Below are 72,089 nucleotides of genomic sequence, written 5' to 3' on the forward strand. Positions count from 1 at the left end.
TCACCCGATTTTTTTTAAAAGGGCATCGTTTCATTTCATTTTCACACCTTTTCATTTTTCTTAAAAACAAAACCCTTTGAAAAACGAAAACCCTCTTTCTCTCTCTTACCTCTCTCTTTTCCAAAAAACCCTCGGAGTGTCGTTCGAACCTCTCCTCACCAGAATTTTCTGGCCATGACAGGGAAACACCAGAATCCTCTTGCAGTAACCGGCGTATCTTCAGATCTCGTCGGATTCCTCTTGCCGTGACGGTGCATCTTCAGTCCTTGCCAGAATCCCTTTGTGGCAACCTCCTCGCATATGTCGTCATCCACCACGGACTCCTCCTCGTCTATTCACTGTTTTTGTTGCATTGGTTCTCCTTCACAACGCTGGACAACATCTTCCTTCTGTCGAACGTCATTTGGAAGCCGACATTATTCTCTGCAACTAATTTTTTAGGTGAATCTGTTTTAACCATGCCTTGTTCGAAGACTGTCTCTGCAAAAGCTTTAGGTTCTCCTCCTCCTACACCTTCTTCAAGACATGGATTTTCTCTCAGATTACTCCAAAATCCTCTTTTATATGATACTTTTGGATCAATTTCTGCACTACCTATTTTATCAGGCTGAAATGTATTGTTTCATCTGTTTTCTCGTTACAAAATAAGAGAATTATTTCCAGAAATTTCACATCTTTTTTATATCTGTGCAGACACCCTTCATTATCCTTTTCTGATTCACTTGTTTTACCCAAATTTACAAATTGATCATGAAACTGGAGTTCTTTCCTCTCTTGTTCGTGATGTTGAAATTGAGTTTGATTCTAAACTACTTGGAGAAATCCTAGAAATTCCACCTTCAGACACTCTTTTCAATACTGTTGAACTAAATGATGAAAGAATTTTGAACAAATTCTTCTTCCCAGTGCACCTTATTGTCCTCTTTTCAAAAATACTAATCTTCAAACTCGTGCACGCATTGCTGGACGAATCCTTGCCCACAATGTTCTACCTAAAATTGGTTCTTTTGATTACTATTTCACAGATCTCTCTACGGCTCTTTATGTTTTATTTGGAAATATTTCTGTAAATTAGGCCAATGTGTATTTTACTAATTTGTGGAAACAAAAACCTTTTCTTCCTTATGGATGTCTTCTAACTCGTATTTTTAGTCATTTCAAAGTTCCCTTAACTAATGAAAAATATATTGAGCAAAAGGAGTTCTTTGATCAAACTATTTTTAAATGAATGAAAATCAAATATCTGCCTCCTTTAAACGTTGATCAAACTAAACCATTTGATCCTACTGAACCATCAATTTTTGAACCATCACCATCTTCTGCGACACCTTCATCTCAAGCAAAACGAAAGAAATTTTCTACAAGTCAAGACAATGATGAAGTTTTGCAGCGACTGGAAGCTTTGGAGCTGCATCAACGCACTTTTCGTGAAGATGTGATTCAACAACTTTCTTCGATTCAGAAAGATGTTACTACAATCAAGGACTTGCTCAACTCACTTTTCTGATCTTTATTTTCTGTCTTTACTGAACTTTAATACTTTATGGGTTGTAATATTTTAAACTTGTATTTACATTTTGCTTATGCTATTTCTGCCCTTACTATTTTTTATTATGACAAAGAGAGAGAAAAAGATAGAAAAGATAGACCTTGCATGAGAAATGAGAAATTAAGAGAAAAAGATAGAAATTGCATATTGCATTATGACATGGAAATTACATCATGTGAAAGCATTGAAAATTGCATTTATGAAAAGTTTTAAAAATGCATGATGTAATGATGGAAATGCAATCCAATCAATATGTGATATATGTGCTTTGAATGTACTAACTTTTAATGTTTTGCAGCATATTGATAAGTGGAGTAAAATCTTCATCTATGCATCTAAATGCTTTATCTTTGATTAAGTTTGTCATCATAAAAAAGGGGGAGATTGTTACGACACTGAAGCCGTACATGATACATCAAGTACAAGGTTTTGATGATGAGCAAGTGAAATTAATTGCATTTCAGCTAAGGCGATGAAGAAAGATGACAAGCATTGAAGAATTCGATGAAGAATCTTTGAAGACTAGTGTGCAAATGTTAAATTCATTAAAAGTCTTAGATTCTTGTAAGAGCCATACTTAGAGTGCATATTTAGGTTGCATTTTACCTAAAAAGTCTTTAGAAATCTTTTCTAAAAGAACCCTTCATGAAAATCTTTTTAGAAAACTCTTTTCTTAATTTTTCATGTTTATTAGTCGACTAATAGACTCACCAGTCGACTAATCCTTTCGCGCCATATTTTCTAAAGTCATTTTTGTCAAATTAGTCGACCGAAGATTTTATCAGTCAACTGGACAAAATGTCTGTTTTCTTGAAAATTTAGCAGCAGTCGACTAATGCTTTTATCAGTCGACCAGACAGAATGTATGTTTTTCAGAAGATTTTAACAGCAGTAGACTGAAAGGTTTTTCAATCTATTGATGATATTATCAGTCGACTAATTTTATCTCTAGTCGACTAAGTTTCAAAAGTTCAGATTTTCAAACGGCTCGATTAACAGATCAGTCGACCGACGATAACTGTCAGTCTACTAATAACTAACTATTAGTCGACTAACTACTATTCCAGTCGACTAATTTTGCGTTTTCCTGGAACTTTAAAAAGGCGTGTCTTTTCATTTTTCAAACGTTTTGATCGTTCAAAATGGACTATTTTGACACCCTTTCATACCCTCAACGTATGAAAACTTACAACTATAAATATGAGTGCATTTTGCACTCAAAACTACTTCTATTCAATCAATTTGAATCAATTACTCTTTGCTTTTCACTCATATTCATTTTCTCACTCACTTGATATTTTCACTTCAGTTTTTCACTCAAATTATTTTGAGAAATAGTGAATTCGTGAGTAGAGTATTCCAACAACCTCAAAAGCCAATTGTATCTCATTTGCATTCATAAGAAGGGCTCATAGGTTGTTTTGTAAGTTGTTACTTATTTTCTGTAAAAGGAAGGACTCCTTGGTTTAAAGGAGTTGTTTGCTTTCAGTAGGTGTGTTACTGAAAGTGAGACCGAATTTGGTCTGTATGATCTTGTAGTTACACAAGGTTGATAGTGGAAATCTCAAGCGGGTTTTGCTTGGGGACTGGATGTAGGTCGGGAAAGACCGAACTAGGATAAATTATGTGTTCTTTGTGTGTTTGCTTTTCAAATTGCAAAATCGGTCAATATTCCGCATACAATTTTTAAAAGCATTATTCACCACCCCCCCCTCTAGTGCTCGTTGCCTCGATCCTACTGCACTTTCAGAAATGTTATGAAATGATGGAAAATGATGAGAAATGATATGAAATGCCATGCAAAGTGCTAACTCTGAATGAAGAAATTTGGATATTAAACCCCGATTGACAGTTGTGCCAGTTTAAAAAGTGATAATTTTGATAAAAATCGCAAAATGGTTCAAGAAATGGTTTTTGGTCTCTACCGGGCCAGAGTGACACTGAAAATTAGGGTTTGAGCTGGTTTCAACTGAAATGAACTAGATTGAGTTGGATTCTAAGGTTTCAGAACTCAAAGAAACTAACAAGATACTGACTCAATCTTAACTCTTTGACTGAATTATCAAGAAAAGCTGCCATTTTTAGAGAAATTGCGAGAAAAGGTCACTGGAGTGAAATGAATTACATACCAGAGCTAGGTTTGAGCTGGAACAAAGATCAATAATACTGAAATAAACTAAAACTGAAGCTCAAACACTAGCTCAACCGACTGGACTTAGCTAAATTTCAGCTAAATGAGCAAAAATGAGCTCCTAGACACTTGAAAGTGGTTTTGAACTGAAACTGGAGCACTTGAACTCATGTTGAGCTTAAGATAGACTCAAAGAAATAGGATTGACTGAGAATGACTGACTTGGAGACAATTGGTTTGGATTTGAGTGAGTAATGAGCTCATTTCTGAAGAAATGATCCCATTTTGGCAGGAATGGTCAGAAATGAACATGATCTGTTTACTGTGAGCTCAGGTGAGCTTGAAATGAAATATATTCTGATTGTTTTGTGCTTATAAATAAGCTTAGTCGAATCTGACTGACTGGGGGTCTGGGATGATCTAGGGGTAAAATGGTAATTTTCCTACTTAAAGTGGGTAAAATGATAATTTTCTAACACAGACTCGGAGTTGGACTCCTGTACTGACCTACCAGGGTTGACATTCACATGAGGGATGTGTCTGAAAATGGATGAGAAAAATTGGGGTGTTTACAGATGCCCCTCTTTGCTACTAAGCCGGTTTAGGGCCGAACTTAGTGGCAAAGAAAAACACAGCAAATTTGGGCTATAAAAATGCCTCAGTTAGAAGGATCTGACTGGTGTGAAGAAATTAGCCCTGACGAAAATGGTATGTATGAAATGGAGAATAGATAATAAATATTTACTTCAAAGAAGTGAGATTCAGGTTTCACCCTTAACTTGGATGGGACGGAAAATACCTGGTGTAAAAGCGAGGCTCAAGTTAGACCCTTAACCTAACCGGGAGATGAAATTCCTCATCAGAATGAGGCTCAGGTTTAACCCTCAACCTGACCGGGAAATGAAAATGGTAAGTTGGATGGCGAATAAGACAACTTTTTTGAAGAAGAATAAGGCGATCCAAAGGAACAGGGCGATTCTTTCGACAATGCGAAAGATAACAAAGGTGATCCAAAGGAGCAAGGCGATTCTTTCAACAACGCGAAAGATGACAAAGGCTATCCTTTTGAAGAGAAGGCTAATCTTTCAACAACGCGAAAGACGACAAAGGCTATCCTTTCAGATCGGAGAGGGCTAATCTTTCAACAACGCGAAAGATAAGAAAGGCTACTCTTTTCGGAGAGACGACTAATCTTTCAACAATGTAAAAGACGACAAAGGCTATCCTTTCGGAGAGAAGGCTAATCTTTCAACAGTGTAAAAGACGACAAAGGCTATCCTTTCGGAGAGAATGCTAATCTTTCAACAACGCAAAAGACGATAAAGGCTATCCTTTCGGAGAGAAGGCTAATCTTTCAACAACGTGAAAGACTACAAAGGTTATCCTTTCGGAGAGAAGGCTAATCTTTCAACAACACAAAAGACGATAAAGGCTATCCTTTTGGAGAGAAGGCTAATCTTTCAACAACGCGAAAGATGACAAAGGCACCCATTGTTATTACAACTTCAACCCTTGGTAGCAGCTCCCCCAAATAGCCTTATCTCCGAAAGGATAGCCTTTGTCATCTTTCACGTTGTTGAAAGATTAGCCTTCTCTCCGAAAGGATAGCCTTTGTCATCTTTCGCGTTGTCGAAAGAGTCCATCTTTCGCGTTGTTGAAAGAATCACCTTTGTCATCTTTCGCGTTGTCGAAAGAGTTCAACTTTCGCGTTGTCGAAAAAATCACCTTGCTCCTTTAGATCGCCTTATTCATCTTTCGCATTGTTGAAAGAATCATCTTGCTCCTTTGGATCACCTTGTTCATCTTTTGTGTTGTTGAAAGAATCGCCTTGTTCCTTTGGATCGCCTTTGTCTTCTTTCGCATTGTAGAAAGAATTCATCTTTCGCGTTGTCGAAAGAATTGCCTTATTTCTTTGGATCGCCTTTGTCATCTTTCATGTTCTCGAAAGAATCGTCTTGTTCTTTTGGATCGCATTTGTCATCTTTTGCGTTGTCGAAAGAATTCATCTTTCACGTTGTCGAAAGAATCACCTTGCTTCTTTGGATCGCCTTTGTCATCTTTTGCGTTGTTGAAAGAATTCATCTTTCGCGTTGTCAAAAGAATCGTCCTGCTCCTTTAGATTGCCTTGTTCGTCTTTCGTGTTGTCGAAAGAGTTGCCTTATTCCTCTTCAAGAAAGTTTTTTATGCACCATCCAACTTACTATTTCCATTTCTTGATCAGGTTAAGGGTTAAACCAGAGCCTCATTTCTACACGAGATATTTCTCGTCCCATCCAAGTTAAGGGAAAAACCTGAATCTCACTTCTTTGAAGTAAATCTTTTCTCTTCATTCTCCATTTCATATCTACCATTTTCATTAGGGCTAATTTCTTCATACCAGTCAAATCCTTCTAACTGGGGCATTTTTATAGCCCAAATTTGTGTGTTTTTCTTTGCCACTAAGCTCGGCCCTAAACCAGCTTAGTAGCAAAGAGGGGCATCTGTAAACACCTCAAATTTTTTTTATCCATTCTCAGACACCCTCCTCGTGTAGTGCCAACCCTGTTAGGTCAGTGTAGGAGTCCAACCCCAAGTTTGTGTGAGAAAACTATCATTTTACCCACTTTCATTAGGAAAAATATCATTTTACCCTTATGTCATCCCAGACCCCAGTCAGTCAGAGTCAGCCAAGATCGTTGGTCAGTTCGGAACAGCTAGAATGTCAGTCATTTCTAGCTCACCTGAGCTCACAGTGAACAAACCACTTTCCATTTCTGACCATTCCTGCCAAAATGGGATCATTTCTTCAGAAATGAGCTCATTTCTCACTTAAATCCAAGCCAATTTTCTCTGACTCAGTCATTCCCAGAAAGTCATATTCCTTTGAGTCTAGCTTGAGCTCACCAGAAGTTCAAGTACTCCAGTTTCAGTTCAAAACCACTCCCAAGTGTCCAAGAGCCCATTTTAGCTCTTTCAACTGAAATTAGTAAGAACCCATTATTATAAATCGTCAGCACACATTTAACATTCATAAATAAAAATCACACTAAAATGAAAAAAAGTGTTATGTATCTACAACGATTTGTATATGTAAAGGCTACATGAGACAATGATTTTTACTAATGGTATAAGCACTGAACAACGACGATTTACCAATGGTATCAAAACTATAGCTCTGTAGGCTAGATGAGACAATGATTTATACATGTGAAGGATACATATTACAATAATCTAACATATTAATACAATCAAATATAATTATTTAGCTGAAGAATTCATACGTGATTCATGTGTTTCATTGCTAACTTTTGAATTGAACTGAGTTTGTCATGAAACAAAACAATATAAGACACTACATTAAGTTTCACAAGAAATGCAAACATCATCTCAATATTGATTACATACCAAAAGACTTGTAAAACTGATGCCATCCTTCCACTCAAACTGGTCGGGAGGATTGAAGGTTCCAACATTGTAGTGCACATCTGTAGGGTATTGTTGCATGTTGGAAATCACATAAATTAGATATTGATAAGCTGCACGTAATGAAATTTACATGGGAAGCAATATAATGTATTACATACCTGTTCATGTGAAGGGCTTGGTTGCTTTTGCTTAGGGGTTGGTTGTTTCTTAGACCTTTTCTTGCCAACCAATTCTAGTGCACCCTTTGTCCTCTGACGACTGCGATCAGAGGCAGGTTTCCTTTTGATACCCTTTGCTAGGTGAATTTTTTTATCACAATCTACAACGTTGACTCTTGACTTATTAAAGATGATGTTTATGCTTCGACGCAACTTCTTATGCAGGTCAAAGGAAGCATGATTTTCACCTTCGTTGTTCGCTCTCATTTTCTTGGACTGGTCTTCATGAGCTACAACAGACTGATGGTGAATTAAATACACATTTTCAAGTAACTCCCTTGACACTTTTCTCATGCATACACATACTTCTTCACTTTTTGATGCCAAATTTACAACATGCATAAGTGACATAATAGTTGTTGGTAACGGGAGGCTACGTGACACTTCTTATCAACACCAGATGGACTCACATTATTTATATCCAGCAGTTCAATCTTTGCTTGTCTCGTCCATCTTCACATTAAATATGACTCATGTATTTCTTGTATCTTCTTTTGATTAAGTGCCTTTAATGCATGACAACATAAAATACCTTTGAATTAATACATTTTGCACATACATTCAACTGTTCTGTTGTCAACATTGTACGTAACATGTGTTTCTTGCCTTTTCAGATGCTCTTCGCCCTCCCATACAATATAGTAATTATGCATATTCTTGGTTTACATACGTCCTTCTATGTTGCAATTCATGACCTGTATAACCTTCTTCTTAATCCATTCAAATACAGTTAGTGTATACAGATCTACAAGTCACATTAATATTTTTATGCCCAAAGTTATAGGGCGTGTATTGAAGCATTTCACATCTTATTCAAGCTCATTCTGTCTAAGACCGTCTACAAATAATTCATATTATTCCATGAAAAGAAACATTGGTAAACATGAATACGAGGTTTTCTTCAGTGTGGCATGCATAGATTCAGCTCTTTGTGTGCTTATCATACCTGCACAAAGGTATGTCTTCCATATGCCAATGGCTACTTCTTTTTGTCTGCATATAAATTTTCTAACCACACATAATCTTAAAAGTTGTACATCTGAATCATTTTCTCCCAATCAGACATAAAGGTGACCTCATCTACGCTCTCAAGTACACACCTTGTAAACTTTTTATCAAACCTTGTTTTCTGATTAAATATGTGTCCTATGTTCTTTGTTGTATTTTAAAAGATATGTCACAAACATAGGGAGTGATATGCATATGGCCTTACATGAGACACTGCAGCTGTAATTGCGTGATCACCATATGTAAGTACAACTTCAGGGTGCTTCCCATTTATTGCCTGTGTAAATACTCTGAACAACCACTCAAAGCTTTCCTTGGTCTCATCATACAAAAAAGTATCGCCTAATATGCAACTCTGTGAGTGATGGTTCACTCCAACAAAATGCGCAAATGGCCACTGTTCAGTATTAATCTTCACTGTTGTATAAAAAATAAGCACATCATTGAAGCTTTCATAATCTACTCTTGACTTTTAATCTACCCAAAATATATTCACAACATATCCATCTTCATTCAGTTGCATTGCACTAAAGAAACCAAGGTCATTGCTTGATTTCTTCTGTAAGTAATCAACCAAATAACATATTCCTCCATTCTTCATGTTATCTGTCATCTTTCTTCTCAAGTGGTTTCTTAGATCCATAGGTGTGAATGGCATATTCTCGCAACCACCATCTATGTGCGCACACAAATTATATGTATTTCTAGGTGCAATGTCGACGCTATCAGCTATTTCAGCAATTGCAGCATGCACTTCAGTTACTTTACGATGTGACCTTAACATAGAAGTCATAAATAAAACTGCTAATTCATGGTTATGATCACCGATTAAAGTACGAACTACATATTTCCCATTCGAAAGTCTTCTTAACACTGTTCTCGCTGAACAACCATATCTTGAATCTGGCTTGCTCCTTGTTGGACTTCCACTTGACTTCTTCCAACCTTCCTTAGAACAAACATGCCTTTCTCACCACGACACCCTGTGTATTTTTTGACCAAGAATACCTTCTAACACTGAAGCCAAGTTTTAAGGCATAATCATTGTAAAATTTATATGCAGCTTCCTCATCATTAAACTGCATTCCTTCAACGGGAACAAAGTATATTATCATGTACATTCTTAGTGCCTGCAACTTTATCAAGTGTACTGTCATGATCGTCTATCTCATTATCGAATTGCATTTCTTCTACTGGAACATTCAAGTCAATAGTAAATCTAATGCCTGTACCCTTCTTATCATGTGCATCATTAGTGCACATGTTCACTTCTTCAGGTGCATCATTAGTACATATGTTCACTTTTCTATAACTTTTCAATGATTGAGATACATCATCTTCACTGCAACCAGATGATAAGCTCACCACTGTCATAAGCAAAATATCAATTTGCGTTATCCAGTGCATATGTTTACTACGATTTACTCAAGATGTATATAACAACGGATACCGATTAGTTAAGCAAGTCAAAGAAACGATTGAATGAATCACAGTATAAAAGCAACATCGATTTCTTATTTGCTTATACTATGCATCGAGTTGATATTTACCATGCCAATAAAAGAAACAATTTATCGTATATATGTATTGACAATAGTGATTCACATGACAGTGATTTAATTATATCTATGATGCTGTGAAGCGATTTCAATAGAAATCGCTAAATGAGCAGCACTTGAATACGCAAATCGCCACCTCAAGCGCACAACAATGTATTTCCGCACGCACACGTTTTAAAATCATACTACAAATATCTTATAAATCGATACTAGAAAACACATAATATCTTACAAATCGATATACATATCGCATAATATATTATAAATTGATACGGAAATTCAACATAATAGCTTACAAATTGACACTACAAAACACATAATATCTTATAAATTGATATACATGTCGCATAATATATTACAAATCAATACGGAAATTCAGCATAATAGCTTACAAATTGATATTAACAAACAAAATAATATCTCACAATTCGGTATTATGTTACTACAAATGCGATTTGCGTTACATTGCATATACTGAGTGAATGAATGATACTGGGTGGGGTAGAGGCCCTTCTTTGCATCTGTAAACACACATTCTTGTCAACATGTCCCAGTGTCTTACAAATATCTTTAATTTTTCAACCATTGAAAAGCCAACATCCGCCTGCAATAACAAAACAATGCCTTAATGGCACTCACGATGACATATGTTCTTTAACAACAACATGATGACATGAAAATGTACTCATGACACCTTAATGGCACATGTTGGAATGTTTGTGCGTCATTGCTTTTTTCATACTGCCTAACGAAAATGAAGAAGAAGAGAAGACTGTAAAAAGAGATGGCCGACAAATGCCCCTATGATGCCCACCAATGATCGAACTAGTCGATCGATTTATAGTTATCTCCACGAGGTAGGAACCAACTAGGGAATGTTTTATAACACAAGGCAGGAACAAGAAGGCAACAATGTACTATAACACAAGCTAAAAACCAAGGCAGAAACTTGGACTCGAGATGACGGCAAATGATGCTCCGACGACAGCAAATGATGGCAAAGGGTGCTCCGGCGGTAGCAGACGACGGTAAATGGTGCATTGTCAAAGAGAGTGCCTGTTACACTAGACGGTGCATCGTCAAAGGGTGATCCGCTGGCAGCATAGAAGTTTATTGCTTAGGGCGAAAATGAAACCTTTGGACTTTTTAAAGAGTTAAGATCATCCACCCTTTTCTGAATGAAGGACATTTTTATCCTTTTCTCAAACCATCGTTTCATGGCGAGAATGACGAGAATGGCGAGAAAGGGTACTTAAGTCTTTGCAACCGCACCGGACTCCGACACTAAGTGATGCCGACATACACGGGGATACGAGCCCCATGTGCTTATATACGTGGTGCTCATTCGGACCCCCGAACACGCATTATATCAAACCCTGCATCTTTGAAGGAGAACACACAACACCCTCCCAGGGTGCAAAGACAAAGAAAGAGGGAGACAAGAGGGTTGCAAAGAGAGGTTTTGAGTGAGGGAGAAGGTTTACGGGAGGGAGAGAGATGGCTAGAGAGAAAGAGAGAGGGCTAGAGAGAGATAGGCATACCTGCGAGATTCCGTTTTTTGAGGTTTTTCATTCTTTTTTTCAATTTGACTACACAGATGCGATCTAGATGCTTGATTTTGTTAGAATTGGCTCTTTGATCATCCATATGAGCAGGTTCTTTTAGGGATTGAGGATGAACTGCCCTGGATTTTTATTAAATATTTGATTATCAATAAATCATATCTTTTCATAACAAAACACAATTTAAATATTGGATTCCTACCAAATTATCCAATCTGAACATATCTGCTGGGTCAGATTTGCAAAAGACTGTTGACAATGGTCACCTATGCAGTTTGCTTAACTGGTGGTTTGTAGGAAATACCATGCATTTCGCATTATTTTGATAGGATCCTACCTAACCAACACATCTAAGCAGCAAAATTCACCATCGAAATTCTTTAAAGAAGGGATATACGTGAATTGCATAAAACAATAGCCAGTTGTTGATTCCATTTTCTTAGCACCTTAACTCCTATGCCACGGGCCATGCAGGCAACTAATAGCTGGCAGAACTCATTTTCTTCCGAACATGATGGAAATAGAACAGGCACATATTTAGCCACCTATTCTGTTTCTGTCAATTACAGTGAAAACACTACCACATTTGCCAATGGCAAGAAGCCTACGCCTTTATAAAACAGCGTACTGGGTTAAACTCTACACATATTGAAGATTGATCATATTATTTAGTTGGTTATCTATAGTGATCCATCAATAGGCTTATTGTCTTTAAAAGCAACATACTTGCTTAACTCTATATTAATAAATAATTAGTTATATGCATGTGGTTGCTACTTGGTCATAGTCTATGAATGTTTGTCTATTATCTCAAATGTTTCATCTCTATATGATAGGCAACAGCCCTTGCCCAAGTCTACCCCTCTGTTCATTGGGCTAGGTTGGCTACTAAGCTAAATTTGAATGGGGCTTTTGTCTAACCAACCGAACCAGAAGGTTAATTAAACCATGCCCAACTCCTTAGTCTAATTTGTAGAATTTAAAGAGATCTTGACTAAATAATGATTCATCCTCCCATCAAGATCCTTATTGTTCCATATCCCTGGGCTGGCATTGTGGCCAGGAAAACATATCTAAAATGATTAAAATGCATAATTAAGTTCTTAGCAATGGTCAAGACCACAATGTTGGTGATAACAAACATGAGCGCGTACAAGTATCTCGCCGTCATGGGGGAGGGAGTGGAGCGTAAGCAGATGTTCCAAGTCTTAGCCATTAGACCGTAAACGCGCCTTAACGTTCCAAGATTGATTCTAGAACGCAAGTAACCACAACAACTAGACATTAAGACATTGCATCCAATGCGTTTGCAACCTCACTCATGCTTCTATCCTTCTGGCCTTCTACTTCTTTCGAAGAATGGTGATTGGCCAAATTCTGGTGGCATCTGTAATATGGGGTCGGATCCATCATGGTTCCGAAATTTTGGATCCCTACGGGACCCTACCCTCCAGCCAGTGAGAGAACTCAAAACCAGACACAGAGACGGTCGTGGCTCCTCGAGCTAAGGCTCTTCCCACCCAAAGATGACGACCTGACTTCAACACTCCATCACCAAGCTGAAGGGCGACTCCCATCATGCTCACCCAGGACGCCCATGGTTGCTCCGTTCCCAACCAGAGACGGTCTCCTCCTCCACCATCCACCCCATGGTATGATGAGACCCACCTCCCTTCTCTCCATTGCTCCCTTTGTCCTGAGACACACGAAAATCCAATGCTTTCATTCATCATCCGCTCATTACATGAAATCTATGAGCTCAATTGTTAGTTCCTACAGATTATCCAAGACCCAGAAACAGTTCTTTCAAACGCCAACTCTGAGAAAAGCAAGGATGGATGATATATTGGCTATCATGGGTCCCTTTGATAATCTCTTTCCTTATAGTTATGTGGGTAGTTTTTATGTGGGTTTGATTAGAAACTTCATCAAAGTGAATGATTTTTTGAAGGGCGTGTGCGTCCATGTCCGTGTCATTAAGTTGGGATTTGGGGTAGACATCATGGTTGGTAATGTTATCATGGATATGTATGTGAAAAATGAATGTTTGATTGATGCCCACCAAGTGTTTGATGAAATGCCTATGAGAGATTTGGTTTCGTGGTGTACTTTGATTGCGGGCTATGCCAAAGTTGGGAATGGTTTGGACGGTTTGGATTTGTTTAGACAGATGTGGAGAAGTGGCTTGAGGCCTAATCAATTTGTTTTTGCATCGGTTCTCAAGGCCGCCTCTACCTGTGGTGGTGTGGGGATAGGAAAGCAGGTGCATTCCCAGATAATTGAAATGGGGTTCATTTCGGATGGGTTTTTGGTGATTGGATTGGTTGATATGTACGCAAAATGCGGGGATGTGTGTTGCGCGCGTGAACTCTTTGATGAGACAGGTGTGAGGAATTCAATCTCTTGTAATGCCATGATCTCAGGGTATATCCAAAATGGGTTGGTTTATGAAGGTCTGGTTCTCTATGGAGATATGAGAACTTATGGCTCTGCTGTGGATGTGGTAACCATGAGAATTGTCCTTAGTGCTGGTGTTGCCAATGAGCAGATTGATTTTTGTAATAACGTGCATGTTTATGCTATTAAAACTGGATTGGATTCAGATAAAGTTGTGCTCACAGAACTCTTGAGGTTGCAGGCTGATATTGGTGAGGTAATGGCTGTGCACGAGCTTTTGAAAATGATCAAGAACCCGGATGGATCTGCATTATCTGCAATTTCATCTGGATTGCAGATGCATGGGTACAGTTTTGAATTGTTGGAAATTACAAAGGAACTTTTTGAGGGTGGATTGAAGATGAACCAAGGTGCTCTAATTTGTATGCTTGGTCTTTGTTTTAGACCTAAGGAGGGTGCACAGGTCCATGCTCACACCTTCAAAATTGGGTACCTTTCCGATATTTCTGTTGCCAATGCTGTAATCTCCATGTATACTAGATGTGGAAAAATGGAGAATGCAGATGCTGTATTTCATGGGATGGCTAAACGTGATTTAGTTTCATGGACTGCAATAGTATCAGGGCATGTGCAAAACCTGCAATTTGGGAAAGCTATCATTCTATTTGGTTCTTACAGGAAGATGGGTCTACCAATGGATCAATTTTTCACTGCCACTGCAATCAATGCCTCGGCTGGTTTGCTAGAGATAGATCTTGGAAAGCAGATACATGCCATAGTGTTAAAACTTGGTCTCCAATACTCTAGATTTTTACAGACATCCATTTTACATATGTATGCTGTCTGTGGTTTTATGGGGACTGCTGATATGTTGTTCTCTTCCATGTTCTCACATGACACAGTTTCAATAAATGTCATGCTGGCTGGATATTGTAGACATGGACAAGCTGATAGGGCATTGGAGCTCTTTTACTTGGAGCATCATAGGGGTCTTACCCCTGATCAGTTTGGTATAACTACGATTCTCTGTGCTTGTGCAGACCTGAGGTCCATGATGATTGGTGAACAAATCCATTCGTACATAACCAAGAGCGGACTTGCATCTGATCTTGTCATTGGACATGCTGTTATCAATTTATATGTAAAATGTGACAGCATAACCTCAGCTTGCAGCTACCTTGAAGGCTTGAAGTTGCAAGACGTGGGTTCTTTTGGAATGATTATTTCGGGTTATGTACAGAGTGGGAGTAGCAAGGAGGCCTTGCGATTGTTCTATGCAATGCATTGTGGTGGATTGCGAGCAAGCCACTATGTTTTTTCTTCTATCCTTAGAGGCTGCACTTCTTTAGGTGCCCTTAATCAAGGAAGGCAAGTGCATGCATCCATTGTCAAGGTGGGGTTGAATGCAGATGTTCACATTGATAACACCTTAGTTGACATGTATGCAAAGAACTCCTGCATGAATGATGCAGAGAAAGTATTTGATGAAATGCCAGTGCGAGATGATGTCTCATGGAATTCTATGATTAGAGGGTATTCACAGGCTGGAGAAGGTGATAAAGCTTTTGAGATGTTTGAGATGATGAAGTGGGAAGAAGTATATCCGGACTATTTCAGTTATGTGGGTATTCTAAGTGCTTGCACAGGCTCCACTTCTCTGAAGCAGGGCTCATCTGTTCATGCATGCATTGTGCGGAATGGTCTTGAGCAAGATGTCTCCATTGGAAATGCACTGGTCGATATGTATTCAAAGTGTGGGAGCATAAAAGATGCATGGAAAGTGTTTGAGAGGATGTTGACAAGAAATGTGATCTCGTGGAATGCAATGGTTACTGGATATGCTCGGCATGGATGTGCAAATGAAGCTCTGGAGTTATTCCAGGAGATGCAGCAGGCAGGGATGACACCTGACCACATAACCTATATCGCGGTCTTATCAGCTTGCAGTCGTGTTGGTCTAGTTGATGAGGGTATTTTTCATTTTGGATCTATGACTGATGAGCATGGGGTAGTTGCAATGGAAGAACACTATGCCTGCATGGTTGACATACTCAGCAGAGCTGGATGGTTAGATGAGGCACATGGGTTCATGAATGAAATGCCGGTGCAGCCTAATGGGATGATGTGGAGAACATTGTTGGCTGCTTGTAGAAGTCATGGGAACATGGAACTAGGGACAAAAGCAGCACACCAAGTTCTACACTGGGATGTGGATGATCCTGCATCACATGTTCTACTGTCAAATATGTATGCTATGTCTGAGAAATGGCTTGATGTGAAGATTGTCAGGGATGATATGAGGAGCAAGGGAGTAAAGAAAGAGCCTGGGTGCAGTTGGATAGAAATAAATGATGGGGTAGATGTTTTTCTTGTTGAAAGGAATGCAAGATCAAAATTTTTGGGCTTGATTCAGTAAAATGTGCCTCACTCTACTGTTTTTAATCCCGAAAACTTGGGATTGTGTGTTACATTAGAATGGTGGTTCTTATGTGCACACCTGCATCCTCAACCCTTCGTGTTGGGAGGAATATCACAGAGAACTCATGGGTGGCAGATTGATGTTAAGGGATAGATATTGATAATTTTTGTAACTTATTTGCAGTCATATGCTAGTTTTTGCTTGTTGAACATGATATTATCAATGCATTCAATATATGCACATGCTCAGCTGGACCAGGAATTTGAATCGAAGATTTCCAAGGAGATGCACTACCTTCTGGAAGTCAATCAGTGGTGAGCTTTTGGCATGTTTCTGTTAATATATGTAGTCTAGTCAGTTGCTTGCTATTAATATTTTTCAATGAACTTGTGGACAGGGAATGACCGCTTTGTTTTAACACTACACAGGCTTGTCAATGGGTTTTGTTAATGTGTGTGGTTTACTAAATCACATTTGAGCAGTATTAAAGCAGTGAATGGATGCCTGAGCTGTGGTGCAGCATACATACGTTTGCTGCATAAGGGTCAAGCGCTTGAGCTAGGCTCACGAATCACCATCCATCATGACTGGTAAGTGAATATTGTTGCGCCTATTTGTTTCTCAGAGATTTTTTTTCATGTATGAAGTTGATAATGCCTGAAATTTTGTTCGACAATGAGATTTCCTTGTGTCAGAATGTCATAGTTTTTTGTTATCAAATGGTGTCATAGCTTTGGACAAATATGTGCCGTAGAGTAGATCAAATGAGTAAGTGGTTGGCTGGTACACTTATTAACCTTTGCATATTCAAATGCATGATTAGAGTTTCTGTATGAGAAAATTATTGTGTGGTAGTCCACTTTCTGGAAGCAAAGATACAAAGAGCAAATGAATTAATATTGTGTGATCTACCTTAATTTAGTTTATAATGACTAGATACATGTTAATAGATGCTTTGCACATTCCTCAGTTGACATTTTTATTTAATTTTAGCATGATTGAATTATAAAGCACACTCTTCAAGCTGGCTAAGGATTCCTCTGCAATACCTCTGGTGATCATTCTATCCTTCTAGTATCCTCTTGTCATCCATTGCCGCTCTGAACTTTTGAGCACTCATTGAAGATATTATCCTTCCTATGTGTTTATGTGAATACCTTTAAGCATATCTCATAAGCCAACATATGGTGACATATCATGGTACCTGTAACATGCATGTCTAACTGTGACCAATTGTTGGATTTTCATGTTGTGGTCCATGATTATGTCTTTTGATATAATTCACAGTCATAGCAACCCTCTTCATTGTATCTCCAATCAGTCATCTAGTGCTTTTTGTAGCTAATGAATGCCAACACCATGATAGGACTATTTATCTTACAGATCATCCTTGATTAGTTGGCAAATGTTATGTTTTATGTTGAGAAATATGAAAGATTGTATTTCTATGTGTTCTTGTTGCCCCTTTTGTATATTTCTCTATTTATTAGGGGTACTTCTGTACATACTGTAATTCTATCGTAGATGTCAGAGTCATAGTCTTTTGTGTCTAGTTTTCATAGTGTTGTTAGAAAGAGTGGTTGTCCCTTTATGAGGGTTGTAACCTATGTAACACTGACTCTTCTAACAGGGCACCACACCCGCACCAGCACCTATGAGTGTGCGACACTTAGACACGACTTCCTTTGTGTCAGGTGAAGTCAACCACACTGAGGTCCATTTCTGTCCAAAAGTAGATTCAGTTAACCCTAACCAAGTCTAATTTTATCTATCTATATATATATTTTAACAGTTTTAAGTTACTACTACGAGTATATAAAAATAAATGCACACACATACTCGAAGTACTAACTTAAAACTGTTAATATATATATATATATCCTCCCTACCCCCGCACCCAAGTTTTTTTAAAGTACCGCATCACCGCATTCACACCAACACCTATGTGACATAGGTTGTAATATTTCTTTTATGCTTAATGAAAACTCTTCCTGTTCATGCTTCTTCTTCATGGCTGCATCCTATTTCCATGAGCTCTAATATTGTATTAGAGCTATATTGGAGGGTAGAAGATGTAATCAAAAGAGCGGAAGTACAATGGACAACCCAATAAGGGTAAACAATAAACAAAAGAGTGCAAAAGCACTTAGTCCACCAAGGGACAATACAATTAAGTGAAACACAATCAAAAGAACACAACAAAAGCCACTATGGACAAGCACAAGTCTTAAAAAATATGTTTTTTTACTAAGAAATGCTTTAGAAAAGCATAAACAAAATACATGGAGAGAGTGCATTAAGTAGGCACTTGAGGACCCAAAGGGGCTGGTCCAAACGGCTAGATTTATAGCTGTTGGGACTGGTGGACCAGCCCAACAACTATAACAAAAACAAGTAAAAAATACAAAATAAAAATAAAAATACAAAAAAGAAAAGACAGGTCAGTCCCTAGAGGATTGACATCTACTACAAGAGGAAATGACTAAAATACCCTTGGTGGGTATTTCAATTTACATTAAAAAATATATATATACAAGAACACACACTTATAATTTAACACTGCTCCTCAAACTTATGGTGTGATCATCGAAAGTTTGCCAAGAAGAGAAAAATCGAGGTGGACACAAAGCCTTAGTGAAGAAATCTGCCAGTTGACATTCTGAAGTCACATAAGGAAATTCAATAGTTACTTGCGAAAATTCCTCTCGGACGTAGCGGCTGTTAAATTATGTACATATATATATTTTCTGTTTTCTTATTTTATGTAAATTGAAATACCCATTAGGGGTGTTTCAGTCATTTCACCCATGTATAGGTGTCAACCTATAGAGACTTATGTTTCTTTTTCTTTCTTTTTTTCTATTTGTACTTTATGGTAGTTGGGACAGCCCAAATAGACATTGGGCTGCTCCCAACGGTCATAAATATGACCGTTGGGGGCTAGCTCAATGTCTAGTTGGGCTGCCCCCTTCCCTCGCTCTTGTATTATAAATAGGGGATGAAACCCCTTGTATCTTCAATGCTTTTCTAAGTATTTCTTAGTGAAATTCTATATTTTTTTATATTGTGTTGTGTGTGCCCATAGTAGCTATTGTGTATGCCCATAGTGGCTAATTTGTTAAAAATACCTCAGAAATTGAGAAAGGAGAAGGAGAGAGAGAGGAGAGAACTCGGGTCCTTGCTGGGAATCGACAGTCACGACTTTTCTTGATGCTGCACTAATCCTTCATTAACATTAATAGGGTTACAAACAATTTTACATGGACAAAACTGCCCTTTACAAGAAAAACATATTACATATACATATTACATATACATATATAAGAAGCTGTATTGGATATGGATTCTCTATTGGATCCATATCCGATCCATATTCTAATACCCTCCCTCAAGTTGTGCATGGGAGTAAACCATGTGCAACTTGTTCCTCAGATACCACAAACGGTTACTCGTGAGACCTTTTGTGAACGCATAAACGACTTGGTCTTCTGAAGACACATAAACTGGTTCAATCTCTTTGTCTGCTATCTTTTGTCTGATGAATTGTTGGTCGATCTCAATATACTTAGTTCGACTGTGATGAACAGGATTGATCGCAATTTGTATGGCACTTCTATTATCAAACATAAGAGTCGAACTTGAGATATTCTCTCCCATTTCTGTAAGTAGATGCCTAATCCAGGTCACTTCAGCTGTGGCAACTGCCATAAATCTATACCCTGCCTCTATGTTAGATCTTGCTACCGTCTTCTGTTTTCTGCTACTCCATGAGACAAGATTTGTTCCAATAAAAATACAGTAACCTGAAACAGATCTCCTTTCATCTGGGTCCCCTGCCCAGTCTGCATCTGTGTATGCCAATATATCATGTTTTGGTGTCCTCCATGAAGACTGAACATATGTGAGTCGATCACCCACCGTGCCTTTTAGATAACGAAGATTACGTTTGACGACATCCATGTGACCAGTTTTCAGTTCATGCATGAACTGAGATACTTGATTTACAAAGTATATGATGTCTGGTCTGGTAAAAGTGAGGTACTGTAACATGCTCACTATACTGCGGTACTTGCTTGCATCATGGTACAACTCATCATCACAAATGCTGAGCTTTTGATTGACAACACTGGGTGTAGGCAGAGGTTTGCAATCTGTCATTCCTGCTTTGGCTAGAAGATCAAGAGTGTATTTGTGTTGGGTTAATGACATTTTTTCATCCTGCCTGTCCACCTCTACACCTAGGAAATATCTCAGTCTCCCAAGGTCTTTCATCTTGAACCGCATACTTAGAAGCACCTTAATTCGCTGAATGTGGTATGGAGCATTGCCAGTGATCACAATATCATCAACATATATAAGTAAGAAAACCATAGTGGTATCATCCTTGTATATGAATAGAGAATGATCTAGTTGGGAACAGATGAAACCGTGGTTCTGAATTTCTAAGGAGAAACTTTCAAACCATGATCTAGAGGCTTGCTTTAAGCCATACAATGCTCTGGTTAATTTGCATACATATTCCTTTGGATCTTCTTCTGCATAACCTTAGGGCTGCTTTATGTAGACCTCTTCCTTTAAATCCCCATGCAGGAATGCATTTTTAACATCAAGCTGACTAAGGGTCCACCCATGTTTAATTGCCAGGCTAAGAATAATACGAATAGTTCCCATTTTCACCACTGGGCTAAAAGTTTCCTCATAATCTTAACCGTATTCTTGAGTAAAACCTTTGGCAACAAGACGTGCTTTGTAACGTTCAATGCTACCATCCGGTTTATATTTAATCTTATAAGCCCATTTTGAGCCAACAACATTTTTATCTGGAGGACGTCCAACTATCTCCCATGTTTGACACTCATGGAGTGCCTCGATTTCCTCATTCATCGTTTCAATCCATTTCTTAGAGCGAATGGCTTGACAAAAACCAAGTGGTTCTTCGTGTTTCTTAATCTTGGATAGAAAAACCTGAAAATCCATTGAAAAATTATCATAACTCACCCACTTTTCAATGAGATGCCTTATTCTGCCAGATCTTCTTAGTGCCTCTCTGTCATTGGACAATGCCACGTGTTCTCCAGCAGGCACATCTGTTCGCTCTTTGAGTCTCCTGGTATAGACATTTCCTTTGTATCTCAGACATTCTGTCTTCGATGCCTCATCTGAAACCGTCACATTATTTGTGCTTTCAGGAGTCAAAGTAGTATAATCCCAAGCCTGTGAAATAAGTTCAGAACTGAGCCATGGATCATACCAATTATCATTGGTGTCAATATGTTCACGATTGTGATTTGCTTTATTTTCCAAAAAACTATTTTCATCAAAAATAACATTTCTGGAAATTCTGATCTTTCTATTGGCAGGATCATATCACCTGTAACCCTTGTGTTCATCTGTATAGCCTACAAACTGGCATATAGAGGCTTTGTCCTGAAATTTAGTTCTCATGAATCTATCAATGTGAACATAACATGTGCATCCAAAAACTCGTAACTCATCATAATCAGGATGGTCACCAAAGAGAACATAATAAGGAGACTGATTTTCAAGAATAGGCATGGGAAGACGATTTATCACATAAGTTTTAGTATGAAAAGCTTCTGTCCAAAGACTAATAGGCACATTAGAACCATGCATCATGCTCATTGTACTTTCCACAATGTGTTTGTGCTTACGTTAAGCAATTCCATTTTGTTGTGGAGTGTACGGGAAAAAAACTCTACGATGTATCTCATTATCTTGGAGAAAATCTAAAAATTCTTTGGAGGAATACTCACCACCTCCATCACATTGGAGAATTTGGATGTTTTGAGAGAATTGGGTTTTAACGTATGCATGAAAACGACGAAAGATGAGAAAAACCTCTGATTTGTGTTTCATAAAGAATATCCAGGTAAAGCGAGAAAAACTGTCAATAAATGATACATAATATTTACTTTTAAAAGAGGAAGGATTGGGGGCTGGGCCCCAAACATCAGAACATATTATCTCAAAAGGCATGAAGGCTCTTTTATTTGTTTGATGAAAAGCATGTACATGACTTTTGCAGACCTGACAACTGGAACACATTTTATTCTTCAACGAAGGAGAAACAGACTCTGGAAGAAATCCATTGGACACTAGTTTTTCAATAAAGACTTGACTACAATGACCAAGGCGGGAATGCCAAAGTTCTGACTTATTACATTGGGATATATTCAGAATACTTCTAGAGGTGTAATCGGACTTGTGAGGCTTCAGAACACTAGAGGCAGGATCTTCATTGAAGATATACATGTTTCCACGTCGCTCTCCTTTAGCGAACATCTTCTTCGTTTGAAGGTCCTTGACAAAGACAGAAGTAGGAGTGAATTTAACAGAAGAATTGGTAGAATCGACAAGCTTAGAAACAGAGACAATATTCTTCTTTATATTTGGTGCATGAACAACATTAGATAGAAGAATGGATGAAGATTTAGACAAAGGGATGCGAACGTTGCCTACGTTTGAAATGGGGGTGGTGAGTCCCATCTCCAGTTACAATATTAGATTTACCAAAATAGAGGATCAAAGTAGAGAACTTACCTGCATTGCCAGTGACATGAGCTGCTGCCCCTGAGTCTACATACCATATTCCATCATCATTCTGTTTCAAGTTCAAGTTAGCCATAGCAGACAAGAGAAGATCCTTAGCATCATCACTGACCCAAAAAGTACCCACGGATCCTGATGTAGCAACATTTCTATTATTTTGTATTCTATTGCGGTTTTGAGCATTTTGAGGATTGAACCAGCAGTTGGCTTTGATGTGGCCACGTTTGTTGCACTGGTAGCACATGGGAACATTCCTTGACGGGATGGGAGCGACATTTGGTATAGGTAGCAAACCACGACCACCCTGAACTTGTGCTCCCTACCTCTGCCACGCCCTCCTCGTGCACGATCAACAATTTTCCCTGTGGCAAGAACATCATGTATGGATGATTGCCCTGTTGGGGCATCAGAGATGCCTTTCAAGGACATCTTGTACATTGGGAAGCGTGCCACTCAAGATTTTGAAGAGATAAGGTCTCTTTTGCAAAATTTATTCAAGTGTTTGTGAGATTGTTGTGCCCTCTGGGTGGTGGAGTGCTCGTGTGTTCGTGCTCTTCATTGGATCTCTTGGTGGTGGAGTGCTCGTGTGTTCGTGTTCTTCATTAGAAGTGCTCTCTGGTGGTAGAGTGCTCGTGATACTTTTGATTATCTCCTCTCTTTTCTTCCTCCTCTCTGTCTTCTATTCTTTCTCTTAGCCCTTGTAAACATGGATGACAATGATAATGTCACCCTAAAACCCATCAAACTATTAAAATACAGCGTATATATTTTTGTATTTAACTGATATATGTATATTTATATAATATATGTATATTAGGGGTATTTTGGTCATTTAATATCCTGTAATAGAATACAATCAACTAGGGACTGTAGAGTCTTTTATTTTATTTCTACTTTTCTATTTTTTTTATTGTAAAGTCTATGATTTTTGGGAGGTAGTCCAACTAGTCGTTGAACTGCTCCCAACGATCATAAATATGACCGTTGGAGGCAGTCCAGTGATTGTTTGACTGCCTCCCTCTCTTACATGTGAGCCTCTATAAATAGAGCCTCACTACTTGTTATGTAATGCTTTTCACAAGCATTTTGTGTAGTAATATACAAATATTTTTTTTTATATTGTTCTTGTGAGATTGTGTGTCTCCTTTGTCATATTGTATTTGATCCATTTGAAATCCTATTGTGATTGTGTACTTGTGTAGCCCTTTGTTGGCAGTGTGAATGTGCACATCTTGTTTCATTTTATGGTATCAAAGCCTTGTGCTCTTATAGTGGTGAAAATAATCTTGGGTGTGCTATCTTTGTGGTCATGGTCTTCATGCTTGGTTTTTTAACTTCAAGCTTATTTTTTCAGTATGGGTGAAAGAGAATATGGTTTCGTCATCACCTATAAGCTCATCGAAAGCAACTACTTGATGTGAGCTACCACAATGGAAAACCATATCAAGGGAAAAAAACTTTGGGGTTTTGTTAGTGGAACCACTAATAAACCCCAACTAAAGTTAACGAGAAGAGATCAAATTAAAGTTCTCTCCGAAGAAGAAAATGAGAAGGCTTTGCAAGATTATCAAGACAAAATGAAAGATTGGGAGGCCAATAACGCTCAAATACTTATGGTTTATGAATACCATGAAATTCAAGATTGCCACCAACATCATCAAGTTAAAAAACGCATCTGATGCATGGATTTTCCTAAAGAACACATTCATTCAAAAGGATATGGCTAGGCTATATTATCTCCAAGATAAGGTACATACTACTGAATAACGAGATAAAAGTGTAAGAGATTTTTATAGTTTCTTATCTCCGATTTGGGATGAGATTGCTATGTTGGAACCCAAATGGGAAGGTTCCACTATTGAGATGAGAAAACAAGTTGAAAGAGAAAATCTTTTCTCTTTCCTATATGGTCTTCAACAAGAATTTGAGCAAGTTAAGTCTTCTTTACTCAATAGGTCCTCGACTCCTTCCATTAGTGATGCTCTTGCTCAAATATGCCAAGATGAAACTAGACTTGGAATGCACAAGTCTAGTGATGAGGTCCTTGCCGTATAAAGATCCGAAAGCTTTGTAAAGACTTATAAACCCCCTCACTTTGAGAAAAAATACAATGGGGGAGGATATAAGGGAGGATACAAGAATGGTAAAATTACTTGTCACTATTGTAAAGAATTGGGGTATGTAAGGCCAGATTGTCCCAAACTCAAAAAAGTGGCCATGATAAGTGAAGAGTCTCCGATAAGTGAAGAATCAAGAAAATAAGGCAACTTCAATGATTTGACGATTGCCCAAATTGCGGAGGTCGTTTTACAAATCCTAAAAGTCACTCCCTCTACATTCGGTGCTATCATATCTTCCTCTGCTCCAGGTAAGTCCTCTTGGATTTTGGATTGGGGAGTCTCTTTTTATATGACACATAATGAGTCATTACTATCCGATTGCACTAATTCATATTTTTCACGTGTGTCAACTGTCGATGGTACTTTTTTAAAAGTTAAAAGTATAGAAAATTTTTACAAAACTATAGGTGATTCAAATAAGTTATTTATTTCAAATGTTAGATTTATTCCAAGACTTAAACCTTTTTTCGGTTTCTTAAATTTCTGATTATGGGTGCAAGGTCTTCTTTCTCATTTAAGGGTTGTTGGGTGTAGAATCTCCAGTTAGGAAAGCTGATTAGGCAAGACCATAGAAGATGAGACCTTTACTATATGGACTCTTTATGTGTACCCAAAAATTCTTTTTGTAATCATGCTCAAGAAATTGATTTAGATCTTTGGCATAACTGATTAGGACATCCAAGTATACCCAAACTATCTCTCTTTCCATTTTTCATTTTTTTTAAGGAAAAAAGAATATGTATGTAAAGATTGTATACTTGGAAAAATGCAAATGTTACCTTTTGGATCTAGAACTTCTTTAACTAATGAAAATTTTGAATTGGTGTATTCGGATGTATGGGGTCCCGCTCCCGTTATGTCAAAAGGTGGTTACTCATATTATGTTATATTCATAGATGATTTTAGTAAACATACTTGGATTTACTTAGACTCAAATCCAAAGTTTTTTCATGTTTTAAAGATTTTTACAATCTTGTTAAAAATCAATTTAAAACAAATATTAAAATCTTCCTCTCCTATTCGGGAGAGAGTTTCTTTCAAATGAATTTCAATCTTACCTAAAAACCCATGGTATTTTGCACTAAAAATTATGTCCTAGGACTCCTTAACAAAATAAAATTGTCGAAAAAAAACATCGCCACATTATTGAAACTACTAGAACTTTATTTATTTCAAAGGAAGTTCCAAAAAGGTTTTGGGCTGAAGCCGCTCTCACCACGGTCTTTTAATAAATAGAATGCCTTATCAAATTTTAGAAAACAAATCTCCAATTGAAATACTTGTTAAGACTACTCCCGATTTGAAAAGATTAAGAATTTTTAGATCTTTCAGATCTAAATGTTTTGTGCTTCTTGAAAAATACAACAAACTCTCTCATAAAGCTATTGAATGTGTGTTTATTGGATATGCCGATAATAAAAAAGGCTATCTATATTGTGATTCACAAAATGATAAGCTTTATGTATCTAGAAATATTAAATTTCTTAAAAAAGAAAAGGGATTTGATCTTGAAAAACCTAAGGAAGAATTCGTGTATGCCTTTTTGTTTGACTTATTGCCTAAGTCCAATTATGACAATAATGATGATGAAGTTAGTGATAATTTTGAGCAAAATAATGAACAAAGAGAAGAAAGAGAGCCAACTCATAATCTTATACAATATTCTAGACGTAACAGTAGGGAGCATACATGTGCTTTTGAAAAATATAGTCAACTACTCAATGTAGAAGAACCCATTGTTAAAAGATCTGAGCAAATACCTAGAATTCGAAGTAGGTTTGTTTCGTATGAATCTTTTTCTCTAAATTATAGGTCACGTCTTCTAGCAATTCACTCATATCATGAACCATCCAACCATAAAGAGGCCAAAAACATAAAAGATTGGGTTGAGGCTATGAAAATAGAATTAGATGCATTACATAAGGCCCATACTTGAGAAATTCAACATCTGTCCAAGGGAAAGAAGACAATAGGATGTAGATGGGTATTTAAGGTCAAAATAAAGAGTGACAGATCTCTAGAAAGATATAAAGCAAGATTAGTTGCGAAAGGGTATTCCCAAGAATATGGTATAAATTATGAGAAAACCTTTGCCCCAATAGCTCGCATGACCATAGTTAGGACTCTAGTTGCAGTATCATTCATTAGGAAACGACCTATATATCATGTAGATGTTAAGAATATTAGAATATGCATCAGATATGGATCCAGTAGAGGATCCATATAGTTTACATGTATGTTTTATATTGTAATGTAATATACATTACTAACACAGGGGCAATTTTGTCCATATAAAAGTATTGTAAACCTATTTATTATAATGATGTTTTAGTGCAACCACTAAGCAAGGAAGTGCCTGCCGATTTTCCCAAAAGAACGAGTTCTCTTCTCTCTCCTCTCCTCTCCCCTTCCATTCTTTCTCGGTTTTCTCAACAAGGTCTGCTAAACTAGAGGCAGTTCTAATATGGTATCAGAGCGGCGCTGGTTTTGGGCGTGAAGAGTCGCTCCTTCAACGTGAGAGGTCGGCTTCCTCTCATCGTCGACAGGTCACACCCAACTCCTTTCCTTTCTTCTTATTCTACTTCTTCTAATTTCACTTGCTGAGTTTCTCTATCGTAGATCTGAAATATTTTTATTTCTGCTATCGTCGTTTCTCGTTGCCTCCTTCCTTTTATGCAAAAGCCGAGTTCCTTTCCTGTTTCATTTTCATATCACGTGACCTGCCTAGTCACGTGAATCTGGTTCTATCTTTTCTTGCAAAAACAACAACAACAGAAACATGCTCGCCTTTTTCTCTCGTTTTCCTTTCTTTTCACCTGTTTCTTGTTTTCATTCTCATATTTTTTTGTGTGGTCTGGAATCTGTTCATTCTCATATTTTTTTTGTGGTCTGGAATCTTGAATTGGTTCATTCTCATATTTTTTGTGGTCTGGAATCTGGCTGCCATTCTAATACCTAATCTTATCCCAATACGAGCTCTAAATCTGCTGGTCACGCCTGCCCATTCTAATACCGATTTCTGTCAACTGTGTCAGTTTATGATAAAACAGTCCAGTTTCAATGACTAGTACCTGTCAAAAAAAGAAAAGAAAAAAAAGAGGCAAATCTGTCAATAAGTCTACAAATGGATACTTCAGCCAATTTGGGTATTTCTTCCAATTTCCTGGGGCAACTAGTTTCGGAAAAGCTAACTACAGACAACTATCTAACCTGGGAAAGGCAAATTGCCCCTTTTATTCGAAGTTCAGATCTTTTAGGTCACTTGGATGACTCCACTCCACTGCCTCCAGAATTTATCACAACTGAAGCCAAAGAGGACGGAGGATTACCAAATATTATTCACAATCTTGCTTTTGTTACTTGGATGAAGCGCAATCAGGCCCTCGTCGCGTACATTACTTCCACACTGTCACAAAAAGTATTGATTTCCATTCCTGATGATTGCACATCTAAAGTCTTGTGGGAGGCTTTAGCTCAGACCTACTCCCAGATATCAGAGGCTAAAGTGTTCCTTAAACGTGAATTTCAAATGTTAAGAAAGGGGGCAATGAGCATTATTGAATTCTTAAATCCAGTCAAAAGCATTACATATCAATTAGCCATGGTTGGGTATCCAGTGTCCGATAAAGAAAAGGTGCAGCAGACACTGAATGCTTTGGGATCAGATTATCACGTTCGTGTTACCTCTTTATTATGCTTGCCTACGTTGCTCAGTTTTGAGGAACTACATGCCAAACTCCTTCAGTACGAGATGACTTTGAAAAGCATGTCTGATGCTTCAGTTGGACAATCATCTATGCATGAGGTTCTTGCCACAAAGATGATAGCTGATCGTGCACGAGGAGGACGTGGCAGAGGCAGGGGAACTCCAATCCAGGGTGGACGTGGGTTACTACCTACACCAAATTCCACTGTCAATTTTTCAAAGAATGTTCCCACATGCTACCAGTGTAACAAACGAGGTCACATCAAAGCCAACAGCTGGTTCAACCCACAAAATCGGAATAGAACGCAAAACAATAAAAATGTTGTTACATCAGGATCTGCAGGTACATTTCAGGTCAGTGATGATGCTAAGGATCTTCTCCTATCTGCGATGGCCAACTTGAATATGAAACAAAATGATGATGAAATATTGTATGTTGACTCTGGGGCAACAACTCATGTCACTGGAAATGTAGGTAAGTTCTCTACTTTGACTCCCTATTTTGGTAAATCTAATATTGTAACTGGAGATGGAACTCACCACCCTATTTCAAACATAGGCAATGTCCTCATCCCTTTGTCTGAGTCATCCATTCCTTTATCTGATGTTGTTCATGCACTAAACATAAAGAAAAATATTGTCTCTATTTCTAAGCTTGTTGACTCTACCAATTCATCTGTGGAATTTACACCTACTTCTGTCTTTGTCAAGGATCTTCAAACGAAGGAGATGTTCGCTAAAGAGGAGCGACGTGGAAACATGTATGTCTTCAATGAATATCCAGCCTCCAGTGTCCTAAAGTCCAAGTCTGATCATGTCTCTAAAAGTGTCCTAAGTATATCCAAATGTAATAAGTCAGATCTCTGACATTCTCGTCTTGGTCATTGTAGTCAAGTCTTTATTGAAAAGTTAGTATCCAATAGTTTTCTTTCAGAGTCTGTTTCACCTTCATTGAAGGATAAAATGTGTCCCAGTTGTCAGGTCTGCAAAAGTCATGTACTTCCTTTTCATCAAATAAATAAAAGAGCTTTCATGCCTTTTGAGATAATATGTTCTGATGTTTGGGGCCTAGCCCCCAATTCTTCTTCTTTTGGAAGTAAATATTATGTATCTTTTATTGACAGTTTCTCTCGTTTTACCTGGATATTCTTTACGAAACACAAATCAGAGGTCTTTCTTATTTTCCGTCACTTTCATGCCTACGTTAAAACTCAATTCTCCCAAAATATTCAAATTCTCCAATGTGCTGGAGGTGGTGAGTATTCCTCCAAAGAATTTTTAGATTTTCTCCAAGATAATGGGATACATTGTAGAGTTTCTTGCCCTTACACTCCACAACAAAATGGAATTGCTGAACGTAAACGCAGACATATTGTGAAAAGTGCAATGAGCATGATGCATGGTTGGAACTTGCCCATTAGTCTTTGGACAAAAGCTTTTCACACTGCCACTCATGTGATAAGTCGTCTTCCTATGCCTATCCTTAAAAATCAGTCTCCCTATTATGTTCTCTTTGGTGTACATCCTGATTATGATGAGTTACGAGTTTTTGGATGCACATGCTATGTACATATTGACAAATCCATGAGAACTAAATTTCAGGACAAAGCCTCTATATGCCAATTTGTAAGTTATGTAGATGAACACAAAGGTTACAGTTGCTATGACCTTGCCAATAAGAAGATCATAATTTCTAGAAACGTTTTTGATGAAAATAGTATTATGAAAAATAAAGCCAATCACAATCGTGAACATGGTGATGCAGCTACTAATTGGTATGACCCATGGCTCAGTGCTGAACTTATTTCACATGCTGCTGAACATACCACTTTGGCTCCTGCTAGCATACATGATGAGACAACCTCATATAAGGTATCAAAAACAGAATGTCTGAGATACAAAGGAAATGTCTATACCAGGAGACCCAGAGAGCAAACAGATGCACCTGTTGAAGAACACGTGGCATTGTCTAGTAACAAAGAGGCACCAAGAAGATCAGGCAGGATAAGGCACCCTATTGAAAAATGGGTGAGTTATGATAACTTCTCTATGAATTTTCAGATCTTTCTATCCAAGATTGAAAAACATGAGGAACCACTTGGGTTTTGTCAAGCTGTTCAATCTAACAAATGGGTTGAAGCGATGAATGAGGAGATCGAGGCACTTCATGAGTGTCAAACATGGGAGATAGTTGGTCGTTCCCCAGATAAAAATGTTGTTGGCTCAAAATAGGTGTATAAGATTAAGTATAAACCGGACGACAGCATTGAACGATACAAGGCACGTCTTGTTGCCAAAGGTTTTACTCAAGAATACAGTCAAGATTATGATGAGACTTTCAGCCCAATGGTGAAAATGGGAACTATTCGTATTGTCCTTGGCCTGGCAGTTGAACATGAGTGAACTCTTAATCAGCTTGATGTTAAAAATGCATTCCTTCATGGGGAGTTAAAGGAAGAGGTCTACATGGAGCAACCTCAAGGTTATGCAGAGGGAGACAAAAAAAAATATGTATGCAAATTAACCAGAGCATTGTATGTTTTAAAGCAAGCTTTCAGGTCATCGTTTGAAAGCTTTTCCTTAGAGGTTCAGAACTACAGTTTCATTCGTTCCCAACTAGATCATTCTCTATTCATATACAAGGATGAAACCACTGTGGTTTTCTTACTTATATATGTTGATGATATAGTGATCACTGGCAATGCTCCAGATCATATTCAACGAATTAAAGCTTTACTAAATATGCGATTCAAGATGAAAGATCTTGGAGAACAGAGATATTTTCTTGGTGTTGAGGTGGACAGACAGGATGAAAAAATGTCATTGAATTAACACAAATACACTCTTGACCTTCTGGCCAAAGCAGGAATGACAGATTGCAAACCTGTACCTACACCTAGCGCTGTCAATCAAAAACTCAGTATTTGTGACGGTGAGTTATATCCTGATGCAAGCAAGTATCGCAGTTTAGTGGGCATGTTGCAATACCTTACCTTTACTAGACCAGACATTGTATTATGTAAATCAAGTATTTCAGTTCATGCATGAACGAAAGACTGGCCACATGGATGCCGTCAAACGTATTCTTCGCTATCTAAAGGGCACGGTGGGTGATTGACTCACATATGTACAATCTTCATGGGTGACACGGAAACATGACATATTGGCATATACAGATGCAGACTGGGCAGGGGACCCAGATGAAAGGAGATCTGTTTCAGGATGCTGTGTTTTCATTGGAAGCAACCTTATCTCATGGAGCAGCAGAAAACAAAAAGCTGTGGCAAGATCTAGCACAGAGACAAAATATAGATCTATGACAGCCACCACAACAGAAGTGACCTGGATCAGGCATCTACTTACAGAAATGGGAGAGAGTATCTCAAGTTCGACTCGTATGTGTGATAATAGAAGTGCTATATAAATTGCCTTCAATCCTGTTCACCACAGTCAGACAAAGCATATTGAGATTGACCAACATTTCATCAGACAAAAGGTAGCAAACAAAGAGATTGAACCAATTTATGTACCTTCAGAAGGCCAAGTTGCTGATATGTTCACAAAAGGTCTTACAAGTAACCGTTTCTGGTATCTGAAGAACAAGTTGCACATGGTTTACTCCCATGCACAACTTGAGGGAGGATATTAGAATATGGATCAAATATGGATCCGGTAGAGGATCCATATAGTTCACATGTATATTTTATATTGTAATGTAATATACATTACTAACACAGGGGCAGTTTTGTCCATGTAAAAGTATTGTAAACCTATTTATTATAATGATGTTTTAGTGCAGCCACTAAGCAAGGAAGTGCCTGCAGATTTTCCCAAAAGAACGAATTCTCTTCTCTCTCCTCTCCCCTTCCATTCTTTCTCGGTTTTCTCAATAAAGTTTGCCAAACTAGTGGCACTTCTAATAAAGAATGCTTTCTTAAATGAAAATTTAAATGAAGAAGTTTACATGGATCTTTCCCTGGTTTGACTATTGAAAATGGTATGGTTCTTTATATTCGAAAGACTTTATATGGGCTTAAACAAACTCCTAAAGCATGATATGATCGGTTTAGTGGAACTATGATAAATTTTGGATTTAAATCATGTTATACTAACACTGCTCTTTTTGTAAGATCTATAGGTACTTCACTCGTCTTATTGCTCTTGAATGTTGATGATATGATCATCACTGAAAATAATCAGAAGAAAATTGAAGAAATTAAAATTATGCTTAAGATATCTTTTGATCTGACTGACCTTGATTTCTTAAGATATTTTTTACGTATTCAAGTAATATATTCGCCAAGACGATACATTTTGTCTCAAATAAAGTTTAGAACTGATATTGTTGCACGTTCGAGAATCATAGACATAAAATATGCTGACACTCCTAAAGTAATAAATGCTAAAATACGAGTTGAGGACAGAGTCCTATTAGATGATCCAACTCCTTATAAGCAACTTATCAGATCACTAATGTACTTATCTATTACGAGACCGGATATTGCGCATGAAGTACATACTGCTAGTTAGTTTCATCTTGCGCCTACATCAGTTTACATGGGTGCTGTTTTAAGAATAGTTTAATACATCTATGTTAAATTTCATTGCTTATTACTGATTCACACTGGAGAGGAGATCCCAATCACTGACATTCAACCATTATGTGTTTGTAGGTGATTATCTCATTTCTTGGAGATTCAAAAAACAATAGAAAGTGCCTTTGTCTTCCATGAAAGCTGAATATAGGGCGATGATTGCAACAACATCTGAGGTCGTATAAATGAGATTCTTACTTTCAGATATAGGGGTAGCAGTTTCAGAACCTTCAAAGGTGTGCTGCAATAACAAAAGTGCCATATATATGGCTAGCAATCATACGTTTCATGAAAGAACAAAGTATATTGAGATGGATTGCCACTATGTTTGAGAAGAATACTCGAAGGGGACGATTACTTTACCATATGTTCAGTCTGAGTTTCAGATTGCGGGCTTCTTCACCAAAGTTCTTTTTCTATCGAGATTTTTGTTTCTCCTTAACAAACTTTCGATGATCTCATCGTAAGTTTGAAGGGGAGTGTTAAAATACAGTGTATATATTTTTTTATTTAACTGATATACATATATTTATACAATATACGTATATCAAGGGTATTTTGGTCATTTAATGTCCTGTAATAGAATACATCCAACTAGGGATGGTAGAGTCTTTTATTTTATTTTTACTTTTCTGTTTTTTTATTGTAAAGTCAATATGACAGTTGGGAGGCAATCCAACTAGTCATTGGACTGCTCTCAACGATCATAAATATGACTGTTGGAGGCAGTCCAGCGATTGTTGGACTCTTACATGTCACTACTTGTTATGTAATGCTTTTCACAAGCATTTTGTGTAATAATATAATTTTTTTTTTTACTATTGTTCTTGTGAGATTGTAATATTGTCTCTTCTGTGAGATTGTGTTTGATTCATTTGAGATCCTATTGTGATTGTGCACTTATGTAGCCCTTTGTTGGCATTGTGATTGTGCATATCGTGTTTCATTTCACAAACTTTGTAACATGGGCTTTAATCATAAAGCACTTCATATGGGGATTAGTGGATGGGTTGGATTTGAAACTCAAGCTAATCCTTACTAAGATAGAAGGATAAAAAGAGACACCTCTTACGGAAGCAGAAAAAACTAAGGCTATAGCCACACATGAGAAAGAATGAAAAGAATAGAGAATGTGACATGACAAGATTATGTTTTGGCTCATTAGTAGTGTTGATATCAAGAAGTGCTCGAGTCTTAAGAGAATATATTCTCTTAAAAATATTGCCCATATTTGCAACTTACAAGACAAAGTACACACTATGACTCAAGGAGGAAAACATATTAGAGAATACCTTAGTTAGTTGTTCGACCATTGGAATGAGTTGACTCTTCTTGAGTCACAATGTCATTGTCTGAAGACAGAACTCCGTCAAAGACAAATTGATGCGAAGCATTTCTATCAATTCATCAATGGTCTAAGACCGGAGTTTGAGTATACCAAATCAGCTCTTCTTCGTAGAGAAAAAGTTTCCTCTATTGAAGATACTAGAGCTAAGTATAGAGGAAAATAGACTTAAAAAAAAGAAATCTAAAGAAGATGATGATTCAATCCTAGTCGTATCTACGTTGGGAAACCATATCCATGCTTACAAACTACCACATTATGAGAGACCAAATAATGATAACTATGAGAAACAAGGCAATGAGTTTGAAAAGAAAAAAATTATTTGTTATTATTGTTGTGAACCATGACATGTCAAGACATATTGTCTTGAATTAAACAAGCCCTATGAGAAGAAGGCAACATCGGTTGCACAAGAGTCAAGTGAGCTCAAAGCTACACAAGAATCAAACATTGAGAGCATGTCTTTGACTCAACTTGTAGAAGCTCTCCAATTTCTACTCAAAGGAGCTTCATCAACCGGAGCCGCGGTCTCTTCTGTTGGCATCTCTGACCCCGGTAAGACTTTTTGGCTTTATGACTCAAGTGCCTCATTTAATATGACACCAAATGGTGATATCTTATCCGAATGTCGTAACTCAAGCTGGTCAAATGTTTATATTGCAGATGGGACATCCCTTGAGACAAAGGGAATATAAAGTTTTGAAAAAATTTAAAAAAGTTTTTCTATTCCAAAAATTAGATATATTCCCAAGTTAAACCTAAATCTTTTGTTTGTCTCTCAATTATCTGATCATGGGTATAATGTTTCATTCTCTTTTATTGGTTGTTGAGTGAAGGATCACCAGTAAGGGAAATTGATTGGAGAAGGCCATAGGGAAGGAGGCTTATACTACATGGATTTTTTGGAAATACCCAAAAATATCTTCTGTTATAATGTTCAGAAACTGAATTTGGATTTATGACATAAAAGACTTGGCCATCCTAATATATCCAAAATCCAGCACTTTTCAAATATGGAAAAATTTTGTAATCTTGAAAATTTTACATGTGAAGATTGTATTCTTATCAAGATGAAAAGATTGTTATTTCAAGAAAGAACTTTTGTATCTACACGACCGTTTGAGTTAGTGCATTCAGATGTTTGGGGCCCAACACCTGTTGTATTTAAGGGTGAGTTTGCATATTATGTGATATTTGTTGATTCTTTTACTAGACACACGTGGATTTATTTTCTCAAACATAAATTTGAAGTTTTTTTTATATTTTTGAATATTTCACAAATTGGTCAAAAATAAATTTCAAAAGGATATCTTTATCTTTCACACTGATTCAAGGGAAAGATTTTTATCAAAAGATTTTAAAGATTACTTGGAATCAAATGATATTACACATAAAAAGTCTTGTCCCTACACTCCACAACAAAATGACTTGACTGAAAGAAAACATAGGTACATCATAGAAACCACATGAACTTTGCTTATCTTAAAATAAGTACCTAAAGAATTTTGGGCCGAAGCCACTTTGACTGCATTTTATCTTATTAACAGAATGCCATCTGTTGTCTTGAAAAATATATCACCAGTTGAAAAACTTTTCAAACTTACTCCTGATTATTCTAGACTAAGGGTTTTTGATGCAAATGTTTTGTATTCACTGATAGAAATGATAAACTTTCTCCTCGTGCTATTCCTTGTGCCTTTTTGAGATATGCAAATAACCAAAAAGGCTATAGATGCTTTGATTTTAAAAATAAGAAACTATATATTTCAAGAAAGATCAAGATATCAAAAATGATACGGTGAGTGAAGAAAAATCTCATGACAATGACATAAGTGAAGAACAATCTCAAAATCAGGACAATATTCAATATTCCAGGCATAGTAGTTCTGAACATTCATGTACCTTTGAAAAATATACTAATGAAAACCATGTAGAAATACAAACTAGAATGTCATCGAGAGTATCAAGACCCTATCAAGCTTACATTGCATTAATAAATTCCTACATAGAACCCTCACTATGTTGAAGCAAAGAAATATTCTGAATGGGTAGAAAACATGAGGGTAGAATTAGATGCTTTAGGAAAGGCGAATATTTGGGCTGTTCAAGATGTTCCCCTAGGAAAGAAACCCATAGGTTGTGGATGAGTTTATAAGATAAAAACCAAGAGTGATGGAACCCTTGAAAGTTACAAAGCTAGGTTAGTTGCCAATGGATACTTCCAAGAGGATGGAAAATATTATGAGGAAACCTTTTCACCTGTTGCTAGGATGACCACAGTTAGAACCGTAGTTGTAATACCTGTGAATTTTGTTTATTTTAACTTTTAAATTTAAGCGAAATTCAAGTTAAATTAATGTTAAAATCAAGTTAAATTCAGGCAAAATTCTAGAGTTTAAGTTGAACTAGGAATCTAATTAGATCCGTTATAAACTGTAGATCTTGTAGGAGATCCGATTTCGCGATTTTGGATATGGGTTGGTTCAGAAAAAATGTTTTTCAAATTACACCAGCCTCTATTTTGGGTTTTTTTCACTTGGATCAGATTTAGAATTTGATTTTTTAAAATTGATCGCACTATATTTTGGACTCAACCTAGGTTCCTTATGAGACCCAGAGAGTCACACCCAACCCAATGGGGTGTCATGTGTCAACGTGGTGGCCCACAAGGGTTCAAGAGGTGTTCAAGGGTTTTTATGGATCTTGGATGGGTCATATTCAGATCTAAACCTTAGTATTTGGATCTAATTCATATTTAGATTAAATATGGATTTGGACCTTAAATTAGGTAATGGATTTAACTAATGGTATTTGGATCCAACCCAATTAGGTTGGATATAATCCATGACATTTGGATCTAATTAGGGATAGATTGGGTTGGATATAACCCAGGATATTTGGACCTTATCTCATTGGATTGGACCATAGGGTGGGACGCTCCTCACAACGTCATTATTGTTTCGACAAAAATTTTGGCCGATCGGTAACACAACTATTAAATCGGACCGTGGTCTTGTGATGAGTTTCACATGTTAGATTTGCGAAATGAATGTTTGGCTTTTGCATGCTGAATTCTAAAACAAAGAATTGAAATAAAACATTATTTTGAATGAAAAGATAAATGAGAAAACAATGTAATTAATGTTCTCTTGGATGTCCCTTCTTTACTGTGGGAATCCTGGACTACGATTTTGGAGAATCGTGAGGATACTAAAACTCCGTGTGCGTTTGTGCCCCTGAACTCAACTAGGTGGTTCACCTCCCGCCCACGATTTTAAGGCGATTCTACCACTTTGCCTGAGGGTGGTGTGTAAACACAACTGTTGTTATTGGTATACCAAGAAAGTGACATTAGTGGATTCTTATTTCTCTAATGTCCCGATATTAGATACTGAATTCTAATGTTTTGATGAATGATGTTGAATCTTGAATTTGGTCGAGAGCCAAGTAGGAAATCCAGTATTAAAATATCAATTTGTGTGTTAAGCTACAACTGAGAATCCAACTTGAACTTGACAATTGTTTACCCGTTTTGAGTATCTGCGGGTTATGGTAATAAAAAAAGAAACAAAAATGTGTGCATTAAATAGGGATATGCATACAGAAAGAAAACTCTGATAATAACTTAATAAGTTATTCATGCATGTGCATTGAATCCATACATTTTACTGTCCTGCATTAGATCATGCAACTTTATTTCTTTCTGCAATGTAATATCTCCTGTTACATAATTCTTATTCTTAGAGTGCATAAATGATCAATTGAAGCATGAGATAGTTGTTACATTTCCTCTACAAATATTGCTTGAATCTAATTTATGTTCTTTCTACTTTTTGTTGATAGCAGAATTCGTATGCAGGATCTCACATTCCGCCACCTTGTATTTTTTTTTACAGCCTCTGAGACTCAGTGATGAGACTTGCTACTTTAGGGGAGCTATGAGGACTACATGGCTGCTAGACAGTGTTCAGTTTGGCCAGAGGGGCTCTACTTTAGATACTTGTCTTATTATTTTTATTATTGTGATTGTTATTATTGCTCATGTTTTTGGTCTCTAGTCATTATAAATTTGATTGAATAAAGTTGGTTTGCTTTCAGTGATGGTAGTGTAAGATCCCTTGTGGTTGTGGTGTAAGATCCCTTGTGGTTGTGGATGTGATTACGACTGTAAGACCTTAGGTTTCTGAGAATGTTTCCGCAATTGTTTAAAAAAAAATTGTCACTTTATACGGGTCGGAGTTAGGGTCGTTACAATCTGTTTTGCTGCTATGTATATCTATCTGCTTTGCTATTATGTTTATCAAATCGTTTTTTGTTATGCATATCAAAATTTGTTTGGCTGTCATCCATACCAAACTGTTTTGCTGAATTTTGCTTATCAAACTGTTTTGTTGTCATGCATAACAAAACGTTTCGCTGTTACAAAAGTTTATGCATAAGAGACTGTTTTGCTGTTATGCATAGCAAACCTGTTTTGCTGAATGCATACAAAACTGGTTTGTGTTATACATAGCAAATCTGTTTTATAGATTGCATAACATAATGTTTGGTTGTTACACTTATCAAACTGTTTTGCCGTTAAAGAAGAAAATTTGTTTTGCTGACTATTTATATGAACTGATTTGCTGATTATGCATATCACTGTTTTGCTGCTATGCATTTGGCGAGTTGCTGGGGGCAGATGAGCTGCACCCTTTGTGCAGCCAATATGTGTTGTGCAGAACACTGCTGTGCACTGTTGGCAGCACAGCATGCTGTTGCTTGCTTTAGCATAGCAGTGACATGCGGTTGACCGCGTGTCATGGTGCTAGATGGTACAAAAATATGTATATATATGTACACGGTTTGCACATGAATCAAATTTCATGGTGCACAACCTTGTACATGAACCAGATTGAGTGTTGGCATGTTATGTTTTTTTGAACAATTTTGCTATGTTCGGATTTGAATCATATGGACTCTAGGGTGCCATATGCGTGTTTTAAATATTAATTATGCATGACATACATTCAATTGTTATGATGCAAGTGTGCATATCATACACATGAAAATTTTGAAATTATTTGATATTGCATAAATGTGATATTGTGCATGTTTGGGAGTTTATACATGAATTGAATCATGTTAATCTGTGTTGCAAGCATCTGTTTGCATGCGTATGCAAATTGATTTTTATGTGCATTCTTGTTGTATGATCGAATGTGCATTGTGAACATGTCTTGAACAAGTGTGTTGCATGTTCACTGAGATTTTGCAAAAAGATGCATAAATCACTTTGAGATACTTTTGTAGTCAGATGTGAACCACTGCAGGCCATGTCGGCCATGAGCATGTGTTGTTTCAAAATCGTTTTTATGCATTGCAAAATTGTTTATGAAATTATTGACTTTTCAAAATTAATTACACTGTTAAAATTTAGTTGGTCAAGGCCCAAGTTGGGTTTTGCATGTTGATTTGCCAAACGGTTCTTGTGTAAAGAACTTGAAATTTGTTTAAAAAGATATAAGAAATAAATAGTGTAATTAATTTCTTCCTTTATGTGCCTTCCACAGTGTGAGAATCTTATATGACGGTTTTGGAGAAACTGTGAGGATACTAAAACTCCGTGTGTCATTGTGCCCGTGAGCCCGATGTAGTGGTTCACCTTCCGGCCACGATTTTATGGAGATTTCAGCTACTTTGCCTAGGGGTGGTGTTATTGACTCAGTTGTAGTTATTGGTATACCAAGAAAGTATCGTAAGTAGATGCTAATTTTCCTGATGTCCCGACATTAGATATTGATTACTAATGTTCCAATGGATGGTGCTGATTCCTGGTATCAGTCGAGGAATAAGTGTGGAACCCAGGAATAAATTACAAATTGTGTGTTAAGTTACAATTGGGACCTAACTTAGACTTTAAAAATTGTTGTGTCCCGTAAGGAAAAGTGAAAATTAAAATTGTGTGCATTTAATAGAGATATGCATACAAAAATAACTCTGATTAATGACTTAATAAGTTATTCATGCATGTGCATTTAATCATGCATCTTTAATGTTCTGCATTAGTTCATGCATTCATACTTATTTTGTCTTGTATGAAAATTGCTATTGCATGATACTTGTTTCAATGCTTGAATGATAAGCTGATTATGAAAATTGTTGTTGTTATTGTTATTGTAAAGCCCCGTATTAAAAAAAAATGGACCCGGGTCGGATCCAAAACCGGTAAGACCCCCCCGTGTCTTTAAAAAGACACAGAGGGGCGAGGGTTTCTCACTCGAGAAACCCTCTCTACCTCTCTCTTCCTCCCTTGTGCCACGTCCCTTGCCCCTCTCTCTTGCTCTCGCCATTCTTCTGGCTGGCAAGCCTTCGGCGAGCCTCGACTGACACCCCCTGATCCCACTCCCTCTTTCTCCCCCTCGTTTCTCGCCTCTAGCGACCGCAACCGACTCCCTTTCCCCTCTCCGACAGCCCCGTCGTTTGTCCTCGACGCCGTCTCCCTCCCTGGTTGAGGCAATACGAAGCCAGGTTCGTTCACAAAGAGATCAAGCACCCTTTCTGATTATGCATATATTTTTACATTTTATTCATCTCTATTTACACATGATTCATGATAAAATTGCATTAAAAACCCATTTTTATCAATGCTTTTGAGAAATGATTTTAAATTGAATTTTTGGAAAAAATCGCATTTTTCGGTTCGGCCCTGCGTTTTTTGGTGTTTTTATTAGTTAGAATTTTTTTAATTCGTAGTTTAATTAGATTAGGAGTGTTTTACTAATTTTTAATTAGTTTAGGGAAAACCCTTTTTGAAAAAAAACACCTCTTTGAGGAAGACCTCTTTTGAAATTTTTTGAAAATATTTCGGACTTCCATAGAAATTGTGTTTTAACCTAATTTTTATTATAAATAAAACTTTTCCAGCACACCTCCATGTTTTTCCCTCTTGAAAAAACGCAGACTTCTTCTCCCTCTTCTCTTCTCTTCTTCCTCCTCTTCGTTCCCAACCGGTTCTCTCCCGTTCTCTTCTTTTCCTTGGATTCGTCTTGCTTCTAGCGTTCCTCTGTTACCGGTTTTTCTTGCCTTACTCGACGGAGGTGCGCGCTGCTCAACGGAAAAACCACTTCTTCTCAACTCTTCCATCGGAGGCGAGCCGTTTGGTAAGTCTCTTCCCCCCCCTTTTCCGTAGCTCGTAGGATCATTGCATGCATCATGCATGTCATCATAAAAATTAGCTCTAATGAGTTTTTTTTTGTATATTTGATTCTTGCCTAGTTGAATTTTTTTAGACCGTCGAACTGGGCTGCAAGATCTGTGTTAAATAAATCGTGTAATCGCAAAGCACGCCGAGCATTAACGGCATATCACATATTTGTTTTCGGCATGTTCTGATCATAGATCTGCATGATTTCGATCACGCGAACCCATTGCCGCTAGTGCAAATCACGATCGAACACATCCAATGCTGTTTTGAAATTCTGGACTAACACCAATCATGCATGCCAGCGTGATTGACGTTAGTCATTCAAGACTGGCATATTCACAACAGCTGTTGTGTTTTGAAATAACCTCATTTCATAATTTATGTTCGAAGAGCTTAGAACAGGACGTGTTATTTCATGAATCGTCTCATTTTTATTAAACACGTCCAAAGTTAGTTTTTGTTGAAATAGTGTAATGCTGCGTGTTAAACTTTTTAGATAGCTTCATCCATTAGGTTAATGTTATTTGAGAAAAAGTACTAGCATGATTTTTAGATAAAACTTCTTGCATAGGCTATCAATAACTAGTGTGTTATTCATTCATAAAACTTATGAGTTATTGTCACATTTAAATTAGCATAATTCCCTTCCATAGTTTTAACAGGTTCTCTTAATTAAGACTGGTTTTATTTTATTTGTTTAGGATTGGTTATATTAAATTAGGTGGTTTATATTTTCTGGTTTTCATTGGTCACGTCCTTTAATTAGTAATTAGTTTTAGTATATTGCATGCCTAGTTAGTCCCTCTTTATTCAATATTGTTCAAGCTTTCTTTGTTCTATCATTAGATTATTAAGTAGTGGATTTGTCTTCTTGTTAGCTAATTCGTAGTTTATTCTAAATTTCAGTTAACGTGTCATTCGGTTTGCCATAAATTAATTAGTGGGTTAGCGTAGTTGTTAGTAGTTTGTTATGCTATTTTGTCCTCTAGTGTAGGCAGTTAGTTAGTTTAGATGCTTAGTTTTGCTGAATTTTAAATAGTAGATTTTGTTTAGTTCCATTCGTTCCGCTGTGTTTTGTGATTTTTGTTTTGTAGGAGAGCGTTTGGATGTACGGTGAGCCCTATTTCGAGCCCTCGAAGTGCCCCTTGAGGTCCCTTCAGGCTCTCAAAAGAGCTCCTTAGGCAGCCCTTAATCAAACCATGCAAAAGTGCTCAACATAGAAGAAGATCAAGGAGACTAAAGGACTCGAAGCACTGAAGATTTTTCTCTTATTTTTAGATCAGTATTTATTATTCAATTAATTTGGGGTTTGTAATAAGGCCATTATTCATTTATTAAAAGTCCTCCGCAGAGGGCTGCACTCTTTCCTTATTTACTCAATTAATTGATTTTTATTTTTGGCAATAAAGAGTAGTTAGTTGTGTGATTTAATACAAAGTATTTCCCGTTCACTGAGTTCGACCCAGACTCCACCACTTGTGCGAGTCGGTTTTCATTATTTGGTGTTTGGTTTTCACACTTGTTTTCATTAAAAATATTGTTTTAAAAATCGTTTTCCAAAACTCAGACCACTTTCCTGAGTCAAGCTAGCATACGACAGTGTCATATGAGAAATTCTTGAAGCTCTATCCCCCGACCTTCGTCGACAAGCTCGACCCAGACATGACTGAGAACTGGGTTAAGGAAGTGGAATGCGTGTTCCAAGTTTTGTCGGTCCCAGACAACAAAAAGACTTTATTCGGGACCTTTTGGCTGAAGGATGATGCCTGCAACTGGTGGGACACGGCCCGAGACGTGCAGTTTCTGGGAGTTTCAGCGATCCCTTGGGAAGCCTTCATAAGGGCTTTCTTGGGGAACTATTTTCCCCCTCATGCGAGTGAAAAGAAGAAGGTAGAGTTCTTGGAGCTTAGTTATGACAATTTGAGCTTGACAGATTACATCGTCAAATTCCAGAGGCTGGAGCGCTACTGCCCCAACCTATTAGAAAGACAATCGCGAATGGGTGGAGAAATTTATTCGGGGGTTGAGGGAAGGACTCAGGCATCGGGTCTTCACTAGTATGCCCTCGACCTTCTCAGCGGTGGTTGCAGCTGCCACCCTCCTGAGAGAAGACTGGGAGCACTCTAAGAGCACCCAGAGCAGGAAGCCACCCGCTGCGAGTGGTGATCAGAAGACACCATCCGACGGCTAAGTCAACCGGCCGCCCTTTCATGTGAAGATCGAAGGAGGAAAGAAGCAGGTTCCTCCTCCGAAGCGTCAACGGCCTCAGAGCAACCCTCCAGCTAGGCAGTAGGCTGGTGATGTCTGCCCCAAGTGCAGGCGGATGCATAGCGGACAAGCTTGCCCTCGTGAGACAGGCGGTTGCCTGTATTGTGGCAAGATGGGCCACTACATACGAGAGTGCCGCAAGAAGGCAATCAATGACCTCAGGCGAAACAACGAAGCACCTCTGCTCCCTCGGCTACCGCAGTAGCAACATCAGTCGTAGCAACCGTAGTTGAGCGGTCAGAAGAAGGCACCAGGATGCGTCTATGCCGCCACGACCAAGCAATTGACCAAGGGGGAACTCATACAAGGTACCATTCTAGTCGCTAACTAAGCGACCTTCGTACTTTTCGATTGTGGTGCAACACAATCCTTCATTTTTGTAAATTTTGTTAATCAATTGCATATACCTGTAAAACCCCTTAATAATGCCCTGGACGTGTATAACCCTATTAGGAAAAAAACACGGTTTGTACTACCTATGTGCTAGAGTTGGACGTAGTTTTGGCAGATTAGCATCTGCCTGCTTGTGCAATCCTGCTTGATATGATCGAATTTAACGTCATCTTAGGCATGGATTGGCTGCACAAATATCATGCAAAGGTCTTTTGCCGTGATGGTAAAATCGTTTTGTCTCCACCAGGATTGCCTAGGGTGGATTTCAAGCTTGCAATGCCTCTCCGTGCAAGCCGAATGATTTCATCATTGAAGGCGCAAAACTACTTAAGGGATGCACTGCCTTCTTGGTTAGTGTCGTCTAGTCCGAACCGGTGCGAGTCCCTATCAGATATCTGGACGTGGTTCGTGAGTTTCCAGATGTATTCCCGGAGGAGCTGCAGGACTTCCCCCGCCTCGAGAGGTAGAATTCAACATTGAATTGGTACCAGGTACCGTGCCAATTTCCAAAGCACCCTACCGGATGGCGTCAGCCGAGCTCGAGGAGCTCAAGAAGTAGCTGCAGGAGTTAATGGATCAAAGATTCATTCGCCCCAACGTTTCACCGTGGGGAGCGTCTGTCTTGTTCGTGAAGAATGATAGATCGTTGCGGTTGTGCATCAATTACCAAATGCTCAACCAAACCACGATAAATAATAAGTACCCGTTGTCACGCATCGAGGATTTGTTCGACTAACTGCAGAAGGCCAGGATCTTTTCAAAGATCGACCTTAGATCTGGGTACAAGCAACTCAGAATTAAGGGAGATGTTATCTCCAAGACGGCCTTACAGACCAGATACGAGCACTACGAGTTTATCGTTATGTCCTTTGGACTCACAAACACACCTGCAACTTTCATGGACCTCATAAATCGAGTGTTCAAGTCATTTTTGGATACCTTCGTGATCGTATTCATCGATGACATCTTGGTTTATTCTGAAAGCCGGGAGCAACATCATGAGCATTTAGGCATCATTTTGAAAACCTTACGAAAGGAACGCAAGGTGGAACATAATGAAGCGAGACATATCCGAGTACATCTCAAAGTGTTTGACTTGCCAACAGATTAAGATCGAACACCAAAGGTCAGGCAGAGTGATGCAGCGAATGGAAATCCCACAATGAAAGTGGGAGGACATCAATATGCACTTCCTCGTTGGTTTGCCAAGGACGCGGAGGAAACACGATGCGATTTGGGTGATCGTCGATAGACTCACTAAGTCGGTTCATTTTTTTCTCTTTCCCCTCAATCAGTCATTGGACAGTTTGGCGGACCTTTACGTCAGGGAGATTGTGAGGCTGCATGGTGTCCCGGTCTCGATTATTTCCGACCGTGACCCGAGATTCACTTCGAGGTTCTAGGACAACTTCAATTAGCTTTGGGCACGAAGTTGAAGTTCAGCATTGCCTTCCACCCTCAGTGTAACTGATAGTCTGAACGCACCATGCAGACCTTGGAGGACATGCTGCGAACTTGCATGATGGATTGGAAGAGAGAATGAGATTCTCATACCAGTCTTGGCGAATTCACGTACAATAACAGTTATCATGCTAGCATCGGGATGACCCCTTACGAGGCTTTGTACGTGAGACCTTGTCGATCACCTGTCTATTGGGACGAGGTCAGCGAACGGAAGCTGGATTCTCTGATAGTGCTCTATCACTATACTCAGCAAGTGCAAATGATTCAAGAGCGACTCCGCACTGCCCAGAGTCGGCAGAAGAGCTACGCTCATCGGCGTCGTCGAGAACTCACCTTCTCGACAGGAGATATGGTTTTTGTAAAAGTATCTCCAACAAAGCGAGTTTTCCGGTTCGAGAAAAAGGGGAAGATGAGTCCTAGATTTGTCAGACCTTTCGAGATCTTGGACTAGATCGGTGAGGCAACTTACCATGTGGCACTGCCTCTTCAGTACGCTCAGATCCACAACATGTTCCACATATTCATGCTGAGAAAGTACATTCACGACCCATCGCACATCATTCACTATGATGATATGGATATTCAAGGGGACTTGACGTTCGAAGAAAGACCAGTGACAATCGTTGATCGACGAGACCAAGTGCTTAGGTCAAAGACGATATCTCTTGTCAAGGTTCGCTGGTAGCATCACGGGATTGATGAATATACTTGAGAGCCTGAGGCTGATATCAGGGAGAAATACCCTGACTTGTACTTTTAGCGTTGAATGCAATAAAATTTTGCTGACAAAATTATTTTAAGGAGGGTAGGATGTAAAGCCTCGTATTAAATTTTTTTTTTGGATACAAACCCGGTAAGATACCCCTCGTGTCTTTAAAAAGACATAGAGGGACGAGGGTTTCTCACTCGAGAAACCCTCTCTACCTCTCTCTTCCTCCCCTGTGCCACGTCCCTCGCCCCTCTCTCCCGCTCTCGCCATTCTTCCAGCCGGCAAGCCTCTGACGAGCCCCAGCCGACACCCCCCTGATCCCACTCCCTCTTTCTCCCCCTCGTTTCTCACCTCCAACGACCGCAACCGACCCCCTCTCTGGCAGCCCCGTCGTTTGTCCCCGATGCCGTCTCCCTCCCTCTGTCGACAAAACCCTCACCGGAGCTAGGGACCCCCTGTGTGCGCCGGTGACCTCCCGGTACGCCCCCGACTACCTCCTTCCCTCTGTTGCCTTCTTCTTCTTCTTCTCCTTTCTGGCAGGCTGGCAGGGGCGATGCCCCCTGCTGCCTGTGTTAGATCGATCGACGAGGGCTTTTGCCCCTGCCTCTTATTTTCTGGCAGGCGGCGTCGCCCCCTGCTGCCTGCGTTTGATCGATCGGCAGGGGCTTTTTGCTCTTGCTTCTTATTTTTTGGCAGGCCGACACGGGTAATGACCCTACCGCCTTTGTATTTCCGGCAGGTAGGGACGAAGCCCCTGTCTCCGCCTCCGCCTCCTTGCTCCCTTTGCTTTTAGCCATCGGGGAAAGGGCTGCACCCATTCCTTGTTGACCGTTAGAAGCGGGAAGGGGCGCAACCTCCTTCCCTTCTCTTTTTCTTTTCTGGCCAGCCGCCTTCGTCTCCCTTTATTTAGGCAAGTGGGCAGGGGCTTTCTGTGGGGTTATTCGGTTTGGTCACCAGAAAAAACAGAAAAAAAATGGTGATGAAAGAAAGAAATGGTAATCCCCCCCCCCCCCCCCCCCCCATTTTTTTTATATTCAGAGTTGTCAGATGAGGGTTTTGCAGACCTCAGAGGTCGATCTTGCTGGAAAAAATAGTTTGGCAGCGGTGTGTTAATAAACCAGTGACTGTGAAAAAATAGGTAAACCTTTTTTTTTATGTAACACAGTGTTATTTGATGCAGGCCCCGATTCGGGGTCTGTGTTCTTCTTCCTCCTCTTAATGCCCCCCTCCCCCTTTTTTTTATTGTGTTATTTACGGAGGTCGCCCGATGCCGACGACCTTCTTTTAAAAGAAACAAAGGAGAGAGAGGTCGCTAGTAACTGACGACCTTCTAAAGAAAAAAACTTTTGAAAAAAGAAAAAAAAATGTGTTTCTTCCTCTCCCTATTTTTTATTGTTTTTATTTATTTATTTATTTTGTAATAAAAAAAGGGCGACCTTGATTCCCTTTTTTTTCTGTGTTTCTTCCTTTTTTTTTATTCGTTTCTTCTTGTTTTTTTTGTTGAGGTCGCCTGCTACAGACAACCTTCCAAAAAGAAATGGAGACCCCAACTCTCTTTTTTTTTGTTACAGAGGTCGGGGGATCAAATCCCTTTTGTGCAAAAAAATTTGGTTTTTCCCAAATCCAAAATAAAACCGAAAGAGAAAACTGTTTTTTTTACTTTCACGGGCAGACCCGAGTCAAGGTCTGCTAGGAGCAAGGGTCGTCGAAATCCGACGACCTGTCTGATGTGCCTAAATCAGAGTTACCAGTCGGGGAAGCGGGAGCGGGAAGCGAGGCACTTTCAAAAATTTAGGAAGCGGGAAACGTGGGATAACTTAGAAGAAAATTACGAACCGTCTTGGAAGCGACCTAGGAAGCGAACCGAAAGCGAGGGGGAAGCGAAAAAAAAAAAATGGAAAAATGGGGAAGCGAGGGGGAAGCGCGCTTTCCATAAATGGGAAGTGCGTTTCCCATAAAAGGGAAACACGCTTCCCATTTTTGAGAAGCGCGCTTCCAAAAAAAAAAGCTTGCTTCCCTGCACGTTTCAGAAGTGCTGCGTTTCGCGCTTCCGAAATGTGCTTCGGGGAAGCACGCTTCCCCATACACCTAGGCGCTTCTGGTAACTCTGGCCTAAACAACAGAGAGCACTGACCTGTTTTTGCCGATTTGATTTTTCAGTGATGGTTGATCAGTGATTCGTGACTCTGAGCGTCAAACGTCGATCCAGAGATGGTTCTGCGCATACTGCCTACCTCTAGCTCTGATACCACTATTGGATTGATGTAGACAGATGCGCGAGAGAATGATTTACGGCCTGCTTCAGGAGGGGTTTGCACTCACTCATTTTTTCAATATCTCGGTGAGTAAGCCCTCTCTTAAATAAGAGAAGTTACGCTGGAGATTTACTCCCTCCTGGGTAGTCGATAAACCAACGTGAAAAGGGTAACTGTTTCATAATCTGAGCTTATAAAAAATGAATCACGCTTCATTTTTGATAAGGCTCTTATTCTGGGCGGTTTCACCCGTTGGAGAGAGAGTGGGCCCACCTCTCTCTTCAATGAGTGAGACTCCGTAAAACATGGCCACGGAGGTCATGTATGACTAACAGAGGACACTAGTCACGTTCAGCTGCACCGCAAGCGGTGCGACATGGATAACTCATTGAGGGTTGCACATGTCGGGTACCACCAACAAAGTTGGATGAAGTCGGCTGGTCACCTGCATCAACCGAAGGATAGAGTCATCATGCTTGGCATGGGCTGTTCCAACAGGGCACTGTCCTTGGGTCTGGTCGAGGCCCGAGTTCGTGAAGATAGGCAACATGTCCTTTCATGAGAAACCACCTGTTTGCACACATCGTACCAGTGTATGCATCCACTCCTCATTAAGGGTTCTCGGGTCTAGTTTCAATAAAAAATCCTTGAGGGGCAGGAAAGAAGCCATGTTTATGTCTCTTGTTTGGCGCCAATGAAGTATTTAGTAAAAGAAGGTTCACACATTTTAGGGACATTTACAAATATGATTTGCAATGGTCGTACTATATTTGTGAACCTTCTTTAACTAAATACTCTCACATTTGCGAATGTCCTAACATTCGCATGCGAATGTCCTCACACATTTGCGAACGTCCTTCTGCCTGTGCCCCTTATGCGATTTTAGTAAAAGGAGATTCGAACATTTTGGAGATGTTTGCAAATATGATTTGCGAAGGTCATACTATATTTGTGAACATTCTTTAACTAAATACTCTCGTATTTGTGAATGTCATGACCTTCACATGCAAATCTCTTCACACATTTGCGAACATCCTTCTATCTGCAACCCTTATGTGATTTTAGTAAAAGGAAATTTGCACATTTTGGGGACATCTACGAACATGATTTGTGAATGTCATTATATTTGTGAACATCCTTTAACTAAATACTCTCACATTTGCGAATGTCCTGACCTTCGAATGCAAATGTCCTCACACATTTGTGACCGTCCTCCTACTTGCACCCCTTATGTGATTTTTTTTTAAATAAAAGGAGGTCCGCACATTTTGAGGACATTTACAACAATGATTTCTGAATGTAGTGTTATATTTGCAGAAGGGCAAGCATGTTCTAAAAATCAAAATTTTGAACATGGGAGGATTTCAACAAATTGTGAGGCTTTTTAAAAAAACATGCTATTTTACACGGACAGTAAGACCACTTTTGAAATATTTTATATGTTTTGCAAATGTACAAATCATTTTTTATGGGAAGTTTTCCTATGAATTTTTTTCTCACCTAAGGAAATGATTCATAAGCCACTTTTTCAGGTGAGTTTGCAAACATGTCATGCTCTGAATTGCATTTTTTTTTGGGGGGGGGGGACGGGGAGGAGATGATCGACCATACATAATTTTGTGCAAACAAATTCATGAATTTTTCTCATTGCACTTTGCTTGTTGGTTTGTCGTCATCACAGCCTTGGCTTCACCCTTGTTCATTTTCTACTTGTATAACTAGGGGTGGACATTAGGAAGGACCCACGTCTTATCAGGTTGGGTTCCAAGTGAGTCTGTGCGGTCCTTTAATCCCGATTGGTAAATGGGCCATGCTAGACTGGCTTTCTTGATATTTTTTTTTAGAAAATGACCGTACTGAATGACTAATTTGACACATTTGCCTAAAAACCTTATAATTTCTGCTATTCTTTCGATGTCCAAAATCATAAATACCCAACCTCGTTAGGACCCTTTTACCCTTCGCAATTGCGAATTGACAGACTACTGCGATAAAATTATACCGCTCGTCGGCTAGTGTAAACTTTCACATAAATCCAGAATCATACATTTTCTTATGCGGACCTCACGAACTTGCATAAATTTATTTATGAAAATTTGGTAAATCTGAAACCACTAAAATCGCAAATATTTTACTTATTCGCATATACTTCATGAATTCACATAAATATTGTGCGAACCTCCGGTTAGACTGAAACTACTAAAATTGCAAATATCCTACTTATTTGCATATATTCACGAATTCGCATAAACATATGTACGAACATCTGGTTAGACTGAAACCATTCAAATCTCAAATATTCTACTTATTCACATATACTTCACGAATTCACATAAACATACGTGCGAACCTCCACTTTAGTTTAATCGAACGTCACAACATCACAAATATCGTACTTAAATATGTGTGAATTTATGTCATATATACGATATTTCTTATTTTTTGCGAAGTTCGTGAATCATATATAAACTCGTTGTCCGCACCCCAAGGCTATTTTTGCATAATTTATCAACTTTCGCAATTATTTTATGCGGACTTTTCATCTTCACAAATATTTATCATTCTTATGCAAAAATAGTCATGGGGGTGCGAACAACGGGTTTATATATGATTCATGAACTTTGTAAAAAATAATAAATATTGCATATATGTCATAAATTGGTAACTATTTAAGTACGATATTTGCGATGTTGCGACCTTTAGTTAAACTAAGGTGAAGGTTAGCACATATGTTTATGCGAACTTGTTCATGAAGTATATGTGAATAGGTAGGATATTTGCAATTTTATTAGTTTCATTCTAACTAATGGTTCACATATATGTTTATGCGGATTCGTAAATATTTGCGAATAAGTAGGATATTTGTGATTTTAGTGATTTCAGTCTAATTGGAGGTTTGCACAATATTTATGTGAATTCGTGAAGTATATGCGAATAAGTAGGATATTTATGACTTTAGTGGTTTCAGTCTAACCGAAGGTTCGCACATATATTTATGTAAATTCGTGAAGTATATGAGAATAAGTAGGATATTTGCGATTTTAGTGGTTTCAGTTTCACCAAATTTTTGCAAATAAATTTATGCGAGTTCGTGAGGTTTGCATAAGAAAACGTGTGATTCTGGATTTGAGTGAGAGTTTGCACTAGCCGATGAGCAGTACAATGTTATCGCAATAACCCGTCAATTCGCAATTGCGAAGGGTAAAAGGGTCCTAATGAGGTTGGGTATTTGCAATTTTGAACATTGGGAGAATAGCAAAAATTATAGGGTTTTAAAAAATCTTATCAAATTATTCGTACAATACAGTCATTTTTCGTATTCTTCCTTCCTACCTGAAACCCAATCCATTTACTGATTGGGCCATCAGGCCTGAAACTTATTAGGACGCACAAGGCAGCCAAACCCAATCCATCTCGGGTTAGGTACCTGACTACCCATCAGGTACCCGATCCCAATGCCCACCCCTATTTATAACTGCTCAAAACACATTAGACAGTAGCATTATCTATCACTGCCATTTGAAATTTATGTGCTGACAATTTCTTTCAAGAGTTTTCCTTGTCATCCAACTGATCAGTGTCATCAGTTTCATAAGTTGTTTAAATACCTGCATTCGCTCAGAGAAGTACACAGATATGGTATGAGGCCATCAGCATCACCCTACTCAAAGTGAACTAGTATATTTATACAGTTTATCTCACATCTTATAATATAAATAAACAGTGCAAAGACATTTGTTATAACTTATAAGTTGCAATTAGCATAATTAGTTACTTCAGATATATCACAAATTCACAAAGTAGGAACTTAATACTTTGATTTTACAAGGTTATCAGTCTTGTTTTAAAATGCTCACTGCTAAGAAAGGAAGTATGTAGCCTACATAATGTTTGAAAATATCCCTTCAATAGTTCATCTTTATGGTGGAGTCTCTATCCTTTAAGCTTGATTGAAAGACATTAAGATTCAAAGTGACTAAAGGCCACCTCAAGACTATATGCTTATATGCACAAAAGTGATAATGGAAATACCATAAGCATTGCAAAACTTGATGCAGACTAGAAGCAAGATTGACCTAATTGAAGATTCAGATCTAACTTTTGATGGAGTACGCACTGTTTTAGTCCAAAATTGATACAAAATCCAAACTCAGCCTGTACATATATATGCTATGATAAAATTAGAATATAGTTTAGATAGACTTATTGTGATTTCTTGAAGAGATTGGACTAATTTAAAAACTTTAATTTTTCACCACCTACTTTCTTTCATTGCTTTCCCTGCTTTTCAAACCTGTAGTTTAGTTTTCAATTAGTTCATACTTTAATCTTTATATTGAGGTTTTGGTATAAGAAATCCAATCTTTAGGAAACATATCATTTGCATAAAAAATGCAATCTTGAATTCATGATATCTCATCTATTCACATTTCAATATTCTCAAAGTTCAATTTTGTTTTAGGTGAAATCATTTGTTTTTTGCCTTTAGAGATGCCTCTGATCCACATAATCTTGAAATGTGACTTTTATTTTTTATGTTAGATTACGGTTCCACATGCTTCCTTGCGATCATGAACCATGCGATCAAAATTTGAGGCTTCAACTCCTACAAGATAGCAAACATGAAACCATATAAAGCAGAACAAAGGAAAACCATTGTCTTTATGCTGGGGAGAAAAATTGCAGGAAATGTCATCTTTGGATTATGTGCTACTTAGAGCATAAAATAGCTTGTGACAAGCATAAGGATGCTAGGAATATTGTTCAACAGCAAAAGGACTTGATTTCATCATCCCTGTAGGAAATATCACCATGTAATGCAAAACGTTTATTGGTGCAAGATCTAGAAAGTTATATCATCTCCATACAATCAACATGGAGATTTTTCCTCTTCAGGATACATTCATATAGTTGTGTTTTTCAACTCGGTAGTATGTAAAGAGTAAACTGTTTAAATTACCACCAGTATGTTTCTTAGAATAGCGATGTATGCATTTAGAACTCTATCTTCAGAATGCATGTACAACTAATCTGCTCACTTGTGTACTACAGCCGTCTCCAAATCTTGTACATAGCAATTACTGCCTATGTTGCCATCTTTCTGGGGATTGTATTGATGTACGTCTGGTATGCTCCCACATCATCCTGCAAGACCAACATCTTCATCACCTGGACATTGGTGCTGATTATAATCATAACATGGGTCTCTATCCACTCAAAAGTAAGTTTATTTTCATATCATGGCTGTATGGAATTCCATGAACTGTCAGAAACAACCTCAGGCTTTTTTGCTCCTTTTGTTTCTCCTCTTTCTTACATCTCAACTCTTGACAATAACCTGTTTGAAGCAGGTAAATGCATGCCTAATAAGCCCCGGACTTATGGGGATGTATCTAATTTTCATGTGCTGGTTTGCAGCCAGGAGGTACCATTTTTATTTTCTTTTTTTATTTTTAATTTTGCTACCATACCTTGCATAATATTGCTACACCCAATATTAACACTATATACATCATTGACATTATTTTTCATTTATTTTCTCTTTCTTTTTTAATTTAAAGTTATATGTATTGGTAATCATACAGGAGTTCCATAAATCCTTATGCATACATAATTTGAATTTTTATTCATTGAAATTTGAATGCTAGAGTATGCAACTTATCTCTCTGCAGAGGGTTCAGGGTCATTGTGTCCACCAACTTTCACAATTGATTCATGAACAGATGTTTTATCAATATCTTCTGTGTACCCAAAGTAGCCGTAGAAGCATATTTTGATAGCTTTTCATGTTCATGAAACTTTTCTCATGTCCAGTTGGAAGTCAAAGTTCCTCATAGCCAAATATTTCCTGCACTCAAGTAGAACCTCATATGCAACAATACAAATCCTTAGTCGCATATGCTAAGAAAACATCTTAATAAACACCTGTCAAAATTAGGGAGAATCAAGTAAGCAATACTGTCAAAATTAGGGAGAATCAAATATATCTCATAAGCATTGACAAAAACATAATTATTATTATCATCAGCTTTTCTTCTTGCAATCTATAATTTCTTAGCAAGCACCTACTAACTGTATAACTCCAGAAAAATAAAATAAAACAATGAATCCACAGAATCATCACCAGTACATAGCAAAGAAAATCCCTCCAACTTCCCTAGGTAAAATTGCTAATGATTTTCAGAGGGCAGATTCAATATTCAAACAAAAACATGTGAACGATAAAAAAAACAGAAATGATTAACGTAGACATTTAGGAAAGGTTAAAACATTAGAATATCAGATTCAAATTGTTCAGGTGAAATTTTTTATCGGCACTGTTCTGTTTGTTACATGGCCCAGTACTACCTTTGTCAGGTAGGCATCATGAATGCTCCAAATTGATGTCAGGCAGATGGCAGACTTTCTTTCCTAGGAGCTATATGACATAGCTTCCCTTAGTTCTCTTATTGTCTTTTTTATATTTCTACCTATATCCTCATGTGTGATGCATCTACAAGTAACGCAGTCCACTCACATCAGCAATTTTCTTCAATATTTCATGATCCTCTTTTCCATCATCAAACCCTGATCAGTGCATAGTGTGTTATTGAATCTCCAAAAGCATGGTGTTCCGTGGATGGTTCAAATCTTTGTTTTTTCTCTAATGAATACAAGTAATCTGCTTCTTAAGAATATTTTGAATGCCAAACTTAGTTACTGGTCATGATGACTTAAGAAACTCAGCCTTGATTGCGAGTTATGACAGAACATTTAGCTGTTTTGTGATCATATTCCTTATTTTGGCTTCTAACACCATTAGTTTTTGAAATTTTCATAATAAGACTTGCACCAGTTGTAAATTCTTTATATGTTTATGTAATTATTTCCAATTTCAATTCCTTTTGAAAGCTTGTGAAAGATTCCTGAAAAGCAAGCATGATCAAAGATTGCTATTGTCATGTATGAGCTACCTTCTAATGTTATCTGCCTGGAATATTAAACTGCATGCATTATTAACGGTTTCCTTACTTTTTCTGTTTGGATAATGCAAAAACTGAAGGTACTTTTATTTCAGTTTTATACGCCTCTTGGTTTCAGTCACAAGTTCTTGTATCTGACATGTGGTGACAGTGAACCACCAACATCAAATTGCTGCACCAAATCAGAGGTTGCAGGGAGTGGAGACTCACACAGGAATCTAGAAATATTGTCAGAGATCCTTATCTTTAAAATGAGTCTTTGACAATAAGCAAAGCATAAACTTTGACGATGATATCTGCATTATCACAGCAATTGTTATCCATATTATTTCTTCTTTATTCAGAAATTATCTTCTTACTTTATGGCTAAAATAAAAAACAGCAGGTGTAACGACCCCAACTTATCCTCGTGAAAAGTATAATTTTTTTTTAAAAAAATTGCGGAAACAAAACCCAAGGATCCTGGGTCTCACATATTTAACATATACCAAACCACAAGAGATAGTGCATTGAATAATAAGAGAATAAGCAGCTCTATTATTCAATAGAATAAATGTCATAATAGCAGGAATAAATAAATAGTATGTAATATAGAGCCACTATTAAAAACTTAGAACATGTCATACTAAACATGCAAGCTCCATGTAGCAAGTCACCCCATCACTCAGCTCTTGGTTCTGAAAACCATTTTTAAAATAGAGAGTAAGAATCAAAGTCCTTTGTACTAAAAAATTCAAATAGAAAGGAAAGAGAATAAACCAAATTAATGCATAATTTAACATTTTTTTTGCTTCTTTTTTCGGCGAACAAACCGACATATATTGGCGTTTTCTCATCGATTGAAAAAAAAAATTTGCATCTGATTTTTTCGAGAAAGGCCCCTTTTATATGTCCTTATAGTTAAAGTTACATTCTTGCCTCTAGTTTTTTTTTATAATTCTGGTCAAGTCCTTGAATGGTTGTATTACTTATTTATCCCTGGTCTTTTTTGTAATTATGTTCATGCCCTTGCACATATAAATTACATTTTTGCCCTTACTTTTTATGGTTCATACATGTTATATCTTGCTATTATTAAATTATTGCATTGCCCTTGAACTTTGTTGTATTTGACATCAGTCGCCCGAAATTACAGTAGAGGTCCTCAATTTTTTTGGTAATTCTAAAAAGGGACATGAACTCAACAAATATTATCCAGGATTAGTTTTTTGTTTTTTTGCAGAAAACATTTTGTATTTTTAATTATTTTTTTTGTTTCTGGATAATATTTTTTTATTGCAGTGCCCCTTTCTGAATTTTTCTAAAATTACATAAAAGTGCTTAGAAAGTGCATATTCGCTCATTCTCTCTGAAAATCAAGCAATTGATTGTCATATATATTTTTCTTTGGCACTTACATGAAATAATTATGGAGTTCATGAAATTGCTAATTATGAAAGTTATATTTCATGAGTTTATGGCTAATGTTCTTTTATTTATGTACTTGTTGAATATTGAATTTATTGTTATCATGCTTTGCCATCTTAAAATAACAAAAAATAAAAAAATGACAAGTAGGGTTTGTGCCAGGGCAAATAGATGCTTTCAGAACACACCATTCATGATCAATTCCATGCATAATCAATCAAACATGCGTGTGATCAGAATCACACAAACATCAAATAAATTTGAGACTCATGCGTATGATATGCACAATTTCAAACTGATCAAATCAAGTTCAGGTGCATGTATCATCTAAAAAAAATACATACATCAAATCTTAAATATGTACATGACTAATTTCATGCACTCAATCAACTATGCAATTTTTTTTACCTTTGCTAGTCGGATTAACATGCTAATAGCTAGGGCTGATCCATGTACATGGGTCAACTAATGCTGAAAAATATATATTTCCATCATGCTGGCTGATCCACGTATATGATTATAATCATGTACATGGGTCGACCAATGTTGAAAAATATATATTTCTAGCATGCTGTCTGATCCACGTACACGATCATAATCATGTACATGAGTCAGCTAGACCTCAAATAAACATATACCAGCTCTGCTGGCTGATCCATGTACATGTTCACATACGTGTACATGGGTCGGTCAGACCAAAGATTTACATCTAACAGCCTGTTGGCTGATCCATGTACATGTTTAAAAACATGTACATAGGTCGGCCAAACCTATTTACACTCATGGACAACATGCTGGCTTATCAATGTACATGATCAAAATCATGGACATGGGTCGACCAGACCTGTGTACACAACTGTATATGCTGGTCTGCATATTTATATATGCTAAACTCGATAAAAATTGAAGATAAACATATGCACATACATGAGCATATGTCACGATAGATCTGATCCAAAATAAACATATGATTCAACAGATCTGAATCAAAATAAAATAAATGTGTTTCGGCAGGTCTGAACCAAAATAATACATACATGTGTTCGGCATATCTGATTCAGAACAACATATACATGTGTTCGGCAGATCTGATCTAGAACCACATATACATGTGTTCGACAGATTTGATCCAATTAAAATATGCATATACTCGACAGGTCTGAACCAAATCTGCATGAGCACATACTTGGCATGTAAGACTCGCAAATTTTCTAAGAAAAACTTAATACATGATGGAATTTCAAAAGATATTTATGTTGAACTATGTATACATATATGTAGGTACATGTATATACATATGTGTGCATATTCACACGTATAAATATATATATACATTGCAACGAATACTTAATTCCTAAGTTTTATTTAATTGCATAAAAAAAATTTGATGAAGACTTTTTGAAAAATGATGATTTTTATCGTTCAAGTTAGTTCGAGACTTGCAACTTAGGACCCGTAAGGCAATTTCGAACCTTCCATGCACGTCAGAACCTTGGCACAATTTAGATGCTTAATTAAGAAGAAAACTTCGAATGTCTTCTTGAGTGAAGCTTTCTTGAAGTCTCGAAAGAGAAATTGGCTAAGCATAGCACGACAGGAGCACTCGAAGTGCAACCCACGTCGACGGGACGACCCTAAGTTGGCGCGCCTAGGCTCGCAGGAGGGTGGCCAGGGGCAGCCGTGTAATATAGCCAAGAAGTAGGCAAAGACGTCCAAATGGGTTGGTTAGTGGCATTTTTGAAAATGATTTCAAAAAATTTCAAACGTTATATTATGGTTGGGCATTGGGGATGCCATTCCGATGAATTACGGAGGTGCCACACCCTAGAAGGGCGTGAGCCTCATCCTGTCCGTTCATTGTTGGAGGTTGAATCTCAATCCTCTACTTTGAACCCTAGCCTTTAAAAGGCTTTCTTTTAAGAAGAGGGAATGAACAATGTTCATTTTTTTTTGTAGCTCCCTCTCTCTCTCCTTCTCTCCCTCTCACCCCACGAATTCGTGGAGCCTTTGAGTGGAGAATCCGAGCTCCTCCATTGAGCTTTGGTGTAGTGGTGGGTACCAAGTCGGTACTCCCTCCTACACCACGAGCTTGGGAGTGTGTCTCCCTCTCTTCCATTTGCACGCATCAAAGGTGAGCTTCCATTTCACATTTCCTATTTTAGTGTTCATTCGTTTGTTTATGAATCCTTTACGTTTTTCTTTTCGGTTGTATGATTTGGTGTAGCATGAAGCCTCACCTCCGTCGCATGGCTTGTGATGCACGGTTGGTGGTGGATGTAGTTTTCCATTCGCCCCGCAACAAGTATTTTATTTACCATGCTAGCGTTTTCTTCTTCTCCTCTTTACAAAGCGCGGACATTCGGGTCTTGGCCAAGGCTTTCGACCTTTGGTGCAGGCCACGACTTGGGTCTGTCCGTCAATGGCAACAACCCCAAGCCGTCGACATACCCTCTTGCAGGGCATTGAAGATGGACTGGTTGGAAGACCAACAACACCAACCTCGATGAGGTCGGCCTTGGCCGTGTGTAGCTGGCCTGGGTCAGTCCCGACAAAGCTGCTTAACTTCGACTGGTAGGTCGGATGCTCCTTTCCCCCCCCTTCGGTGCCGTGTGGCCATGTCCACTGCAGCAATGCCCACACCCGGATGGGTGCAGGTGGTTTGCAGTCAGACTTGTCCGTTCTGGCAATGCAAGACCAGGTCTGGACTGCACTCAGTTCAGACTAGTCTTACTGTTGGGCCAAGCTGGACCGTCCAGCGTCCGACCCATTGTCTCCAGCCCTTGCTCTTGACCTCCCCATTTTCCTTCGGACGTCCCTACCGACAGGGTGTCGCAGCACTCTAGGTTAGTCCAGTCGACACAGTGCCACTCTGGGTTCGGGTGGTGCTAGCTGGCCCAGTCCAACCGCATCCCCTTCCTTTTGGTTCAGGACTACACGCACCTCTCGGGTGCAGGTGCAGTCCTACTCGTTTCGACCAGGACCCAACCTTGTAACTGGGTGCAGGCTACCTGCCTCAGCCAGGGCCGAGCCCCTGCAACCGAGTGCACCCTGCACTCAGTTGTAGGCCTGGTTGGGTCTGGGCCAAAACTATGTAAGGCCCAGGACAGTCATGCTGGACCCCCCAACCGACTGAGCTAACTTTGTTTGTCCCAACAGTGTCGCAGGATCGACTACGGTGTCCCCTGCAGCCGAACCCGCGAAGCTTGCCCCTGCAGCAGGGTCTTGCGCCCGCACTGCAGGCCATGTCAGGTGCCTCAGGGCACTGTCCTCCTTCGTCGGCAGGCAGGTCTGGACAAGACCAGACCTGCAGGTGCCATGGGTTTCCCCTGTCTGTGGGAGTTGGCCTGCTGTAGCAGACCGGTTAGTGGGCCCAGTGGGTCACTGCGCCCAAGTGCCAGACCCGACACTCGGTCCAGGGTCGTGTTGCAAGCACTTCCTTCGCGTCTTGCATAAGCATCACACATGTCGAATTGTTGCAAAATTTAACATGCCAATATATTTCTGCATTGTTATTATTATCGTACATCACTTGCACATTATAACATGTGTATGAGAATCCTTCATTAAATTGCATATGATTGATGGCGCGATGCATTGCGATTATGCAAATTGGCTTTGCGCTTAAAGGCACCTAATGCGATGTGTACTGGCATGTGATGTGGCACGTGAAATGTAAATGCTTGTATCATCGTAACTTGTGAAAATGCGTATTTGCTTAAGTATCGTTAGTTGGTGACCAATGACACTTTGCACTCGCACATATTTTCATGAATGCAATTACAAATTGTATATGACATGCGTAGATGTTACAAATTTATATATTTGTATGTGCAAAGATAATGGAAACATGTTGTACGTCATTGCACTCGCACTTTGGCACACCATGTCACACGACTCAGCTATTGCTTACTTATTATCAAGTATCGTAGTTTGTTCTTGCACGCTATTCATGTTTGTCTAATGTTTAACACGTGGATAATACACGGATGCATGTTGCACACTACGCACTTGATGTATCCCGACAAAGGGTTGGGAATCAAACACCACGTAGGGTATTGACACATTTCTCAGTTGATAATGTTGAATCTTCATGTGTTGCGTTGGGCGATTGTCCCACGTTCATGAGTGAGCTCGCGTGTTGTAATAACCTTAAGACATAAAAGAGTGTTATGTTGCCTCTACCGATGAAATGCTCCTTTTGACGTTGTTGTGTTAGAGCACGTGTATGGGCAGAGAACATAGGGCTGGATGAGCCTAAATACCTCAGAATGAGGGAATGTTCCTACAAGTCTCACTGCCCGTTCGCCCATTTCACAAAACGGTTCGCCTTGCAAAGTGTAGTTTGAAATCCGTTACCTATGCGAGTTTCCTTCACGTACCCGAAGGAGTAAGAAAGAAAGAACATAAACATAAAACTATCACATACTGACTCTGACTTACCAGTTACACTTTTTTCTTTATGTTAGAAATGTGTAGTTACATGTGCTTTCCTTAATACATATCTTGTTATACGTTTCTAGAGATGCCTTTGGTTAAATGTTTCTAACTGTCTCATCATGATGCTCATAGCTTTACATTGCTACTTTTGCTAGTTCTCATACTTGTCGCATGATGCACATATATGGTCACATACACGTATACTTTGGTTGCATGTTCCTAGCAGTTCCATCATGTTAGTCGTAGTTCTATTACGTACTTTTGATTCATGTCATAACTTCTATTATGTTCATGTTTTCCTGAAAATGGTATATTGTGAATGGTTTATCTCACCAACTCGCAAGAGAACTGACCCCATTTTATGAGGATACAGGTGATGATTTCTAGTGGTGTGATGACAATCGATATGCGGCGGAGAATTGAACCCACACTCTAGAACTTAGTGATCTTGGCAGTTGGCTTTGGGAAATCCCTTATCCGGGAGACATTTTGTAAAGTGAAATAATGTATACCTGTTGGTCTCATTTTTGTAAATCAATTGAACTGTATTGTTTCCTCATGTAACCTACTCATAATTTTCAACTGTTTTTCCTTATAGATTTTTCGCTTTGCGCAATGTTTAAAAAAAAAATTTACTATAAAAATCTAAGGATTTTCCAAGTTGGGATTTTGGGGCGTTATAGATGTGGTATTAGAGCAGTATTTTAGGAGTATGGTTCAAGACTCTGCACGCATCGACCATCGCACCATAAGTATACTTGACTTAGTAAATTTTATTGATTGCTTATTCATGCGTAGTTAGATAAATATGTATGTTTTATCGGTTGTCATCGGATGCAAGACACAACCTGATGCTTAAGGCCTTACATGGTTTGGCTCAAGGCATCGAGAGCCTGAACCAAGCGGTTCAGACTATTATGCGAAGCATGTAAGTGTTTGCGAATCGAGCACCTCTTTGTGCGAGATGTAAGATGGAACCTGTGGGGCAAAATTTTACCCCGTGAACTCAGTGTATTATGGCCTGAGAAAACACTTAGAGATTGAGTGTCAGTGGAAGTTTGGTGTAGAGTTCCGGAAAGGTATCACTGCTACGCTTGAGGATGTGGTTTCCCAAATAGTTCGTGCCAACTCCTGTGAGAGTTGAAGTTCTTGAATTAAACTCAGAGACTATTTACGTATTTTGCTGAATTCTCCTCCGTACACACCAGCTTCACTTCCTCGTTTCACAATACCAGAGTAGAGACGATTAACGAATTGTAACGACGATCAAAACTATTACACCAATCGTATTGAAGATGATGTGGTTTTGATAAGAGTCGTCTCATGAGACTATAAGTTAGTGTTTCCTTTTGTTCTCCAACTACATTGGATATGTTCATAACCCTATTTTTGTTGAAGGGTATTCTTGGAAGTGATCTTTCGGACATAAGGCTAAAGCCTTGTCTGTGCCAGTTGAACCTTGGAATTTCCCGTTGGAGGAAATTGTAGATCCCCTGTTGTTCTTGGTGATGAGAACATGCATAAAAATGTATGCGCTTAGCAAATTACTTATGAGTTGCCCCTGATGGCAGTCGACACCTGAGAGGGTCGTAGACGAGGACAACATAATGCCGATCTTCATGGTGGCATTGTTTTGAGAAAGTACTGTGAGAATTCTTGTTCCCAGCCACAGTCTGAGGGGATCATGGTGTGCTAAGAAAGGTTAGGCTCGGGTGGTGATTCCTGGTGATGCTAACGATGTCATTAGAGTGGTGATTCTCTAATGAAGTGGTTGAAGTGATGACTCTTCAACGATACCGTTAGGGTGGTGATTCTCTGATGATGCCATTAGGCTGGTGATGCTCTAATGATACTGCTGGGGTGGTGATTCTTCAGCAATGCCGTTAGGGTGGTGATTCTCTAACGATGCCATTAGGGTGGTGACTCCTTAATGATGTTGTTGAAGTAGTGATTATTCAACAATGCCGTTAGGATGGTGATTATCTAACGATGTCATTAGAGTGATGATTCTCTAATGAAGTGGTTGAAGTGATGACTCTTCAACAATACCGTTAGGGTGGTGATTCTCTGACGATGCCATTAGGGTGGTGATGCTCTAATGATGTTGCTGAGGTTGTGATTCTTCAACAATGTCGTTAGGGTGGTGATTCTCTAACGATACCATTAGGGTGGTGATTCCTTAATGATGCTGTTGAAGTAGTGATTCTTCAACAATGCCGTTAGGGTGGTGATTCTCTAACGATGTCATTAGCGTGGTGATTCCCTATTTGAAGTGGCTGGAGTGGTGATTCTTCAGTAATGCCATTAGGATGGTGATCTTCTAACGATGTCATTCAAGTGGTAGCTCTTTGTTTATGATATCAGAGTGGTGATTCTCCGGATAGTGTGTTAGAGTGACAATTCTCTAACGATGGTCATCTAGAATGGTGATTTTCTCGCGATAGCGGCCTTAAGTAGTGTCGCTTGGCGTCATTCGAAGAATATATTGAGATATTGCAAATAAATTGTATTATGACACTATTTGAATTGTGCATAGTGCACTCAAGAATTTTGAAAGATTGTCGGGGCATATCGCTAAGTTTTGTCCGAAGAAGTCTACTGGAGATTTAGCTTATGCTGGTTAGGCTCCACCGAAGGAGAAGACGCGATGATAACCGAGAGCTTGTCGAGATCGTTGATCGTCGAGATCAAGTTTTGCATACTAAGACCACTCAGTTGGTTAAAGTGCGTTGGCAACACCACGACATCAAAAAATGCACATGGGAGCCTGAAACGAGTATGAGGAAAAACTATCCCGACCCTTTTGTTGTTTGATGTTGTGATTTCGCGGACGAAATCCTTTTTAAGTTGGGTAGGATGTAAGACTCACAAATTTTTTAAGAAAAACTTAATACATGATGGAATTTCAAAAGATATATATGTGGAACTATGTATACTTATATGTAGGTACATGTATATACGTATGTGTGCATATTCACATGTATATATATATATATATATATATATATATATATATATATATATATATATATATATATATATATATATATATATATATATATATATATATATATATATATATATATATATATATTGCAACAAATACTTAATCCCTACATTTTATTTAATTGCATAAAGAAAATTTGATGAAGACTTGTTGAAAAATGATGATTTTTATCATTCAAGTTAGTTCGAGACTTGCAACTTAGGACCCGTAAGGCAATTTCGAACCTTCTATGCACGTCAGAACCTTGGCACAATTTAGATGCTTAATTAAGAAGAAAACTTTGAATGCCTTCTTGAGTGAAGCTTTCTTGAAGTCTCGAAAGAGAAATTGGCTAAGCGTAGCACGACGGGAGCACTCGAAGTGCAACCCACGTCGACTGGACAACCCCAAGCTGGCGCGCCTAGGCTCGCAGGAGGGCGGCCAGGGGCAGCCGTGTAATATAGCCAAGAAGTAGGCAAAGATGTCCAAATGGGTTGGGCGGTGGCATTTTCGAAAATGTTTTCAAAAAATTTCAAACGTTATATTATGGTTGGGCATTGGAGATGCCATTCTGATGAATTACGGAGGTGCCACACCCTAGAAGGGTGTGAGCCTCATCCTGTCCGTTCATTGTTGGAGGTTGAATTTCAATCCTCTACTGTGAACCCTAGCCTTAAAAGGCTTTCTTTTGAGAAGAGGGAATGAACAATGTTCATTTTTTTTAGCTCCCTCTCTCTCTCCTTCTCTCCCTCTCACCCCACGAATTTGTGGAGCCTTTGAGTGGAGAATCCGAGCTCCTCCATTGAGCTTTGGTGTAGTGGTGGGTACCAAGTTGGGACTCCCTCCTACACCACGAGCTTGGGAGTGCTTCTCCCTCTCTTCCATTTGCATGCATCAAAGGTGAGCTTCCATTTCACATTCACTATTTTAATGTTCATCCGTTTGTTTAGGAATCCTTTACGTTTTTCCTTTCGGTTGTATGATTTGGTGTAGCATGAAGCCTCACCTCCGTCGCATGGCTTCTGATGCACGATTGACGGTGGATGTAGTTTTCCATTCGCCCGCAACAAGTATTTTATTTACCATGCTAGCATTTTCGTCTTCTCCTATTTACAAAGTGTGGACATTCGGGTCTTGGCCAAGGCTTTCGGCTTTTGGTGCAGGCCACGACTTGGGTCTGTTCGTCAATGGCAGCAACCCCAAGTCGTCGGCATACCCTCTTGCAGGGCATTGAAGCTGGACTGGTCGGAAGACCAACAACACCAACCTCGATGAGGTCGGCCTTGGCCGTGTGCTGCTGGCCTGGGTCAGTCCCGACGAAGCTGCTCAACTCCGGCTGGTAGGTCGGACGCTCCTTGCCCCCCCCCCCCCCTACGGTGCCGTGTGGCCATGTCCACTGTAGCGACGCCCACACCTGGATGGGTGCAGGTGGTCTGCAGTCAGACTTGTCCGTTTTGGCCATGCAAGACCAGGTCTGGACTGCACTCAGTCCAGACCAGTCTTACTGTTGGGGCAAGTTGGACCGTCCAGCGTCCGACCCGTTGTCTCCAACCCCTACTCTCGACATCCCCCTTTTCCTCCGGACGTCCCTGCCGACAGGGTGCCGCAACACCCTAGGTTTGTCCAGACGGCACAATGCCACTATGGGTTCGGGTGGTGCTAGCTGGCCCAGTCCAACCACCCCCCCCTTCCTTTTGGTTCAGGACTGCACGCACCTCTCGGGTGCAGGTGCAGTCCTGCTTGTTCCGACTAGGACCCAACTCTATAAGCAGGTGTTGGCTACCTGCCCCAACTAGGGCCGAGCCCCTGCAACCGAGTGCACCCTGCACTCAGTTGCAGGTCTGGTTGGGCCTGGGTCAGAACTATGTAAGGCCCAGGACAGTCATGCTGGACCCCCCCAACCGAATGAGCTAACTCAGTCCATCCCAGCACTATCATAAGACCGGCTACGGTGTCCCCTGCAGCCGAACCCGCGGAGTTTGCCCCTGCAGCAGGGTCTTGCGCCCGCACTGCAGGCCGTGTCGGGTGCCCCAGGGCACTGTCCTCCTTCGTTGGCAGGCATGTCTGGACAGAACCAGACCTGCAGGTGCCGTGGGTTTCCTTTCTTTGTGGGAGCTGGCCTGCTGTAGCATACCGATTAGTGGGCCTAGTGGGTCACTACGCCCAAGTGCCAGACCCGACACTCGGTCCAAGGTCGTGCTGCAAGCACCGGGGCAGCAGTGATGCCCCGCGTGTTTTCCTTCGTGCCTTGCATAAGCATCACACATGTCAATATATTTTTGCACTGTTATTATTATCGCACATCACTTGTATATCATAACACGTGCATGAGAATCCTTCATTAAATTGCGTATGAATGATGGCGCGATGCGTTGCGATTATGCAAATTGGCTTTGCGCTTAAGGGCATCTAATGCGATGCATAATGGCATGTGATGTGGCACATGAAATGTAAATGCTTATATCATCGTAACTTGTGAAAATGCGTATTTGCTTACGTATCGTTAGTTGGTGACCAATGACACTTTGCACTCGCACATATTTTCACGAATGCAATTACAAATTGTATGTGACCTGCGTAGATGTTACAAATATACATATTTGTATGTGTGCAAAGATAATGGAAACATGTTGTACGTCATTGCATTCGCAATTTGGCACACCATGTCACACAACTCAATTATTGCTTACTTATCATCAAGTATTGTAGTTTGTTCTTGTGCGCTATTCATGTTTGTCTAATGTTTTACACGTGGATAATACACGGATGCATGTCGCACACTACACACTTGATGTATCCCGACAAAGGGTTGTGAATCGAACACCACATAGGGTATTGGCACATTTTCCAGATGATAATGTTGAATCTCCATGTGTTGCGTTGGGCGATTGTCCGACTCACATGTTGTAATATCCTTAGACATAAAAGGGTGTTATGTCGCCGCTACCGGTGAAATGCTTCTCTTGACATTGTTGTGTTAGAGCACATGAATGGGCGGGGAACATAGGGCCAGATGAACCTAAATACCTCAGAATGAGGAAATATTGCTATAAGTCTCACTGCCCGATCACCCATTTCACAAAACAGTTCACCTTGAAGAGTGTAGTTTGAAATCTGTTACCTATGCGAGTTTCCTTCGCGTACCCGAAGGAGTAAGAAAGAAAAAACATAAACATAAAACTATCACATACTGACTCCGACTTACCAGTTACACTTGTTTCTTTATGTTAGAAATGCGTAGTTACATGTGTTTTCCTTAGTACATATCTTGTTATACGTTTCTAGAGATGCCTTTGGTTAAATGTTTCTAACTCTCTCATCATGATGCTCATAGCTTTACATTGCTACTTTTGCTAGTTCTCATACTTGTTGCACGATGCACATATATGCTCACATACACGTATACTTTGGTTGCATATTTCTAGCAGTTCCATTGTTAGCCGTAGTTTTGTTACATACTTTTGATTCATGTCATAACTTTTATTATGTTCATGTTTTTCTGAAAATGGTATATTGTGAATGGTTTATCTCACCAACTCGCAAGAGTACTGACCTCATTTTATGGGGATACAGGTGATGACTTCTAGTGGCGCGATGACGATCGATGTGCAACCGAGAATTGAACCCACACTCTAGAACTTAGTAATCTTGGCAGTTGGCTTTGAGAAATCCCTTATCCGGGAGACATTTTGTAAAGTGAAATAATGTATACCTGTTGATCTCATTTTTGTAAATCAATTAAACTCTTTTGTTTCCTCCTGTAACCCGCTCAAAATTTTCAACTGTTTTCCTTATGATTTTTTCGCTTTGCGCAATGTTCTAAAAAAAAGTTTACTCTAAAAATCTAAGGATTTTCCAAGTTAGGATTTAGGGGCGTTACATGGCAGATCTGAACCAGATCTGCATGAGTATATACTCGGCAAATCTGAATCAAATCAAATCAAATACATTCAAATGCATATATACAAGACTCAATATGCATATATTTTTCGATACATGGTTATGTCACATGGCAAGTCTAAATCGACAAAATACGTTTAGATGCATAAACAATAGGCAGATTTAAAACAAATATGTATATTTAGATGCAACAACAGAAAAATAAATAGCACTGAAAATATTTATATGAATAGACAATCCAATTACATAATCACAAAGCCTGACAACCTGCAATTCATATATATATATATATATATATATATATATATATATATATATATATATATATATATATATATATATATTGGGACTTGTGTGAGCAGGTAAACTGAACGAAATCGGTCTGCATATATACACATAAATTTAATATGCAAAAACAAAGAAAAATCGATAAACTGAATATATATATATATATATATATATATATATATATATATATATGTATTCATATACATATATTTAGTATGCATAAATACGGAAATTCGTTAACCTGTATTACATGCATATTCAATTTCAAAATCAAGAAAATCGACATGTATGAAATCAAAATCATGTATATTTTCAGAATTTGATACACAAGGAAAATCGAAAATCCATTAAAATAAATCTCGCTCTCTCTATATATAAACTCGACATGGTATATATATATATATATATATATATATATATATATATATATATATATATATATATATATATATATATATATATATATATTTGAGATCGGACTTTCCTTTTCCCCTCTAAATCTATACCAAAATTGATTTATATGTATTCTTTGCCGTGAGAAATTAGAGATAAACTCGTACCTTGAATTGAAGATCAGAAAAAGACAGGAAATCGATGATTGTTTAGAAAAAATATTTTTCTTCTTCTGCCTTTTCTTTTCTCTTCCTTTTTTTTTCTTCCACTTTGACTCTACATGATTTTTTTTTTCTTTCTTGTTTTTTTCTCTCTTCCCCATGTATAACTCTACCTCATCCTATCTTTAAATTAAAAGTTGATTTTAATGTTTTAAAATGGCCATGAATGGAATTTGGATCAAAATCTGAATCCAAGATCTAAATCTATATCCAAATCCACATGGATCCTACCTGGACCAGATCCTAGTCAATATGGATCATAGACTGGGTCTAGATCCTTATTAACTTGGATCAAATGGAGTGGATCCAATCCGATCCAATTCAGAAAAATGTCAAAAATAAAGGCCGATCATTTTTGAAAAATAAACTTTTCGGACCAACTGTAATTCAATTTTAAAAAAATAGGTCACCAACACGATCTACATTCCAAGGCAGATCTAATAGTGGTCATACCAGATTTTCACCTTCAAATTTTGCCTAAATTTAACCTTAATTTTGCTCAATTTTTGCGAATTTAAAGGTTAAAAACCGAAAACTTTTGAAATCATAAATAACTCAAATAGCTTTTGTCAAAGGGCTCTGGACCATGCCCAGACCCTGCTAACGTCACCAATATTTTACGTATTTTCTCATATTTTATCAATTTAAATATGATATATAATTAAAAAAATATATTTTTGATTTTAAAAATCTTGGAAAAATATGCGATATTACATCCCTACCCCCTTAAAAGATTTTTGTCTGCAAAATTAAAACGTAATGAATAAATGTGGGTAGTGTTCGCGTAAATCGGCCTTTGGCTCCCAGGTGCACTTGTTCAGTCTGTGATGTTGCTAACACAGTTTTACGAACGAAATCGTCCTATTATGAAGTGTCATCTTCTGGTGATCCACAATCGTCATGTAATGCCCTTGATTTTTTGAGGAATATTTTTAAACTTTTGTGATTATTTCTATTAGTGATAATTTGATAATGATAATACATGTTAGACAATATAAATAGATTAGGTTTTAAATTAGAACTTAGAAATAATAATAATAATAATACTCAAAACGACAATGGGTCCTGTCGACCCTAGTGGAAATCAATTTCGAAATGCATTTTTGAGAAATTAGCATTTTTAGAAAAAAATTTAAATAAGCGAGACCAATTGTGGTTTAAAAGAATTTCATATGCATTTGAAAATAATTTGGTTCATATTTAGAGTCATTTCATTTAAGCTTCAAATATAGTTTTAAAAATTTTGAATTCCAAAATGCTAAATAAAACCAATTTATAAAATAAGAAAAAAAGGGTGTGTAAACACCCCAAATTTTCACTCACCTCCCCGACATTTCCACCAACCGATGTGAACCATCCTATAGGATTACCGGATGGCAAAATGGTCATTTTCTGAGCTTGGACCCCACAGGAGTCCAAATTTCACCCCTGATTCTAAAAAATTTTCTATTTTTGCTCAGAATTCACCTCCAGTCACAAACTTCCAACGCCTTATCCATATCAGGAGATTAATTCCCTGAGACATGTCATTGCGTGTCATCGTATGAGCATTTCATATCACTTCACGGCACAACATGTCATCTTGAGATCCAGACCTCTTGATTTTCAAAACTGTCAATCCAGATTCAAATTTTAACTCTTTCAAAATTGATTTCAAATCCCTGGGTTTTTAAAATTACCAATTTCTCTCATTTAACCCTAGGACCCCAGATTGCAAAAAAACGTTTTCTCAGGAAGTTTTTAGCATTAATTTTAAATTTTGTCGGCAGGATCAGCTATGCCTAAAGAAGGGGACAGAGCTTCAAAATTTATAAAACCTCCTTACTTTATCAACGATTTCAATATCATTTTACAAAATTGCCTTGAAGGGCCACCTTTCTTTCTTTTCACCATTAGGCCAAATTTTATTTCTTATTTGCCAGTTAGTCTAGTTTTTATGAAAATTCCAAAAAAGAAGGTTTCACTTTTTGCTTTTTAATAAATAATGATGTGGGGTCCACCCTGAGGTGGCGCCATATAGTTGAAATTCGAAAATCCCAAAAATATAGGGGCCTTGTCCCTGAGGTGGCGCCATTTGGTGCTTCATCTCTCTTGCCATGTGGCAGTATGGGGGCCACTCAGAGATGGCGCCACCCTTTTCTCTCTCTCCTTCCACCCTCCACCATGTGTCATTCTCTCTCCTTTTCATTTGTTGCCATTTGACAATGTGGAGTCACCCTGAGGTGATGCCACATGTCCTTTCTCTGTCATCCCCAGCAATTGCCATATGTCTCCCCTATTTCTTTCTCTTTTATTTCTCTGTCATGTGTCAATGTGGGGTCACCTTGAGGTGACGCCACATGTCCTCCTCCTTGCACCTCCATTAGTTGCCACTTGTCCTCCTCACATCTTCCTCTTTTTACTTTTTGACATGTGTCAATGTGAGGCCTCTTTAAGGAGACACCATATGTCTTCGGTCCCCTTTTTTATTTCATGCCACGTGTCACATGTCCACACCCTTTGTTTTCTCTCTCACTTGCCACATGGCACTGTGGGGCCACCTTGAGGTGGCGCCACATGGCCATCCTCCATTCCTTCAGAATCCACCAAGTTTGAATTTCAAATGAGTCCAGAGGTGGCGCCATCTGGGATGCTTC

The 72,089-nt window shown here is 38.5% G+C and overlaps 1 protein-coding gene across 3 annotated transcripts; it reads left to right on the top strand.

The window, feature by feature from the left end:
* The first annotated feature begins 12,778 nt into the window (after positions 1-12,778).
* On the top strand, positions 12,779-58,192 carry LOC149828508 (pentatricopeptide repeat-containing protein At2g33680-like). 3 transcript variants are annotated; one of them, XM_090016868.1, is made up of 5 exons: positions 12,779-16,562; positions 16,646-16,838; positions 17,242-17,302; positions 53,912-54,080; positions 54,211-58,192. In XM_090016868.1, exon 1 carries the CDS (start codon positions 12,844-12,846, stop codon positions 16,243-16,245), a length of 3,402 nt encoding a protein of 1,133 aa, XP_089872994.1. In that variant the 5' UTR covers positions 12,779-12,843; the 3' UTR covers positions 16,246-16,562; positions 16,646-16,838; positions 17,242-17,302; positions 53,912-54,080; positions 54,211-58,192. The 3 variants fall into 3 exon arrangements, with proteins under 3 accessions (XP_089872994.1, XP_089872993.1, XP_089872992.1); XM_090016867.1 differs by lacking the exon at positions 17,242-17,302; XM_090016866.1 differs by lacking the exon at positions 17,242-17,302 and having other exon boundaries at positions 53,912-58,192.
* Positions 58,193-72,089: the final 13,897 nt, after the last annotated feature.

Source organism: Nuphar pumila, chromosome 9 (assembly GCF_984573655.1).
Source record: "Nuphar pumila chromosome 9, dmNupPumi1.hap1.1, whole genome shotgun sequence".
Classification (NCBI taxonomy): domain Eukaryota; kingdom Viridiplantae; phylum Streptophyta; class Magnoliopsida; order Nymphaeales; family Nymphaeaceae; genus Nuphar; species Nuphar pumila.

Bases quoted from the DNA above. Each gene is read 5' to 3' on its own strand.
- LOC149828508 (XM_090016868.1), top strand. From the start codon at position 12,844: ATGGTTCCGAAATTTTGGATCCCTACGGGACCCTACCCTCCAGCCAGT.